The sequence below is a fragment of the Artemia franciscana genome, chromosome 3, assembly GCF_032884065.1.
Source record: "Artemia franciscana chromosome 3, ASM3288406v1, whole genome shotgun sequence".
In the NCBI taxonomy this organism is placed as follows: domain Eukaryota; kingdom Metazoa; phylum Arthropoda; class Branchiopoda; order Anostraca; family Artemiidae; genus Artemia; species Artemia franciscana.
In genome coordinates, this window is record NC_088865.1 from 28,310,781 (window position 1) to 28,382,869 (window position 72,089).

Consider the following 72,089-nt stretch of genomic DNA (forward strand, 5'->3'; position numbering starts at 1 on the left):
GTAAGTGAAGCTGTCCACTTGATCGATCTCCTCGTTACCCACAATCATCTCTTACCATTCGCTTATTCCTAGTTTTAGAGTATTAGTCTTCTTAACATTAATTCTCAAACCTACTATTGAACCCTAAAATTGCAAAACCTCTAAAATTTTATTCATTTTGCTAACATTTGCATCTGTGATACTTAAATTAGTCTAGGAGTGTTTTACTTCTCCGTTTGATTCCATGTTCTCTCATTGCCTTTGCTCCTAAGGACAAGTCCATCAAAATTTCGTATAAATGGGGATAGAAAATAACCCTGCTCAACTACTTATTTAACACCAAGCCCGCTAATAGCCTCATTTCTTACCTTAACTACAGCAATATCATCCTCGTACATAGCCCCAATTAGTTTAATGTATTTATCTAGTTTATCTTAAAATGATAGGACATTCGCTGAATTCGCTGTTCTATTCAAACCCTTGCTCATAATCTATTAATTAGAGAACTAAAGGGGTTTAATGAAACTGGCACTTCTCAATTATCAATCAAAAAGGAAAATTTTGGTAGATGCATCCTCTACCCTTCTTTTTAAAATCTATCTGCAGTATCTCCAAGTCTAAGAAGCATCGTCATACTAAGTAATTAGCTCCCTACAGAAACTAGGCTAATGGTTCTATAATTACCACACTAATTATTATCACCTTTCTTATAGAGGGGCTTAATAAGAGTTTTTTGTATTAAATCACTAGGTGCTTCCACTTCTTTAAATTATATTCATAGCCTTCAGTAACTTACCTCTAGCCTCACAACCGCCAGATTTAGAAAAATTACTTACCACACTATCACTACTTAGGGCCTTATTATTTTTCAATCCTTTTAGTACTGTCAGTAATTTTTCCTCACAAAATAAATCTTCCTCCACATTCAAAGTGCCTTGAACTTTATCATTATTTTATATATATTTTCCTGTAATTCTATCATGGTTTAGCAAACTCTCAAAACGTTCGGACCATCTCTCTCTAACTCTTTGTTTATCATTAAGCGTAGCCCCATTTTTATCTTTAAGTGGTACAAGTCCAGATTTACTATTCCTTATCAATTATTAACATGCCGGAACAAAATTGGAAATCAGTTTGGTTTTCGTAGAGGTTAATCAACTGAGAATGCTATCCACTTCCTTACTACAACAGTAAATGGTGGTCTTGATAATCAATTTAAAGTTTGTTCAGTTTGTCTAGACATATTAAAGGTGTTTGATACTTGTGACCATTTGATCTTATTGAGGAAACTTAAAAATGGAGGTATTCGCGGGAATGATTGCCTCTTACCTTAAAGATCCAGTCCTCTTTTGTTAAATCGGAGGTACATCAATAGATTATAAAGTAAGATATGGAGTCCCACAGGGGTTTCTTTTGGGACCACTATTGTTTACAATATATGTAAATGATCTATACTTTAAGTTGAAATATCTTTTCCCAGTAAATATACTTAGATTGGTATATTTTTATTGATATATTTTTCTGTTGTCCACCCATATTTGGTTTATTGTTGTTCGGTGTGGTCATCTACTTTTCAAATACATTTGAAGTCATTACGTGCTCTTCAAAATTCGGCGATTTGGGTTCTTGTTAATTGTGATAATGGTATATCACTTAGGTATATCAGTTGGAGTTTATCAGTTATAAAAAAATTGATATTTTACCAGTTTCAGGTCTTTTTAATTTTTATAAGGCTCTATTTATGGTTGCTATATTGCATAGAAATACACATGAATGTTTTGGTTGGTGTGTTTGAGAGAGGTGAGCCTCAATATGAGACAAGGAATTCGTCAGCGATTAGAAAACTGATTGAAAGGTCTACAAGGTCCACATTTCGATTCGTCATGTTCTTCCTTCTTTATGGGAGTCCCTTCCTTACGACATAGTTCAAGAGACTGATAAGCCAACATTTAGTGGGTTGTTTTGAGACCATTGTTTTGGTATTTATGATTTACGATTTTTTTTTCCTTTTTTTATATATAGATAAAGTAGGGAAATAATGCATAAGAGTGTTGTTATATCAGGTTAGTGTAGTACAGGGTCTCAAGTGGTGACTTTTTATTGCTTGTTTTTGTTTTGTTCTTGCTATTTAGGGGAATCCATTGATAAGTGATTCGTTTTGTAGTTTCGAGAATGGCCGCACAAGCTATATGTTGCGGCCAGACATATATAATATGTTTTTTAAATAAGTTCTCTCTCTCTCCAAATAATAATAATAATAATAATAATAATCTGTCATTCTCGGGATATTGCTGAGGTGTCTTTTTGGATTTTAGCATGCACACAGTGCCTTTTTATTATTTTTAAAGCAATATTTTTAGATTTGAGGCATAATAAGAAAATGGCATAGCTGTGGGGTTTGACATATCCAATATCCCTAGAGAAGAAGATACTTGACCGTTCAACTATACTGAACAAAATGGCTGTCTCAAAATTTTTAATGGAAGTTTTTGAGAAATTATGGGCTAAGGGGGAGGGTTGCTTGCCTTCCAATCACTTTTGACTTTTAAAAAGGGCATTAGAACTTATTATTTCCAAGTTCCTTTAAACGTTTCAATGACATTGCTAGCAATGGTAGATCAGCGCTGCCTATGATATTGCGTATATGCCCTTTTGAAAACCTGCATGACCTTAGTCTTCTCTTTTAACTGAAACTCCCCTGAGGCCCATAGAAGTTTCACTTTAATATCCTTAGTTTCATTAGTTACAGTAAACATAGAAGTAGCAGTAAATGTATACACATAGTGTCTTCTGACTAGTTCAAAATCTGCCACAACTTTTTCCTTAGAGGTCTAGCTTAACAATATAAACCGTTATTGAGATATTACTCTGTCACCCTTTTGGTAATCAGTTTGCTTTTAGCTCACAATGATCTAGTTCAACATCCGACTATATATGCCTTCAAAACTTCACCTTAATACCTTTAGCTTGTGTAGTAGCAATACTTTTAATAGCAGCTTGCACATAGCACATTTGATTTCTTCAACATCCCCTTCAACACTCGATGAAAGTTCCAATTTACTGCCATCAGCCGTACCTAAAGCATTGCCGATAGGTCCTCTTGACAACCTCTGGGGATATAGTGTTCATGGTTCAGCTTAGAGAGTTAATAGTTCAGAGTTTTATTCACTAATAAATACAGATTGGAAATTCAATACTCTTATTCTCCCTCGAAAGGCTCCATGGCCAGGGATACAAGGGGGATACAAAAAAGTTTAATACAAGCAACAACCAAAAAAAAGCCAAACAAAATATAAGAGTAAAAAGAGACCATACCTGAAGCCTGGGAGTCAAAGCACAGAGAATGACAAACAGACACTATGTATTAAATACTCAAGGGACATCAACTCCTCAGAGGAAAGAAAAAAAATCAAAATGCTATTATGTTTGATTCATAGGTAAATGGTCCTTAAGAATCCTTTTAAAAGTCCCAAACGAGTGGCATCTCTGTACTGAAGACGGTAGGGAATTCCAGATCTATTGACAAGCAATGAGGGGATCGTAATCTGACCGTATAGTCGGGGTAGGAGGAATGCAGATATTACATGAAGAACAAAGGCTATATGGAGCTGACTCAGAAATTAACACAGGAGTTTTTGAAGAGATTTTGGAGGATTTTCATAAAGCTGATCAAAGTGAAAAAAAGTACAATAAAGAATGTAAATACACTCTAGGCTTAAGAGCGGTTTTGGTTAGGAACGGTTGGTGTCCATAACCAGACGCCGTACTTTATTAGGCATGACAAGACGTGACTGAACGAAACATATGACTGAACAAGGCAGAAAAAAAGAAGCTTCAGAGTACATCCAGGAATTATGTGTCCGGGTTTTTAAATAGTATCCAAACTCCGTGAGTCCTTAACCCTAATCTTGGCTATAAGGTTTCTAATAGAAAGTTCCCCATCAAGCAGGATACCAAGAAACTGAACCACACGATTTTCTGGTCAACACAAGCAGCCTTGTGACACCTGAAGGTGTGTAGGCTGAGGGAAAGCTATACCAATTCGAATAAATAAGAAAATGTGACTTGCCTACATTCAAGGTCAAGTAATTCACCCCAGACCAAGAAATAACTCTCTCGAATATTTCAGCAAGGTCAAACCTGATATCATATTCCATCTAGCCCAAGGGTTCCACGAGTAGTGTCATCAGCAAAAGTAACGAGAAAATCTTCATTAGAAGAAGTACTTGACCACGAACGAACATCAGGATGACACAGCTTGCAGCATGCAAGAGGCCTGGTGTTTTGACTGCCGAAATCATACCATTAGCTTAATTCAGAAATAAAACGGGGCCAAGAACATATCCATGAGGACGCCATAATCCACTTCGGAGGGGTTTTGGAAAAGCGGATCAATTGAAATTAACCGACCAAAAAGATTTGATTCAAACCAAGAGAAAGCATTTGATCTTATACCAATATATGATAGTTTCTAAAGAAGAATCTGGTGGTTCAAAGAACCAAAAGCCTAACGAATATCAAACAGTTTGTGGTAACGAACTGTAATAAGGAGCGACCCGGTTCAATAGTAGCCGATACTCTAAAAACTTTGACCAGTGTTTACATATAGTAATGGCTATTAAAAGTGTATAGTCACTTTCAAGGGGATTCTTTTGGGGGGAGGGGTTGATGGGAGGGAGTTATGCGGGGGAACTTCCCATGGAGGAATTTGTCATTGGGGAAGAAAATATCCATAATTTCTTGGTATTTTCTTAAAAACAATGAAAAAATAAATATGAAAAAGATTTTTCACCTGAAAGTCAGGAGCAGCATTAAAACTTAAAACGAACAGAAATATTACACATATGAGGGGTTCACGTCCTTCTAATACCTCACTCTTTACGCTAAAGTAAATTTATTAATTTCAACTAGTTATTCTACAGTCTTTGTGATTCAGGGGTCATTCTTAAGGAATTGGGATAAAATTTAAGCTTTGGTGTAAAGAACGAGGTATTGACGATGGGAAGAGCCTTCCTCATATACTTAATAAAAGATACGAAAATCGAAGTTCGTTACGTAAGTTAATTCGTAAGTTATGTATATTTTTACTAATAAAAATGTTCGTAAAAAATTAAAAGTTCTAGTTGCCTTTTAAAACAACCAAAAGATTGGAGGGTAACTAGGCTTGCGCCCCCGGTCTTTTTTCTCAAAATCGTCCGATCAAAACTATGAGAAAGCCATTTATCCCAAAAAAAAAATGCAAATTTCGCTTTAATTATTCATGTACGGAGAGAGAGAGAGAGGGAGAGAGAGAGAGAGAGAGTGAGAAGTTTATTAATATTAAATAGAAGACAATACAAAATACAATTCAAAATTGGATTACAATACACATAATTCCCCTCGAAAGGCTCCATGGCTAGGGATACAAGGGGGATAAGAAAAAAAGCTATTATACAAGCAATAAATTCAATATAGGCAATCACATATAGCAGTTTACAGGCAATATATTTATGGGTTGGTATACAAACTGAAGGTAGAGTTCCCGAAGAGAGCATCATTGACAAAAAATCAGTAGTTGAAGCAGAATCTTGATCCAGCAGGTTGAGGTTAAAATCACCTATAAGGATTAGTTCACAGGGATGTTTTTGGACTGATTCCAAAACTTCTTCCAGAATTTTCAAAAACGAAGGAATAGATCCACTGGGGGACCTATAAACCAAACCCATAACTAAATACTTATGCATTGGTTTAATCTCAATTAAATAAAAAAAAACAAGTTTTTTTTAACTGAAAGTAAGGAGCGACATTAAAACTTAAAAAGAACAGAAATTACTTCGTATATGAAAGGGGCTGCTTCCTCATCAATGTCCCGCTCTTTACGCTAAAGTTTGACTCTTTCTCTCAACTCTTCTTTTTAAAACAGTAAAAAATTTTAGCGTAAAGAGCGGGGCATAGATGAGGAAGCAGCCCCTTTCACATGCGAAGTAATTTCTGTTCGTTTTAAGTTTTAATGTCGCTCCTTACTTTCAGTTTAAAAAAATTGTTTTTTTTTATTTAATTTCTGAACGTTTTTGAATCAATGCATGTTTTGATTTTGGCTCTCCGCAGAGGAATAATTAAAACGAAATTTGCATATTTTTTTTTGGCTAAATGGCTTTCTCATAGTTTTGATCGAATGATTTTGAGAGAAAAGGAGCGGGGGAGGAAGCCTAATTGCCCTCCGATTTTTTGGTTACTTAAAAAAGCAACTAGAACTTTTAATTTTTTACGAATGTTTTTATTAGTAAAAGATATACATAACTTATAAATCAGCTTACGTAACGAACTTTTGTATTCTCATGTTTTTATTACATATATGAGGGAGTTCACCCCCTCGTCAGTACTCACTCTTTACACTGAAGCTTAAATTTTGTCCCAATTCATTAAGAATGACCCCTGAATCACAGAAGCCGTAGAATAAATAGTTGAAATTACCAAAAATACTTTAGCGTAAAGAGCGAGGTATTAGGAGGAGGTTAGCCCCTCATATGCGTAATAATTTCTGTTCGTTTTAAGTTTTAGTGCTGCTCCTTACTTCCAGTTGAATAAACTTTTTCATATTTATTTTTTCATTGTTTCATTGTTTTGTTTTTAGAAAATCCTGCGCTCCCTTCATGGAAATATTCTTCCTCCATGACATATTTCTCGATGGAAATTTCCCCAACATATACCCCTCTTCTCAACCCCTCCCCCCACAACCTGAAAATCCCCCTGAAAACGTCTGTACACTTCCCAATAACCATTACTATATGCAAGCACTGGTCAAAGCTTGTAACTTGTAGCCCCTCCCACGGGGACTGTGGGGGAGTAAGTCGTCCCAAAGACATAGTTATAAGGTTTTTCGACTACACTGAATAAAATGGCTATCTCAGAATTTTGATCCGTTGACTTTTGGAAAATAATTAGCGTGGGAGGGGGCCTAGGTGCCCTCCAATTTTTTGGTCACTTAAAAAGGGCACTAGAACTTTTCATTTTCGTTAGAATGAGCCCTTTTGCAACATTCTAGGACCACTTGGTCGATACGATCACCCCTGGGAAAAAACAACAACAGACAAACAAACAAATAAACACGCATACGTGATCTGGCTTCTGGCAAAAAATACAAAATTCCACATTTTCGTAGATAGGAGCTTGAAACTTCTACAATAGGGCTCTCTGATACACTGAATCTGATGGTGTGATTTTAGCTAAGATTGTATGACTTTAGAGGGTGTTTCCCCCTATTTTCTAAAATGAGGCAAATTTTCTCAGGCTCTTAACTTTTTATGAGTATAACTGATCTTGATGAAACTTATATATTTAAAATCAGTATTAAAATGCGATTCTTGTGATGTAACTATTGGTATCAAAATTTTTAGAGTTTCCATTTTTCCATTTTTTAGAGTTTCGTTTACTATTGAGCCGGGTCGCCCCTTACTACAGTTCGTTTCCACGAATTGTTTGATATCTAGAAGGATATCCTTTTTTAAATCCAGGAAATTTTCACATAATCCTATAACATCAGGAGTTCCATCACTACGATCCGTTTCAGCTCATCAAAAGACGAGCAGCGTCCCTGAACGTTCAGATGAAATACAGAGAAAATATCATCTCGTTTAGAGGAGGCAGAACCATTTAATTGCGAAACATATTTACTTTTAAAAGCCTAATTAGAATCATTATTCATCTGATTTCTATTTCCAATTGAATTATTAATAATATTTTCAATATCTAAAGGATTATTTTGTAAATCAAGTAAACGATCCCCCAAAGAGTTGATACCAGCCTGGCCACTACTCATGATGGATGGCAGTTCTGCCCCACGACCAAGCCCACCAGACCATAGGTATAAGAAAAAAAATATAAGGAAAGAAAGGTAAAAAATAATATAATTAAGGTATGGATAAATAATGATAATAAAATCAAGGTAAGAATAAATAAGAAAAAACAGGGAAAGAGAAGAAAAAAGAAACAAGGAAAAACTAAGAACTTCTCCCCCATGCCTTTCCCATTGAAAAGTAAAAGCACTAAAACTCACAGCAAATAGGTTTGTTCTAATACTATACTGTTGGTGCAAAAAAAAACAAATAGCAATACAATAAAAAAGACACAATATTTGTTTTAGCAGAAGATACCATTATATAAGTCACTATTACTATTTTTATTGCATCGGACCAAACTAACTCAACAAATAATTCAAGCAATACTTTTTTCTTATCAAAACACAAAAAGTGTCCGGGCTTCCACAAACTCACTAAACAAAAAAAGAAAAAAAAATATTCAGTCATGTAATCCAGTCCATAGAATTGGTCGGTCATTTCCTTGCCTTCGTTGTCGTTGCGTTTGAATCAGGCTACTAATATCTGGTGGGATTTCATCAAACAAAAACATTTCCACTGGCCCTTCCTTAAGGCGACGAATACATAGAGATGGTGGTATGGATCTCACAGTCCAAGTTTCAAAACCTGTTTTTTCACGAATACTGGTTCGGATAGCTAAAAAAAAATTTTCGAACTTCTCGAACAGACGGGGGAGAACCATCGGATAGAAAAACATTCTGATTGCCCATGATAGTTTTTCCACGAAGATTTCGAGCCTGTTTTAGAACTGCCACTTTCAGCTCCCTGTTCTCCATGATAACATTTATCAGATTTTTTTCAGGCTTAACATCAGCTATCGTGTATTTGGGTACCTCATGGATTCCAAGGCATGATGAAATTATACTATCGAAAATCGCCTTAGCGCTTACAATATCAATCGCTGTCACGTTCCATACTAGAATATTTTTATCAGTTTCTTTACTTTCCAGCTTCATCATTGTATGCCTTAGGCTAGAAAACTGCGATTTCAGTAAAGAATTTTCATCAACCAGCACATAAATGTGGTTCTTCAAATCGTTGGTTTCTACCTCAAGGCTGATTACTTTAGGCTTAATACCTTCCACCTCTAATTTCGATTCCAATACGGATTCTTCGATCTTAGAAATCCTTTGATCTAAGCCTTTAAAATTAACATTCAGCTCATTTAAAGTAGTTGAATTTTCTTTAACAGTCTGTAAAACTAGACTCAAACTATCAGCTAGTGATTTCAATGAGATTCCTTTCATAGGACTGGATGTGAGAAAAAACTCGTCAGATTTTTCCATCTTCCTCTTTCCTCCCATTATACAAAATAGTAGTTGAACTCCAAGAAAAAATAGACTGTAGAAATATACTACCACATAAAACTCCTTTAATTACTCACTTTGCGTAATAGTGGCATCTGAATCTATCCAAAGAAATTTCGACAGAAAATTAACCCTGCTAAACACTAAATGAACGGTCCAACGCAAAGTAGGAGTATTTACCTCGAATGCATTCTTGTTTTATCAAAACTTTGTGAGAGTAAATCCGGTTTAAGATGTTCACTGAATGAATGCTATATCTGAACTGAGCCAAAATCAAAACATGCACTAATTCAAAAACCTTCAGAAATTAAATTAAAAAAAAGTTCTTTTTTTAAACTGAAAGTAAGGAGCGATATTAAAACTAAAAACGAACAGAAATTACTCCGTATATGAAAGGGGCTGTTCCCTCCTCAACACCCCGCTCTTTAAGCTAAAGTTTTTTATTGCTTTAAGAAGTAGGGTTGTGAGAAATAGTCAAACCATAGCGTAAAGAGCGGTGCGTTGAGGAGGGAACAGCCCCTTCAAATACGGAGTAATTTCTGTTCGTTTTAAGTTTTAACGTCGCTTCTTACTTTCAGTTAAAAAAAACTTGTTTTTTTATTTAATTTTCCAAGAATAAAGCTGCCGGAATAAGACCAGATTCTATTGCCGAATGAATGAAATTCAAGAGAGCTGTGCAAGCTTTCTCTGTAGATTGACTCGCTTAAAAATCAAACTGGATATCATGCAAAAATTAAGAATCCGGGAAAACTAAGAAGCCTGGATAGCATGGCTTTCCCAAAAATTTTGCTGAAAACAGACAGGAGAGAAATCGGCCTATTGTTAGCAGGATCACAACCACCTTTATACAGATAGGAATTTTCTGGCAAAATTACTTTCTCGAAAGACAGATTGACAAGCTTAGCCAATGGTGACAGAATAACTGGCAGAATGGCATGGACAACCCTTGTAGGATTTCTGTTTGGCACTGGAGACGATGATCCCATAAGAGTATTCACAATAAGAGCTACCTCAAACTCAGAAACAGAGTTCAAGACCATTGACTTTAAACGTGAGGGTCCAACAAAGGTTCTGATATCGCAACGAGAAGTTGTAAAGTCTGCAGAGGAAGCAGTCGTCTTCCCTATATTAGTAAAACAAGGGGTAAGCTATCGCTGAACATCTTCTTCTCCTTTGACAGTCTTACCATCGACTATTAGCGTTGTTGGAACTGAAGGTGGATGGGGAGTAGGTCTAAGACCCGAATTAATTATATGCCATGTCTTCCTTATATTTTTTCTTCGCTCAGAAAGTTTCCAATGATAATACTGACCCTTGGCCCCTGACATAGAGAATTAAATATACTTTTATGGGCCTTGCGCCGTTGATGATGAGCTACAGCTGATGAAGCCATATAAAGCTTCCACAAATAATTTTTCCCTTTTTCAGCTTCTATAGAAACCTTGAGCCATCCGTGGATTCAGCGGTGCTATCCTTTCCGAAGTATGAGGCGCTGGACCCTGATTGCAAACTTTTAAGGATACCTTTTTTCAGTATATCAGAAAAGAAATCAAAAGAGTGGTTAAAATCAGATTCAGAAACCAAACTATTCCATGGCTGGTCAGTCAGACGAGAATTAAGTAAACTCAGCTCAGTATCACCAAAACGGAAAAATGGAGAGTAGATAGTGATGCTATGCGCTGCGTTTGATCAGCACTCTTATATAGGGAAATAGCGGGGAAATGGTAATAAACATCTCTAACATGTACCAAATATTCTAAGAGATCTAGTGACGAAAAAATGTTGTCAATAAGAGACGCATGCGTCTCAGTAACTCAGGTTGATATAACAACTGAAGGTTGAATTCCCAAAGAGAGCATCATCGACAAAAAATCTATAGCTGAAGCAGAATTTTGATCCAAAAGGTTGAGGTTGAGATCGCCCATAAGAATTTTGGGATGAAATTTCGGAGCATCGAGATGAAGAATCTTTTACATTAAGCTCCAGCACCGTTTCGGTATTGCTATCAGGACTCAAAAATGTCCATTCTTTCAGCTATTAAATAAAAAAAACTAATTTTTTTAGCTGAAAGTAAGGAGCGACATTAAAACTTAAAACGAACAGAAATTACTCCGTATATGAAATGGGTTGTCCCCTCCGCAATCCCTCGCTGTTTGCGCTAAAGTTTTTAGTTGTTTTAAAAAGTAGAATTGTAGCAAAGAGTCAAACTTTAGCGTAAAGAGCGAGGGATTGCGGAGAGGACAATCCACTTCATATACGGAGTAATTTCTGTTCGTTTTAAGTTTTAATGTCGCTCCTTACTTTCAGCTAAAAAAATTAGTTTTTTTTTATTTAATTTCTGAACGTTTTTGAATTAATGCATGTTTGGTTTTGGCTCTCCGCACATAAATTATTAAATGAAATTTGTATATTAATTTTTTTTTTGGCTAAATGGCTTTCTCTTAGTTTTGATCAGACGGTTTTGAGAAATAAGGGATGGAGAAGGAGGTCTAGTTGCCCTCCAATTTTTCGGTTACTTAAAAAGGCAACTAGAACTTTTAATTTTTAACGAACGTTTTTATCAGTAAAAAATATACGTAACTTAAGAATTAACTTACGTAACAAACTTTCATAATCTTATATTTCTATTATATATACGAGGGGGTTTTTACCCTCGTTAATACCTCGCTCTTTATACTAAATCGTAAGTTTTGTCCCAATTCTTTAAGAATGACCTCTGAATCAGAAAGGCCATAGAATAAATAGTTGAAATTACTAAAAATACTTTAGCATAAAGAGCGAGGTATTTATCTCCTCCTAAATACCTCGCTCTTTATGCTAAGTATTTTTAGAACCCCTCATATGCGTAATAATCTCTGTTCGTTGTAAGTTTCAATGCTACTCCTTCCTTTCATTTGAAAAAACGTTTTCATGTTTATTTTTCATTGTTTTCTTATAGTAATGCTAGAAAATCCTGCGCACTTTTCATTGAATTTTTCTTCCCCCATGGCAGATTCCTCCAAGGAAAGATCCTCCAACATAGCCCCTCCCCTCAGCCCCACCCAAAACAAAATAAAATCCTCCTGAAAACGTCTGTACACTTCCCAATAACCATTACTATATGTAAACACTGGTCAAAGTGTGTAACTTGCAGCCCCTCCCCCAGGGAGTGTGGGGGAGTAAGTCATCCCCAAAGACATAGTTATTATGGTTTTTGACTATGTTGAACAAAATGACTATCTCAAAATTTTGATCCGTTGACTTTGGGAAAAAAATGAGCGTGGGAGGGGGCCTAGATGCCCTCCAATTTTTTGGTCACTTAAAAAGGGCACTAGAACTTTTCGTTTCCGTTAGAATGAGCCCTCTTGCGACATTCTAGGACCACTTGGTCGATACGATGACCCCTGGAAAAAAAAAAATTAATAAACACGCACCCGTGATTTGTCTTCTGGCAAAAAATACAAAATTCCACATTTTTGTAGATAGGAGCTTGAAACTTCCACAGTATGGTTCTCTGATACGCTGAATCTGATGGTGTCATTTTCGTTAAGATTTTCGTTAAGTCTACGACTTTTAGGGGGTGTTTCCCCCTATTTTCTTAAATAATGCAAATTGTCTCAGGCTCGTAACTTTTGATTGGTAAGATTAAACTTGATGAAACTTATATATTTAAAATCAGCATTAAAATGCGATTCTTTTGATGTAGCTATTGATATCAAAATTCCGTTTTTTGAGTGTTGGTTACTATTGAGCCGGATCGCTCCTTACTACAGTTCGTTATCACGAACTGTTTGATTGTTTCAACCGGATTATTTCATTTTGATAACGTTTCACTCTTCTGCCGGTGTGGCTTATACTTTCCTCGGCTTTAAACTAGCTCTTTCGCGCATTCAGAGGAGGAGTCAAAAATAAACACTCTAGCATCTATATACTAATTTTCTTCCTTTAAACTTGCTTGGCAGCTCTTTGAAAGAGCATCATTTAACAACAATTCCAAATGATTGCGTGCTTCCCTTTCCCTTGGGGTGTGATCGGGAGCCGTCGACAGCCCACTTCTTTCTAATAGTGGGTTAAACCTAAAATGATGCCACGAATTTTAACTAATTTCAGTTTTAATACCATTGGACCAGCTCGAATTCTAAACTAATTTTTCAAGCCGCTACGGGACAATCCTAAATTGGGTATGCACTGATTCAGTGACTGTTCACATAGGGCTTAGTTGTAGTCGTAGTCTTGACTACGACTACGACTTGGCAAAAAATTCCCGTTCACACGGGTCTCAGAGTCTCAGTCCCAGGCTTAATAATACTTCCTTTTAGATCAACTCACCAGTAACTAATATTATATTTCATTTAATTATATCGAAGATTCATGGCAAGAAATTTGACAGGAATGGAGGGTTAGCAAGTGGTACAGATATGGAAAGGTTTGTGTATGATAAGACAGGAAAATGATTACAAGAATACTTCGAGGAAGCAAAATGCGTAGGAGGTGAATCGGAGATCAGTTGCTCAAAAGCTCCTGGCTCTCTGAAGATTTCCCTTGTCCATATCCTTCTTTTTCTTTTTCTTTTGCCAGGTTAGCTTGCCATATGCATATGTAGCCCCAATCCAGACGAATCTCCACACAAAGACGCCAAGTCCTGATTCACCTTATCCTTATTTTTCAATTTTCAATTCTTGTGCCTAATTCATTAGCCATGATAGGTCAGTCTCGTCCTCTCGTAGAATCAGCTTCAAGAAAGAACGATCCTCTGGAACAGAGAAGCTTGGAACTTAGGCGCGACTATCACCACGCCTAAGCACCGTATGAATGGCCACTAATGGCCCTAAGAATAAGTTATTTCAGAGTATACACTGCAGGATCCATAGGGGAAAAGTTGTAGAATACTATATTTGACCTTTAAAGATCTTCGTCTAGTGTGTCTGAGCGTTGGCTAGCTTGACTTAAATACTTTCTCAATACCTCGATATCCCTGTTTATCTCTCCATTAGCTCAGGTATTTCCCGCCCATTTCTCATTTACGGCAGCTAACTGGCTTTCAACTGAAGTAACTTTGGTTAGAACTTCAGGGAGCGTCGACTCCATTGTCTCGGTTAAGCGAGGCATCAAGTCCCACATGAAATCATTTTCTTGTCAAAACTGAGCACTCGCACTACCTTCAATGGACATTTCAAGGGTATTTTTGTACGGGAGGATTAACGGTAATAAGCTTAAAATAAAAAATGCCAAAGGTAAGTCTTTAATAAATCCGATATAACTCGTTTCTTACTCAATTCCAAATTTCAATCCTTATTATAACCTGCAGTCAACAGCTAATTTTTTCTAATCAAAACATCATTCGGTAATCATAGCGTAATCATATACCAGTATCAATATCCAATGAATCGAAAATTTTATCACAAAGAAAGTTCTTTGTCGTTATCTAATTAATGCAAGTTTTATCACCGTGTAGCCTATTCCTTTTGAAATAAAATTATTTTTTGGACGATGTTTTACCAGGAACCGCTGAATGAAAACTATTTAGCTAGACTGATTGATTTGTCTCACATTTTAACAAATCCTAAAGGGAAAAGAAGAATATGCTAGACCATTTTTAAAAATTAGACGGAAACTGATCTTTTTTTTAACTGAGTTAAACTGAACTGGATTTAAGAATTAGCAAAATTGGCAATTGAGATAACAAGAGTACTATTTAGCAATCAATTTTCGACACTTTCAATGGCCTCCACATGGGGCAGACAGGGAGCATGGGCCCGTAGATTTGTTTTTCAAACTAGATTAAATAAAGACATTTTAGGGGGTATTTATTTTAAGAATCAGTTGTTATTTTTTTTTCATAGAAGCTTTATTCGTTTTTTTATGTAAAACAGGCTGTTCAAAATATACACAATTTTCTTCTACACAATAAAGCACCAATGACACTTTGTCCCCTAGGGATTTGAAGGAAGTAGCAATCCAGCTTTTATTTGGGAGAAATTTTGTTTGTTTTCAAAATGACTTTATTGTCAGTTTTAATTTTAGTTGGTTTTGAGTTGCATTTATTTATTCTTAGTCGTTTCTGTTTGTTTTAATTTCGGCATATTGTCTGATTATTTCTGCTTATTACTACTTTTAATTTTGCTTTCTACGTTTCTTTATAAAACTTTCTTTTCGGAATTTCTTTTGTCATTCAATCCAAATTAGCGTTCGTCAGTGTAAACGTGTAGAAGCTAAAAAAATCCTCCTTATTCCACTTTTTAATCCAACAAATATATTTAATGAATCGAGTTTGTTCAAAGTCCCGTTTTTGGAATTAAGAGTAATCAATACATACTACTTTCCCATAAATTTCTTCAAACCGCTAAGGGCAAGGACAAAATCCAGGTGATCTATTGTAATATTCAGTGGCATAGCAGGTATATAAAAAGTGATTCCGAGTTCAATCCTCAGTCGGCCTAACACCGGTCAATAGGAAAGAGCAAATATGACTTGTGATTTTTTGTATAAACTTCTGCCACAGGTATGTTTATTTGATGATAAGATTGTTAATACAGCTTTGGGGATTATTTTACAGATTAACCTTAATTAAAACTGTATTCTTTTCTAGTCTCAATATCCTAGTTTGTTATTTTGTATACTCTTAACTTTGCTTTTACAAAATTCACTTTCTATGGTTAAGAAGAATTTAGCATAAAATATAGACTAGCACGGATAAGTAATTTTTGTTTCTAGGATGAGTAGATTAAAAGTGAATTAGAGACTTTACTGGGACCAACCAAAAAATAATTGCACCAAATATTGGGTACCTTTTCATTGTTTCCCCAGAAACAATCATAGACCGAAAAATTAATTTGGTTATTTTTTTTAATAAGAATAATAACAAAACAATCGCTCAGAGTCAAATTTGTTCGTTTCTTAGGTGTAACTTGATGTTTACTATATTTGTATATTAATTTTAACTTCATTAAAAATCACAGAAAAATTGGGAAAGAGGTCATTTAATTTTTCAGATTTTTCAGTGCCGCCAATAGGGGTGGGGCATACATAATTGCCATCTATATTCCCTTCTCCGCTGGGTTTAGTTTTTTTTGGCCTTTTTATTGAAAAACAGCCTTTTTGGTACGTTTGTCTCCCTTCTAGGGGAGTCCCCTCCAGATTTATAAAAATGAACTTATCCCCCCCCCAAAAAAAATCATAAAATTACACAACTGGGATTACTTATGTAGAATATAGATATAACTTGTTTGCAAAATGCATTGTATTATTTTTAGCTTCATTTAAATCTCACTATGAAAACAACAATAAAAGAGGAATTAGAGACAGTTTTTGGCTCTCATCTTTTTTCTTTAATTAAATTCCGGATCTTTATTATCTTACGTAGTTCATTTAGAATCTAAAAAAGCTAGTCCAGGTTAGGCGCATATGCTTTCCAATTCCGGCCAAAAACCTCTGAAGTATGAAAGGGAAAACATTCCTACGACAGAATGTTCTTTGCATTTTAATATTAATAATTTATTTCGTATCCGCTTTGTATAAAAAACAAGCGAAGCACAAAGAGAAAAAAACAGAAAAAAACACAAAAATAACTTTAACTATTCGATAAAAAAAAGTGCTAAATAGGCAGGTCAGTGGGTAAGAAAGCCCAAGAAACCTATATGTATTTAAGGGTTTATATGTATTTGGAATGTGCAATAATGTACCATTTTGATGAGTTTTCCTGTTCAAGGGGGCTTCGCGCCTGGGTCGTCAAAAATCTGTTTTGTCAGTTTCTTTATTTTCCACATAATACAATGGTTTTCACGTCTTTTAGAATTCACGCCCTAACCAAAACGTTAGGGTGCGTCCCCATCCTCATCTAAATTTTATCGTATGTAAATGATCTGAAAAATTCAAGCAATTTTTCTTGTTCCTGAATATGTTGAAATCAGAGATCAAACAGTCACATAGTAGGACCTTGTTTGGGGGGAGCTTGAGGGACCTTCTACTACCATAATTAACTCACTGCAGCACGAATTTTCCTGAGGCCAAAACAGCTGCGTACGACCTTCTTCAATCCCAATCTGTTCGAAGCTTTACCCCCCCTCTTCTTTCGAATCTTGAATTTTCTGTAAATTCTCTCTTATGACGTCTTTCCACCCCGTTTTGGTACGATCTGCCTTTTTCCCTTCCCAGGTGGGAGGAATCGTTGTCCTTCTGGTATATTAAGAGAGATATTCACCCCAGCCCTTTCTTCATATAGAGGAATAGTCGAAGAAAAGAAATTCACCCACCCTTGTCAATAGCAAGAGCAAAAAAGATTGTATATAAGAAAATAGCAAAGTTAAAACTTAAAGGAACGGAAATTACCCTAGATATGAGGGTCCCACCTCAACCACCATCCTTTTTCTAAAGTTCTGTTTTTTATCTCAGTACTTCGAGAATGATACAACTCATTTTAAACATTGATAGTTGAACGTAACTTGAACGTTACTTGAACGTAAACAGTGAGGGGCTGATGAGCACTAACCCCTCTCAATCCATCTGAATGTCGATTAAAAATACAGGAAACGAGTTTTTAAACACGATAGTAAGAGCAACGTTAAACCTTAAGGACGAACATGAGTAACCCTGAATAGGAGTACGATTCTATCCTTCCAAACTCCCTATTCCTCCACACTCTTTTCGGCGATGTTTAAGGTACATTTTTAGACTTAATAATGCACCTTATAAAACAAATGAAACTATAAAATAATAACAGATAATATAAAAAGATTAAAAGCTAATATGAAAAGAGGCAACACAGAAGTCCATTAATAAAAATAGTCTTTTTAATTCTTGGAACTAGTGCCTGGAGGTTGGCTACAGAAACGGTTTCTGATGGCAAAGTCCCATTTTATCCTGACACATGTATCTGAAAATAAGATTACCCATGAATGAAAACATGCATGTGGGTAGTATTACCGTCTCTCAATCTTACTAATACGGCTCTATGGATTCCCCTCCCTAGAATGTCATTTGTTAAAGCCTCGCAGGATGGGGTTAACACCTTCTTGCAAATGCAGGGAATGGATTCCTTAAATCCTTGCTGTTTTGAATAAAAAGGGCATAAAGGAACTGTAAAAATCGATAAACTAATAGATTTTGCTATATTCTTTTTATTAAGCCTCTGCTATTTCTCATGACATAGGGTAAGTTTTTGTTGGTTTTTGTTACAGCTACTTGCCACAGTCTGTGTTTCTGTTGGGTCTGTTGGTCTGGGTTATGACGATGGTTGGGCCTCACCAGCTATACCGAAAATGAAGCAGGACGGAAATTTTACTGCATCAGAAGAAGAATTTCAGTGGATAGGTAAGAGTTATGAGTTTAACGCCTATATCAGAGCCTTGAACCACCTTTTCTCCGAAATAAAAATAAATTTTCTTCCAAAATAATACTTGAACGGTTTGATTAGTAGATTTTCGTGCAGAAAACTGACAGGTTATAGCTTAATTTCTTTCAAAAAACTGATTTCTTGGAAGACATAATCTTTTTCTTTACTTTTTTACGAAGCCGGGAAAACAGACTTCAGTAAGTTTCGAATGAAGCCAAAAAATGGGCCAAAATAACTAACGAAAGGGGTAAAACAGGCCTAAAAACAACTATGTTATTAAAGTCAGTATTTCCGAAACCTTTTACCGAAGGTTTCAAAGTCCTATGTGCAATAAACGAAATTAATGTTGTTTTTTTTTTATGAGAAGGCTTCTGTTGTGGGTTTTTCTGTTTTTTGTTTGTTTGTTATTTATTTATTTTTAATTAGGGGTGATCCTTGTTGAACCAATGATCATAGAGCATCGGGAAAGGAGTCATTCCAAGGGGAAATTTTAAGTTCTAGTGCTTTTTTTCAGTAAAGAAAAAAAGAGATTGTGCCACGGGAAGGTGCTGATTTCTGCTCTTTTATGCCTTAAAACAACCACTTTGGGCCCACATAAGGTCAAAATACTATCGAGCAGACATTATGAGATATTCAAACGAAGTAGAAGTTTCAAAAATGTATTTAAATAGTTACCCCCTCGCGTTTCAGAGGCCGACCTGCCACGCGGTTCCACGATGGTCTTAAAACATACATACAGCCAATACAAGTAAATATGTATTATATAGAACCTACGTGCAGTCTTATTAAGGGTTATACAGTACAATTATTGTATACGGTTATTGTACAGTGCTACGCCAAACTTTTTTTTGGTGGGGTGGGGGAGGACACTAGTGAATGATTTTGTGTGGGAAGGAGCGTTTGAAGTTTCAAAAACTGTACCTTTTTAGGCCCAACTTTTCGTGAGAGGCTTCTTAGATCGATATGGAGGTGGAATTCACCTTCAAACTTTCTTTATTTTAAGGTGTATATTTGTACTAAAACGCGTAATAGGAATTCTGAAAGGGTGATAGATAAGAGGAGGCGTCAATCCACAAAGATAGAACAGGTAGGGGCATTTTCCAGGAGTAATATTTTTCCGATGAATCCCTGGGATTTATGTGAATCCTTCCCCCCTTAGGAATTTAGATAATAAGACCTGAAAAGTAATTTCTGGAATTTCAGATCCCTTCCCGAAGAAAAATTTTGAGATATGCGTCTCTTAGGTGGAATGTCACTGTTTCGTAAAGCAAAACTTCAGCGTTAAAAATGGGGGATCGACGAGGCGAGCGCTCCCCGTATTTATGAAAATCTTAAACGAAATATGACAAACGTAAGTAAGTTAGTTAAAATAATCTGTTTTTTTTAAGAAAGTAAAGAGTTAGATTAAAACTTGAAGCAAAATTAATAAGTCACCAACCCTAGGCTCCTCACCTCACTATTTACCTTTAAGTGTAAATTATGCTTTACTGAGAATTTAGGTCTTAGGAATAGTTGTGAAAAACCTTAGACACTTCGTGAACTCGGGCTAAAGACTGCCTGAAGGGAAGTAAGTAAATTTTTTGCCTGATCATTCAAATATTCTGTTTGCAAGAAATTGCTAATGCACGAATATCTAGCAAAAATTACTAGATATTCAAACGAAGTATAACTTTTAAGTAGGGCTGCAAAAACCTTCCTTACTTCCAACTTTTGGTAAGCTCTATCAGTTTTCTATGGATATGGTACGGGGCAATAAGGCTAAACATTATTACTTAACATTCGGGGCTAGTTTTTAGTCAATTGAAGGATAAATATATCTTTTAGAGATTGGCAAATTTGTGAAACTTGGAATGAGCTTCCGATTGTTTGTATTTGTTTAAAGATTATTTAAGTCTTTGGAATAGTTGTGAAAAACCTTAGAGACTTCATGGGTTCGGGCTAAAGACCTTCTCTTTGTGCTTGCCTTAGGGTAGGCAAAACGTCAACGATATTTTTTGCCTGATCATTCAAATATTCTGTTTGCAAGAAATTGATAATGCCCGAAACTGATTGTTGATGACAGTAGAAAAACCCAAAGCACATTTTTCGCAATAGAACGTCCTTTAAGTTACCAGAACGTACATGTACCCAACTGTGCCTCCAACCATGGCCAACCCCTTTCCATTATGTGTCTGAGCTCGTTTACGTTTTTATGTCAACATCTATGGCCCAATATCTGTGCTTCTAATCTAAAAGACGACTACTTTTTTAGTCGTTTGAATTTCTTCCACCATTATATACTGTTGATTGTTTTTGTTCTTAGCCAGTGGCACACCTCTTGGTACAACAATTGGGTCTATATTTGCTTTTCTTATTACCAACAAATTCGGTCGACAGGGTACCATTTTGAGGGTATCACCATTTTATTTCGTTGGATATCTTATGAGCGCCTACGGATTTAACTCTGCAATCGTCCTGGCAGGTAGAATTGTTATTGGATTTGGACATATATGTAATGTGATGGCTGCACAAATTTATGTAAGTTATTTCTTTTTTTTGGAAAACCTTTTAGAACATAGAGTACTGGTTCAAAAACATTCATGCGTTCAGCTATTAAAACAAAATCTTACCTGGGACAAAAATTGTCGAAAGTAAAATCGATATATTTAAGTCATTTCGGGTATTGCTTTTAATACTTTTCTTTAATCAACATAGTCCACAGAACGCCAATCTTTAATTTTAGATGTTCGTTTTGTAATCCAGATTGCTACTGGGAAACCCCTCTCTTACTTTATAATTCATCAAATTTCACCCCAAATAGTTACAGTTCAAAATAGGGATGAAAATAGGGTTATCTACCTCAAATAGTGCGGCTCCGAACAAAAAGCAAAGGATGTAAACGCTTTCAGTCAATATCTATTTGGCGTTTTTGACGGAAATAAAACGAATAGTGCGGCTCCGAAGAAAAAGCAAAGGATGTAAAAGCCAATATCTATTTGGCATTTTTGACGAAAATAAAACGGAGAAAATTCCATTTTTTTGAAATAGAGATTAGAATTGTCGTTCCAGTTTGGACGATTGGCAGAAAAAAACACAAAGACGTTATTTCTTTTTCAACATTGCTGAAAATAGAACAGTTCTATTTGGTAATTTTTAGAAAATACATACTTGAGATGAAAAGAAAATGCTTTATAGAGATCTGCTTCTACATTTTTTTCATCTCACTACAAGCTTTGCAACTAATGTATCTACATCGAAAACCTGATCATTTGAAAACTTTTGGTTGAAAAGGGAAGGTAATTTTCAATTGGTCAGTTAAAAACATTGAATTTGCAAGAATTAAAACTCCAAGAAATTTGGCTGCTCTTAAATGATGAAGTTATGCTTGATGAAGAAACGGTGGAAAATTATTGATAAAATGAGACGGTTTTTAAGCAGGTACGATGGTTGCGTTAATTTAGATACTCACTGCATAAAGCCACTCGTGGTAGATTTTTTCTCTTAGTAAGGCAGGATACTCCGTACAAAAAGGAGCAAAACTTTAATATAAAAATATTGAAATATATATAAAATATTGATTAAAGTAGGATAGGTTTAGTGGTGTGTTTTGGCTTCATACGTGGGTCTTTATTTTTGCCCCGAAGAAAACAAAAACTTAACTCACTATGCTTTCGTGAAAAAAAAAGACTAGTCTGTCTATTAAAATTTTGATTTTCCAGGGAGTTTTTCAGCGTTTTGCTCTAAAAAAAAAAAATCTGGAAAGCGGTCCTCCAAACTTTTACAGGGTGTGTACTATAGTATGTGACAATTTAATGTCGCAAAAACAATGCAACGGCTTAAAAAGTGTCGATCGATGTTAAATTGTCACAGAGTAAGCTGTGACGACCTATTTCTAAGGGAGTGTATGTTTTCTCTCCAGGGAGTATTGGGGGCAAAATCTGAAATATCAAATAAAACATTCCGACCATTTTTTGAAAAATACTCTCACCAAAAATCTTAGGAATTTAAACCATACAGTAAATCAACTCTGAAACTTGACGAAGAAGGACTAGGCAGGCCAGTGACTGGATAAGTATGACTTAGATCAAAAAGCCAAATCATTATCCAGTCAACAGTTGTCACCAATTTTTCAACACTGAGTAGGTGCGCATGCATCCTCAAGCCGTTTATTGGGTTTGTCATTCCAAAGGCCTATAATATGCTCCGTTTTCGGCATCTATACAGACAATAAACGTAGGTTTTGTCCAAACGAAATCATAAGCCCTTCTTGGACCATAAAAAAAAGTTCAAAATCATGGCAAATGTTGAATTGCTTCCCGATGATATTTTTATTGTAAATCCCAAATATACATCAATAAATCAGGGTGAAATTTTTACTTAGAAAAACTTTGGGACTTGTATGGTATAGCCCCTGCTTAATATTCTTCTAACATATTTTTCTGACGCTCAATCTTAATAAAATATACTTAAGTATGATAAAAATATAACACTTTAGGCTATAAATTTGGGCTATATATTTGCACATTATGGGGGTGGGGTGCGGGTAAATTATAGTGGTTCTGAATGCCTAGTGTGGTAGTAAGAATTGAAGTAAGAATTGTTTTCTAACTTTAATCCCATCCCACCCCCCTAGTTAGCAAATATATAGCCCAAACTATATATTTTCCATCTATTCTGTCACTTATCTTTGTCTTGTCTCATGCCAAGCTAAAGGAAACCAACAAAAAAAAATGGTTCTATAATACGTCAATGAATAAACAACTTGAGCGGTAGGGGCCATATCATACAAGTACCCAAACTTCATCTTGAAGAGTGGGTCTGGTGGCCTTATCACTTTATTTGTCAGGGGTTCTGAATTCCCCATAAAAACATTGCTCCTAACATTAGTTTTATTTTCACCAAACAGACTGGTCATTCTTTCAGAAGCAGAAACTTCGAAGTTCACTGTCTTAAATATAAGGTTTACATATTAGTATATTTTTATTTAATTCTAATTATAGTTGGAAAGCAGTGTTGTCTATTAAATTACTCAGTGCAAATCGGAATTTTTTTCAATTTGTCTTACGCAGTGGGGATTCGTTTAGGAGCAAGGGGTAAATAGTTCTACATCTCCTCCATCCGCAGTAAATTCCCTAGAATATAGTCCCAGGTTCGATCAAGTCTTACTCTGAATCGAAATACTAACTGGTCTAACTGTAACTGAAGATGACTGTAAGCAAATTAGGCAAGTTTTTAAACGGGCTGATATGCTAATTTGGGCAGATCAAGTTGTAACACTAACGGATATTCTCGTGTAACAGTAGTCTAATCATTTTGATATTTATAGCGGGTTCTATTGTACTATTCCCATTAATTTTATAATCTGGGATCCAGAGTTCAAAATCCGAGAGAATAGCAACTTAAGGGGACAAAGATCTGATGGAGGTTAATCACTAAATCGACTATACTTTTTGCGAATATCTCAGGAATATAAGAGTCAAATATGTGCTTGATGGTTCCGCGCAACTAAGTTTACTGATTCCACTATTTCGCACAGAATCAGTCCACCTTTTTACTAAATAATTATGGTTTTCTCCTGCATCTAAGCAACTGAATAAAAAACAAGTTTTTTAACTCAAAATAAGAAATGACATTAAAACTTGAAACGAACAGAAATCATTCCGTATAAGGAAGAGACTGCCCCCTCCTTAATTCCTCGCTCACTACGCTTATGTGTGGGTCTTTGTCACAGTTCTACTTTAAAACAATAAGAACTTTAGTATAAAGAGCGAAGAGTTGAGGAGGGGAGAGCCTCTTTTATATATAGAATACTTTTTGTTCATTTTAAATTTTAAAGTCGCTCCTTAATTTAAGTTTTAAAAAATTATTAGATTTCTGAACATTTTTCAACTAATGCAGGTTCAAATTTGGCTCGCCGTACATGAAAATTAAAACACAATTTGCAGATTAAGTTTGCCAGATTTATTCCGTATATGAAGGGTTGCCAGTAGTGACAGCCCTCTCCTTTTAAGCACGTCCACCGGGGGTAAACCTGAAGTTGCTACCTCCTCAAGACGTTATTACGCGCACCTGGGTCTCAAGCAATACTATTACGCACCTGTAACGGTATAGTACAAGTGTACGTTAGGTCGAGGGGAATATTTTCTAAACGATACATATGTTAAATCCATAAAAACCTGTGAGGGCCAAAGCTTGTTTACTTCGGAATTTCTTTGGGGGTTACGTAATAGGCTTTGACAAACACCAAAAAAAGAAGAAAAATAGGGATTTTTTTAAGACAGTGTGCAACAAATTAGAATGAATATTTCAGCCCTATGTCCAAGGGCCGTCCTCAGCAATACAAATAAGAAAAAAAACGTACGAGAGGATAAAATCAATAGAACTAAAATGAACAATTTTTCAAAACAGTCCCAGCATCCTTACCTCAGCGAAGTTCAACCAGGATTAAAAAATAAATTGTTATGAAACAAGGCAATTCAATGAAATGAAATAAATGATTTAAAAACAGGTTTTTAATGCCAGCCTAGCTTTTTTCGCTGCTGATCTTATAGGTCTATTTGTGACAGGTTCTGTGTTAATATCTATTGATTTTTTCAAATATTCTATAAGGTCATTTTTAATTAAATTTATGTATAAAGCATTGGGTGAATATTCTCCTAAATCCCTATTTAAGGAGATATTATTATTAGTCTTAAGTCTATTTCAATTGCTTCTCGAACTACTTGCTTTATGCCTAGATCACTGCTAATAATGGCGGATTCTTCAAAAAGTACTTTGTGGTTAGTATTTTCGAAAACATGGCTACTTAAAGCAGAATCAAAAGAAACAGAAGTAATATTATTAGAATTCAGAGCTTTGGTGAAATCATCTTTATGTTGTTGAAGGCGTTTCTCGAAATTCTGGTGGGTTCTCCCTACGTAGAATTTGCCACAGTCACATGGTATTTGATAGACACCTCTTTGGCGAGTAACTGGAGTCTTATCTTTACCAGAATTTAGGAGATTTATGATTTTCAAATTATTGGTAAATACAAAATTAAGATTATTTTGTGTGCATACTTTTTTAAGATTTCTAGTGATTTCTGGGATACATGGGAGGTAAATTTTGTTTATGGGCTTATCGGGATTTTCACATGGTAAATTATCGTTGATTTTATGGGAGTGTCTTTTCACTGTATGGTTAATTGTATTATTAATAAATAAAAGAGGATACCCATTTCCAAAAAGTATGTTCCTGATAAAGTCTAGTTCAGCTGTGATGTAGGAGTCAGAACAGATATTCAGGGCACGATCTACGAGAGATATTACGACACCTCTTTTAACTTGTGGGGGGTGGTTTGATTCAAAAATGTAAATATCTATTGTTTTGTGTTGGTTTTTATAAATAGTAAAATTGAGTCCAGCTAAGTTACGAATAATTAGAACATCTAGGAATGAGATTTTATTTGCAATTTCAATTTCACACATAAATATTCGCCAGTAAACCGGAAAGAGGCACACCCATGGGTAAGCCATTTATTTGTTGGTAGAAAGAATTACGGAATTGGAAATACATTGAATACTTGTTACAAAGTTTTACCAAGGTCATTAAAACATCGCAATCTAATCCTGTTGCTGAAAATTCTATTAAATCATAATTTTCATTTATTTTATTTTCTAATAATCTCTCGGATTCAGCTACATTAATATTTTTATACATAGACACAACGTCAAAGCTACTCATAATTGTGTTTTCTCAAATATTTACGTTTTTGAGTTTTTCAGCTAAATCAACCAAATTACATATATAAGATTTTTGAGAAAAAAGCAAAGTTTTGAAGGCTGTACATAACCATTTTTCAATGTTGGAGGCGGGGGCTTTCGTACAAGCTACAATTGGCCTTAAAGGAATGCCTTGCTTATGTAATTTTGGTAAACCATAAAATTTTGGACAAAAGCTGCCTCGGGGGAAAATTTTATTATATAATTGTGGAGTAATTTTACCATTTTGTTTTAGATCTTTTAATTCTTTTATAATTTTGTTAGCAAACTGATCAGTATGGTCGTGGGTTATAGTTTTATATGTGGTTTTGTCATTTAGATGTGCATAAATTTTTGTGTCGTAGTCAATATAAAACCAGATAATTTGCGTGACCTAAGAATTGTATCCAATCTCCGCAAAGATCTGTCCATTATTATAACTAAAGCAGATAAAAGCAATTCGTTGGTTGTCATGGATACAATACGATTACGACACAAAAATTTATGCACATCTGGAAAGATCTGGTTAAATGGTTAATTCGGTCTATTTACTTGAAAATCTCAAAAACGTATATATTTCAGAAAACACAATTATGAGTAGCTTTGACGTTATGTTTATGTATACAAATATTAATCTAGCAGAATCCGAGAAATTATTAGAAAATAAAATAAATGAAAATTATAATTTAATAGAAGTTTAAGCAACAGGATTAGATTGCGACGTTTTAATGACCATGGTTAAACTTTGTAACAATTATTCAATGTATTTCCAATTCCGTAATTCTTTCTACCAACAAACAAATGGCTTACCCATGGGTACACCTCTTTCCGGGTTACTGACGAATATTTATGTGCAGTATATTGAACATTGGGCATTAAATTCATATTTTTTTAATCGTATCTTTTGGGGACGTTATATGGATGACGTAATTTCACTTTGGAACTATCGGGAAATTGAACTTGGGTTTTTTTTTTAGATCACCTTAACACATACGATAGGAATTTACAGTTTACCTTAGAAATTGAAACTGCAAATAAAGTCTCATTCCTAGATGTTCTGATTATTCGTAACTTAGATGGACTCAATTTTACTATTTACAGAAAACCAACATAAAACAATAGATCTTCAAATTTTGAATCAAACCACCCCCCACAAGTTAAAAGAGGTGTCGTAATATCTCTCGTTGATCGTGCCCTGAATGTTTGTTCTGATTCCTACATCACAGCAGAACTAGACTTTATCAAGGCCATACTTTTTGGAAATGGGTATCCTCTTTTATTTATTAATAATACAATTAACCGTAGAGTGGAAAGACACCCCCATAAAATCAACGATAATTTACCATGTGAAAATCCCGACAAGCCCCAAAACATAATTTACCTCCCATATATCCCAAAAATCACTAGAAATCTTAAAAAAGTATGCACACAAAATAATCTGTATGTTATATTTACCAATAATTTGAAAATCATAAATCTCCTAAATTCTGGTAAAGATTAGACTCCAGTTACTCGCCAAAGAGGTGTCTATCAAATACCATGTGACTATGGCAAATTCTATGTAGGGAGAACCCACCAGAATTTCGAGAAACGCCTACAACAACATAAAGATGATATCACCAAAGCTCTGAATGCTAATAATATTACTTCTATTTCTTTTGATTCTGCTTCAAGTAGCCATGTTTTCGAAAATCCTGGCCACAAAATACCTTTTAAGAATCCGCCATTATTAGCAATGATTTAGGCAGAAGCAAGTAGTTCGAGAAGCAATTGAAATCAGACTTCAGATTAATAATAATATTTCCTTGAATATGGATTTAGAAGAAAATTCACTGAATGCTTTATACACAAATTTAATTAAAAATGACCTTACAAAATATTTTAAAAAACCAATAGATATTAACACAGAACCTGTCACAAATAAACCTATAAGATCAGCAGCGAAAAAAGCTAGGCTGGCATTAAAAACCAGTTTTTAAATCATTTTCTTTCATTTCATTGAATTGCCTCGTTTCATGACAATTAATTTTTCAGTCCTGGTTGAACTTTGCTGTGGTAAGGATGCTGGGACTGTTTTAAAAAATTGTTCATTTTATTTTTATTGATTTTATCCTCTCGTAAGTTGTTTTTTTTTTATTTGTATTGCTGAGGACGGCCCTTGGACATATGGCTGAAATATTCATTCTAATTTGTTTCTCTCTGTCTTAAAAATTCCCTATTGTTCTTCCTGTTTTTTGTGTCTGTGATGGAAAGGCAGTGTGGTCTTTGTCGTTATTCAATAGGCTTTGATTGTTACCTAATAGACAATAATTGTCTTAAGACCCTTGAGGGCCAGGAAATAACATTCGCGGCCAGCTAGTCGTGAATCTTCAACACGCCGGACCCTAACGATTGGTTCCACCAGGCTCTCTTGCACCCAATTCAACCACAGCTCTAGCATCCAATTTCAATGGAGGTCCTAGCATCCAATTCCAACGAGAGAGCCCTAGCTTCCAATTTCACCCTTCCCCTAACCTAAACACTGGGGGGCCCTAGCATCCAATTCCACTGGGTCCGCTAGCATCCAATTTCACCGAGCACTGAACCACACCACCGAAAAACCAAGCATCCAATTCCACCTGGGCCGCTAGCATCCAATTCCAACTGTGAGCCTTAACGGTCAATTCCAACGGGGGGAGGGGGGGTCCTAGCAACCAATTGCAACGGGAAGAGCTTAACAGTGAATTCCAACATGGCACCTCTAGTAGCCGATTTCAGCGAGGCCCCTAGAAAGCAATTTCACCGACAAGAGGTTTTTCCAGACGTTTCAAAATCTCATTGGCTGTGATGTAATAGGGGGATGTTTACTTATGTTAAAGATGGCGCATTCTAACGTGACTTGTTTCTTCAGTGGCCCATAGGGAATCCCGTCTGTAACTGAGAAGAGAATCCACGTACGATGTTACATAATGACGGTGCACACATGGGCGTTACATAATGCTCTAAGAGACTTATCTTTAGGATTTCATTTTTATTCAGGATATCATTTTCTTTCAGTGTGTTTTTTCTTTTTGAAATTTCATTTTCTTTCACGACATTTTTCTCAGGGAGTCTTAATAATCAAAAGATTTTTGTCCACATTAGGATTCGAAAGAGATCTCCATTCAACGGAATGGAGCACTAGTCATCTGTACTATGAAAGCCCTTGTAGTATTATTATTCAGGTAATATTTTCTACGTGACAACCTATTCAACGCACGAGGGAGTCCTTTGTCTGCTTACCAGATTAAATGGATCCAATGCTTCCAGCCCTTTCCATATGAGAGCACAAGCATCTTAATGCTATTGGTTTTGCTCTATTAGATGCAAGTGACCTAGACAGGTTAAGTTAGATATTGAATCAGATTGAGGTTACTTAGCATTGGCTTTGGATATTTCATTGCGTAAATGATTGCGTGTTGAGGTTTTATCTTGGAACAGGAAATCTAAAGAACAAACTCTCGTACATACAAATTTTACTGAAAAAAATTACAATCATTATTAAAACACAGAATAAGCAATTAAAACTCAACAAACTAAAGAACAAAACCTGGAAAAAGCTTATAGAGGATAAAATATAGGCAAGAAGAACCATGAATTAAAGGAAGGTGGGAACTTCTAGAAACCAATTACAGGAGGAAGAGTGGAGGGTTGCTACTAGAGGGAAATTTAAGTCGTATTAAAAGGTATTTATTAAAGGTCTTAATGAAAAGGCATCGTTTCTTTTGCTCTATAGGGTACTACTGCCTGTTACATTCAATTAATTTAAATCTTGATACCATCAAAATCACGTTTAAAAAAATGAAAAATGCAGACGAAGAAAAAAAGACAGATTTTCGTATTTGGTTATTTTTGAGAGGTTTTAAAGAAAATGCCTTGTTTCTATTGCTCTATTGGGTGCGACTGCCTGTTTCATTCCATTAATTTAAATCTTGATACTAGCAAAATCACATTTAGAAAAATTAAACATGGAGACGAACAACAAAAGAGACAAATTTTTGCGTTCGGATATTTCAAAGAGGTTTTAATGAAAATACCAAGTTTCTTTGAGCCAAGACTATGCATATTCACGCCACCATGACAATATAAGGCTAGTCCACCCTAGAAAGCAATTCCAGAGGGGGAGGGTTGTTATTAGAGGTAAATTCCAGCCCTATGAAGAAGTATTTCTGAGAGGTCTTAATGATAGTGCCTCGTTTCTGTTGCTCTATTACATGCATCTGCCTGTTCCATTCCATTGATTTAAATCTTGATACTAGCAAAAATCATATCAAAAAAATTAAAAATGCAACCGAAGAAAAAGAGAGACATTTTTGCGTTTGGTTATTTCTGAGAGATTTTAATGAAAATGCTACGTTTCTTTCAAGCCAAGACTATGCATATTTTGTGTCACCGTGACAGCATGTGACTAACTCACCCTAGAAAGAATTTCCAGAGGGTTGGTGTTATTCGATTAAAATTTAAGCCATATTAAGAGGCGTTTCTGAGAAATCTTAGTGAAAACGCCTCGTTTCTTAGACTGAGTGTTAGATTTCAGTCCCCCTCCGCCGGCAAAATTACTTTGACGCTTTCCACCTCATTGTCATACATTGGATGGCCCACTGCACCCTCTGGCAACCTACAGCATTCCAAAGGCATTTATTACGCATTTTAATGCAAAAATATCTGTTTACACAACAGTCACTCCTTTAAACTTAGTGAAAAACCTCAGTAGGGATATACATGGAGCAGGATTTTATCTATGAACTAACATTATTCAAAACTTTTTTTCTATTTTTTCTTCTTTTTTTAAATTTGAGTTAGGAGAGGACTAAGAATTTAGTTTTATTAATAGTACTAGAGTCTGAGATAGGCTATTAAGTTATTGTTTTATTTTACCAAAGTCAGGGAGAGATGAGCTGTATTTTCTTCCAGAAACCACACAGACATACACACACACACATATATATATACACACATAAACACACATATACACACATTCACATACACACATATATACACACACATACACTCATAGACACACACACCCATTTACGCTCAAAGAAATCACATTGTTTTTAAAGCTGTTAAAACAGGTTTTGAACACAGGTGTGGGTGTTTATGCTTGTGTGTGTCTGTGTCTATGTATATCTCTGTCACAAGCAAATTTCCCATCTATTCTGTCACTTGCATCTGTCTTGTCTCGTGCAAAGCTGAAAGAAACTAATGAAGAAATTGGTTTGTCCTCGAATTTTACACAGAGTAAACTTCAGTGAGTGGTGTATAACACCCAAGTAGCAAAATTATTTTCCCCTAGGTAAATAAAAAAACAAAACTCAAATTTGGAAAGCCTTATTTTCCAAGGGGAGGGGTATCTCCCGCGGGGGGACATTATTCACTGAGGGATGTTTTCCTGGCGGGGTTGTATTTTCCACGGGGAGTATTTTCAGGTGGGGGTATTTTCCTGTGGTAATCTCTTTGGTTTTTTTGTGGAGTTATTTTCGTGGGGGGGGGGTGTTTTCAGGTGTAACCACCGAGGGAATAAACGTCGGTCACCATTTTAAGCAATGGCCTATTTATCACTTCGTTGATAATAATGTAAAATTATTAAATAAGGTATTTTATGCTGTAGATTTTTCACTAATTTTTATAATTAAAATAAATTTTCCAAATGTGTTTTCAGCACTAAAAAGCTTTTATCACACAATCGCTTTTAAATAATATAGCTAGCTTTTTTTGGCAAACTGTAGATACCAGCAAAAATTTTAATTGATCTTGTTCTGAGCTGATGTGGATGGAAAAAAATAATTGGCTTTGGTCTCAACTGCTGATAATGTTGTAAATGAATTTTTGAAATATGGCGGTTGCAAAGTTAGAGGGAAATTACTGAAGATTACGAGCATGATTTTTGAAAAAAAAGGAAGCACCGAATGATTTTAGGAAAGCTTCTATTAAACCCCTTTATAAGAAAGGTGATAAGAGTGAGTGTGGTAAATATAAAGACATTAGCTTTATTTCAGTAAAAGGCAAATTACTTAGTATGATGATGCTTTTAGACTTCAGATGTTGTAGACAAAGTTTTAAGAGAAGACAGTGTGGTTTTAGTAAGAGGAGAGGCTGCGTCGACCTAATTTTCACTGCAAGTAAGGAGCGTCATTAAAACTTAAAGCGTACAGAAATTATTCCATATATGAGAGGGGTTGTCCCCTTCTCGACGCCTCGCTCTTTACACTAAAGTTTGACTTTTCTTACAACTCTAATTTTTTTAAAAATAAAAAACTTTAGCGTAAAGAGCGAGGTGTTGCGGAGGGGACAAATCCATTCATATACGGAATAATTTCTGTACGTTTTAAGTTTTAATGTCTCTCCTTACTTGCAGTTAAAAAAAAACTTGTTTTTTTTATTTAATTTCTGAACTTTTTTGAATTAATGCATGTTTTGATTTTGGCTCACCGCACATGAATAATCAAAACGAAATTTGTATATTGGTTTTCTTTGCTAAATGGCTTTCTAATGGTTTTGATCGGATGATTTTGCTAAAAAAAGGTTAGGGGAGGAGGCCTAGTTGCCCTCAAATTTTCGGTTACTTAAAAATGCAACTAGGTTTTTTTTTGTACAAACGTCTTTGTTAGTAATAAACATACGCACCTTACGAATTAACTTACTTAACGAACTTCTATAATTTAGTATTTTTATTGTGTATATGGGGGGTTTGCCCCCTCGTCAATACCTTGCTCTTTACACTAAAGCTTGAATTTTATCCGTAGAATAAATAGTTGTAATTACTAAAAATACTTTAGCGTAAAGAGCAAGGTATTATGAAGGAGAAAACCTTTTTATACTTAATATTTTATGTTCGTTTTAAGTTTTAATGCTACCCACTACTTCCAGGTGAATTTTTTTTTATTTATTTTCTCATTATTTCTTTTTAAATAATGCTAGAAAATCCTGGGCTCCCATCATCGAAGTTTTCTTCCCTCATGATAAATTCCTCCACGGAAAGATCCTCCCACGTAACCCCCTCAACCGACCCACTTCCACCCCAACGAGAAAAAGTCCCCCTAAAAACGGCTGTACACTTCATAATAACCATTACTATATGTAAACAATGGTCAAAGCTTGTAACTTGCAGCCCCTCCCCCGGGGACTGTGGGGGATTAAGTCGTCCCCAAAGACATATTTGTTAGGTTTTCGACAAAGCTGAACAGAATGGCTACCTCAAAATTTGGGTCCAGTCACTTTGGGGGGGGGGAAATGTGCAGAGGAGGTGGCCTAGGTGCCCTCCAATTTTTGGTCACTTTAAAAGAGCACTAGAACTTTTAATTCCGTTAGAATGAGCCCTCTCGCAACATTCTAGGACGACTGGGTCGATACGATCATCCCTGGGGAAAAAAAAACAAATAAACACGCATCCGTCATCCGTCATTCTAGGACCACTTGGTCGATACGATCACCCCTGGGAAAAAACAACAACAGACAAACAAGCAAATAAACACGCATACGTGATCTGGCTTCTGGCAAAAAATACAAAATTCCACATTTTTGTAGATAGGAGCTTGAAACTTCTATTGTAGGGTTCTCTGATACGCTAAATCTGATGGTGGGGTTATCGTTAAGATTCTATGACTTTTAGGGGGCTTTCTGCCTATTTTCTAAAATAAGGCAAACTTTCTCAGGCTTGTAACTTTTGATGGGTAAGACTAAACTTGATGAAACTTATATATTTAAAATCAGCATTAAAAAGCTTTTCTTTTGATGTAATTATTGGTATCAAAATTCCGTTTTTTTAGAGTTTCGGTTACTATTGAGCTGGATCACTCCTTACAACAGTTCGTTACCACGAGCTGTTTGGTAATTGAATAGTGCCTGAAGGATGAGACCCCTTTAGTCCTAAGTTTTATAGATTGTGAACAAGTGTTTGATTGATATTATGTGCGAAAACAATATTGCTGCAGTTAAGTTAGGAAATGACGTTAGTAGCCGGTTTCTTATTGAATCAGGAGTTAAGCAGGGTTGCATTTTATCCCCATCTAAATGGATTACTTTGACGGACTCTGTTGTAAGAAACACGGCAAAGGCTATGGGAGAGCATGGAATCAAACGAGGAGTTAAAACTCTCCTGGCAATATATTATGCAAGATGATTGAGTGTCCTAGATAAACATGTGAGCCACGTGAATGTTTGTTTGAGCTTTTGAGAGCTGAGGCTTGTTAACGAGAAGATTGATCATGTGGGTAGCTTTACTTACCTGCGTAGAATTATTAGTAAAGATGTTGGAATCAATGAAGATGTATAAAATAGAATAGCCAAGACCCAACATTTTTTCTCACAGCTGAAAAAATGTGGAAAAATATGAGGACAAGTCTGCAAACACAGTTAGAATATTGGAAGGTACAGTGATGACAGTGGTCAAGTATGGATCTGAAGCTTGGGCACTTTGGAAGACGGAGGAGGATTTCTTTGATGTTTTCTAGAGGAACCGCCCATGGGTAGTTTTAGATACCTGTTTACTACCACTACTGCTAACAACTCTGTTCAGGACCAAGCTGCCTCAGGTCAACGCAATTACGCAGGCTCCACCTCTATCCAAATCAATTCAAACCCCTTTTTTTTACACCTTCCCAAAAAGGTTCCAGTTTCCCTTAAATCATTCCTTGTGACATCTTCCCACCCGATTCGGGGATGACCTGCCTTTTTGGACCCTAAATGGTCGGCTGACAAGGAGGATCTTAGGAAAATCTGTCATCCCTCATCCGCAGAACGCGTCCTAGTCATTTCTACTTTAAACTTTATTTCTATATTTCAACTTTTCTCTCATTTTAGCCCTAGAAAACGGAATTGAACCACTTTTTTTGTACAGCTCACTGTTGGAAATGCGGTTAGTTAGACGGGCACCCAAATGAAAGAAAACCCCTAACAAATCGCCCTCCATCTTTAGGATTACCCATGCTTAAACCACGCTTGGCCTCTGTCATCCTAGCTTCCAATATTATAATTTTGGTTCGTAGACTAATCTTCGTATTCTTCCAAACTTTGTTAAATTTGAAAAAAACCTTGCCTTTGGCTATTCTACTTTTAAGATCTTCATTGCACCCTCTGTCATTTACTAACGATATTACCTAAGTAAGTGAAGCTGTAGACCGGTCTTCTTGCTATAAACATTACCTCTTCACCTTCACTTATTTATAAGTCAGCGAATTAGGCTTCTTAATATTAGACTTCAAACCTATTCTTGCACCCTGGCCTCTCAAAACCTCCGAAAATCTATTCATTTTACTCACATTTTCATCTAAGGCACTCAATTTTTCAGCATAATCTAAGTCTAGCAGATTCTACGTAACCTAAGTACTAGGAGAGTTGAAGAATAGCAGTATGGGAGTTTGAGTAAAAAGACACTCTTCCCCTGCGGAGCTTTAAAAACTTATGAATATCTTTTCAACTACATTACCCCTTTAAAGGTCAAATAGCAGACTGGGCACTACATCCTCAAACAAAAAGGAACCTATGCAGGGCCTGTTTGACCTATCCATCGTGAACGTCATGGTTTATGCTACATTTTCCTACATCTAGTTGCAGAAACTTAAAACAAAAGGCCAAATACATACCTTGGGTAGGCTCTGCACCCCGCATCCTAATTGCTCATATTAGCCATGAATGTCTTCCCTGTTTCTCTGTAATTGGCTTATTAGATATTTTAGTGATTTTTTCGTATTTTGAAACTCCTTCGCACTCCTTGGAACTCCTTTCTTCTTCCTTAGAAGAAATATGGGACGAATGTGCCTGACACTTATTATATTTGAGAGTTTTCATAGTTAGTGACAGTTAGAACACGGTTCCTTAGAATTGAAGTGTTCCTAAGGGAATTCACATTACCTAAACGTACTTTGTGTAGTATAATTCAGACAGCAGCAGCACCAACATCAGTTCTAGCAGCAGCAGTAACAAAGCTTTCCTGGTCTTAGCTTCCTTTGGTAGTCGGCTTTTGCCCATAAGCTATTTAATTTTGTTAGCTTAAAAAAAAAATATTTTCTTGTTTTTTTTTTCCTAGGTAATGTAACAGTAATTAGAATCATATTGTGTTTCTTAAATTGATTGCTTTAAGTGCAGTACAGGCCCGACTAAAAGTTTGACCATGATGACAAACGGGGGTAAGGAAGACCTCTCCTCTGTATTTTGCGTGCATAATTTTTATAGATTATCATAATCTATTTTCTCTTACGTAATTTTTTCAGCAAAAGTGGAAGTTCAATTTTAGCTATTGGTTGAATACTGTTTCACGAGACCATTTTACAGGCTAGTGAAATATCTTCGCCAGAACTAAGGGGAATACTTGCTACAATTCCTTCAATTTTCAATCTCAGCGGTGTTTTGCTCTCGTACGTGATGGGATCGTTTATGGGCTGGAGAGACATGACTCTTGTTGGACTTGCATTTCCTATCGCATATCTATTCATGTGGTTCCAGCCAGAATCACCTGTATGGCTACTCCAGAATGGACACAATACGAAGGCTCAAGAGTCCCTACAGCGGCTTCGCGGAAGGTAAGTTTATAGCAAAGTCTGTCTTAAATTCAATTTTTGCCAGTAGATAGGTGAAATCTTTAGAACAGGGGAACATGAAACTTTTTATGTGCCAAAGGAGAAAATAGTCATTATAGATATTTTTGATTTATATACATTTTATTAATATTTATTTTACAAAATGTGTAAATTGTAAATGACATGCGCACGCATTAGCACAAGGGTGCCTTCAGTTTTCAATAGTCTTAAGCATTGATGTTATCCATTTGTTAAAAGTCTGAAGTTAAATTTAGCAAGATGTTTCTTTTCCATTATATGAGAAAGAGGCTCAATTGAACCCTTGACCGTCTCTCTAAGCCTAGAGTCACATTTCACAAAGCTCTATTCGAGAAAATGAAAATGAGTGCTATAATGAAATGATTCTGACCCATATCATTTCAGTCGTTTACTTCGAGGCTAACGATGGACAAGCTCTCATTAGTTTATGCACGACAAAAACAAAAATACATTACAATAATCATGTGGTCTTTTAAAGTGTTTTGATGGTATGATTTATATGAATGATGCGTTTTGGAGACCTAAATCACTTGATTAATGGGAAAATTGTCTGTATATAGTGCCACTTAGATTATAGTAAATAAAAAGGGCAGTTTCTTCGTCTCAGTGACTTCACTAATCGATTCTGTAGGAGAATAGCCAAGGACGTACTTTGATGGTAAAACCGTAAGGAAAAAGTATTGTAAAGAATGGTTTATGAAATGATAAATTGTCTTTTGTTTGTCGGTTGGGATAAATTTTAGGTTATGTAAAATGCGCCATTTAATTTTGAATAGGATTTATAGTATCCTTGAATTTTATAGAATATAAAAATATATAGTATTATAGTAAAATATTGTATTTATATAGTATATATTGAATTTTATAGGACACAGGAAAACCTGACAAATAAAATTTTAAGTGGCATTGCTTCTTAAAATGATGCAATGCAGTGCCATTCTTGAAATGCCTCCTCTCTTTGAAGATAATGTTGTTCATTGAGAGTCGATCGAGTAGTGCTGACTTTCTAAAGGGCTATGGTCCCTGTGTATTATCATTTTTTTTCTAGCCACTTGGTTTGGAACGGATGGCTGTAGGGACTCATTCCATCGGAAATTGAAAATTCCAGTGTCCTTTAATCGGGCACATATATGGCCAACAAGACCCCTACCATGCCCTTTTTCCCCTGGCCACCCCTTTAGCTTCCATTAGCGTTGGGCAAAAATTTTGAAATAAATATTTAACTTATAGTATTTAACCCCCTTCAGCCACTAACATTTTAGAAAAAAGGTACACACATGCACCTTGTTTGAACTAGAAACATGCAAGGGTTCTAAGTGCAGGTAATGTAATCTAAGTGTAATCTAAGTGCAATAATGAGGCAAGTCTAAGATGCAGACAATCTTTGTCTAAAAACAAATCAAGTCGAAGCTGTGGAATTTTGGATACGTGGTGCGAACACAACTGAAAGCTTCACTTACAGACGCAAGTTGAGTCCAAGTTGTGGGTTGACGGCGGTACCAAAACGAGCTAAGCCCTGACTCGGTACAAAATAAAATGAGTCCCAACTTTGCGCAAAAGCGATCTAAGTCCGAGTTGCAGAGACTCGATACAAAACAGGTAAGCCTTGATTCAAGGAAAAAATTAGCAACATCCTGACTTAGTGTAAAAAAACCAACCAAGTCTATAATCGGTGCAGAATCAAGCCAAGTCCCGCCTTGGTGCAAAAAGACTCAAATAAAAAGGAGTTTGGAGATAAGATGTACACACTGTTTGCCAAAATGGGGGAAAAAGGAGCTTATGCTCTGTTGACTATAAGGGACTGGATACGAGTTGAATGTGCTGTTAACAAAGAAGGTCGGTGATCAAGGTTTACCAAATCACAGTTTACCAAAGGTGCTCAGAGAGTCACTGTTGACCGAAAGAGGCTAAAGATGAAGTGCACGCACTACTAACCAAAGGTTTCAGATACAAATCTTAACTACTGTTTAGTAAAGAGGATTGGAGACGAACCGTTCGCATTTTTTAACAAATGTGGCTCCGAGACTGAGCGTACGCAGTGCCGTCTAAAAGTATTTGAAGATGGATAACCCCAGACCAAAGGGCACTGAGCATGCGCACTGTTCATCAAAGGGAGTCGGAGACAGAGCTTCCTTACTGGTGACCCTTGAGGGTCAGTCACAAATCGTACGTATAACTGACTAAAGGAGTCGAAGACAGGTTGTGCTTACCTTTGACCATAGTGGTTGAGTGTCACAACACAAGTCTATAAAACTAGCGAAATAAACTAACTAGTGATATTTCCCCATATTTATAAGATTGTTCAACTCTGGGGCTTTATTTGTACCCCCTCACCTACCAAAAATCATACTGAAGGCATAGTCCAAACATATTTCTTACAGCGAAGGAAGGTTGAGAAAGTATACTCCACTCACCAAGGTCACCTCTCTAGTGATTTTTATATTGCCTAAGACAAAAACACTAAATCCGCGCATGAGTCACTAGATTATTGACGAAAATTACTAAATCAGCCTAAGAATTACTATAATCTAGTGATTTTTTCACCGGTGGTAACTTTGCCGCTAACTCTTGGTTTTAATTTGAGGAACCTTTCATGTAAAGTTTAGAAATTTGGGCCTAAAATTGTACTTTTGGGGGCTTCAGGCATCCTGTCGCAACAGCTCCTCCTCGCTAACAGCTGGTACATACTTATTAGTATTCCTTCATAAATGGTTTAAAATGACTGTTCTGTTTTGTCTGTTTTATCCTTAAGGACACATATGTGGCCACGTGGCAACGCGGCTCCTGAAACTACGAGACTGTTCAAATATATTTTAGATAGTTTTGGTCCAATTGGCTCTCTTATAATTTTCAATTGCTACATTTTATTACGAAATGGCAGAAATTGGCAATTTTATTTGGCGAAATCTCTTTCGTTACTTAAAACAGCTCTAGGACTTCAATTTTATGTTCAAACAATTCTCTGTCTATAAGTTCTTTCTAAAGGACCTTTCATGAGTTCATTTTGATTAAGAGACCCTTCTTTGTGGTAATTGATGACTTTATGAAGCTTTTTGTGTTTTCTTTCTACCAGTTTCCCGGATCTCCTCTACATAGATCAAGCTTAACTTAACTTGCTCAACTGCATATTTTCAAAGGTCATGATTTTAGCGTAAATAACCTGATATTTTGACATTTGAATATAATGTACAAAATAGATTTCCAATTTAAAAAAAGAATATTTTCTCTAAGTAGAAAGTTAATTCAGCACCTTCAGTCTATAATTAGTTTTTTCGCGTCCAGAAAACGCTGAAGATTTTTGAAAGCTTTAGCTTTTTTCAGGTTATAATTTAGTTTTTCCGTATGAGTAGTAAAATGGTTCAACCCTCCTTAATCACCTAGATGGCTGAGCTAAAGATGATTATAAGGAGAAGTTAGAGCCAGTCGTATCTCATTATGACTAAAACTATGATCTTATGTCGTTGTTTGTTGTTGTGTTGTATAACAAAATGCTAACGCTTACTGTTGTTGCTTTTAAGAAATAAATAAATTGTCAGGCCATGGCAACCCTGATTTAAAATTATTTTCATAGCCCTCACTTCTCTTGGGCAGTAGTTCATGCCTTTGATCATCCCAATTTTTTTTTAGGAAAATTGAGATTTCTGACGAATACTTGAGAATCAAGGAAAACTGTGATAAAGAAGCTGAAAAGCCTAAATTTCATATCAGAGAAATTTTTAAGAAGCTTTTCTACAAACCTGTTCTACTGTGCATCTTTATGATGTTCTTCCAAATGTTTGGAGGCTATGGCCCAATCATTTTCCACTCAGTAAGTTCTTTTAAGGCTTGAAATCCTGGACAGGCACATACTCATGATTTTATTTTATCTTGAGGCTGGGAGAGACCTTTGTCAAAACAGTAAAAAGAAGAAAATTATTTGAAAGTTATCAAAAAATCCCAAAGTAATCGTAATAACTACAGGAGCTTTGTAAAATCCGGCACCATAGATCACCCCTGTCACAAAAAGAGCCGAATTTCCTGTCTTGACTAGATTGTAACGTTTAGGTACACCACATTCTTAGAAAAAACACAGACATTTCTTTTTTGGCTGGGTATTGATAAACAATATACAATAAACAGCATTTTATACACAGTATAAACAGTATATAAACAGTATTCATTATATACAGGACAAGGACCCCGGTATATTTTTTTTTTTGAGGGGAGGGTAGACGCTAAAATAGCGTTGGTGGTTGACAAAGTGATAGGGAATATATTTCGTGATATTTTTCGTAGGAATAAGTTTGTTTTTAAATACTTTTAAAATCTCAAATAAAAGAGCAATTGATTTGCGTGCAAAATGAAACAAAATACAGTAAATTTTAAACGACAAGAATTCCTGGTAAAGGGGTCAATTTTTTTAATCAATAAAATCTTTCATTATTTTGCGTTTAATCTTAAAACAAAATCAAAGTCAATCCAAATTACAGAAAGATTTATTTCTTTAATAGATTATAACAGACGTAGATTTGTCTTTATGCAATTTTCTACGCCTTAGAATAGTGTACAGAAGTAGAAAAGATACTCAAAAATTATCCTGCCTGCATAAATACCACGTTTTGGTTTTATAAAAAACATGTAAAAAGTATCTTCTTCATAACAGGACAGTTCTTCCCCTCGAACGTAAATCCCTTACATATTCAGAAATTTAAAAAGAGGTAGAATAGCGAGAAAAAAATTTAAACTTACCATCTAGCTGTCAAATTAACCTCTCTCTTTTTGTTGTCCTATTCAACTAAATAAAATGAACAGGTTCACAGAAAATTTTGATCACAAGAGAATCTTATCAAATAGTTTGTGATAAAAAACTGAAAGTAAAAAGTGACATGGACCAAAATTCACCATAACTAAAAATGGAATTTTCATGACAATTGCTACACCGGCAGTATTGGCTTTTATGCTGATTCTAAATATATAAAATTCTTTCAGTTTATTGTTACCCACCCAAAACCAAAAATCTGAGAAAATTTGCCTTATTTTTGAAAAAAAGGGAAATACCCCAGAAAAACAAGCGATCTTATTGAAAATCCATTAATTAGATATATCATATCATAGAACCCTACCGTAGAGGTTTCAAGTTCCATTCTTCAAAATGTTGAATTTCGCTTTTTTGTGAAGAAACATCGTCGATGCCTGTTCATTTGCTTTTTTTTTCCAGGGATGATTGAATCAAACCGACGGTCTAAGATAATTGAGAGGGAGCTCATCCAAACGTAAATTTTAAGCTCTTTTTTATGTGCTCATACATGTTGGGCCAGGGGATAGTCTTTTTTTCTGATGTTTTAGGGCACCAAACTGCGACTTTACCCCGAGGAGGACGAATTTGCAATCAATTTCAAATTCTGAGAAGCTAACTTATTTAAAAGTATCAATAATTATATCTCAGGCTTCCTATTTGCAAAAGAAGTAATGCCTAGCGGTGGCAGTACTGGATTCAACCAAGTTGATTCGCTTTGTTTGCAATGAAATCAGGCTACGTTTGGTGATCTGTAATTGCGTATAAGCTATGATAGGGGGGGGGCTAAGTCATTGTTTAGGTGGGGATAGGCTAGATTCTTAAAAAACACATTTTAATGGACATACTGCTTACTCTTCATGACGCTTCAGATAAATGTCGAAAGAGGTAGGGGGAAGAAGGAATTAAATAAAATGTTTTTCTATACAGCTAAAATCTTATGTTCCATATCTACGGAATATATTACCGCATGGAGATGTTAAGGGCCATAGTCCGAGATAAATTTTCGCCAGGATTAAACTGTCCAGAGGATATACCAGCGAGAAGAGGGATTTTTTCGTGAAGATGGAGCCAGGTATCCTGGCGTTATTTAAAAAACGATCAGAAATTAAAGGAAGAAAGGATTATATTCAACTGAAAGTAAGAGCAACATCAAAATTTAAAACAAGCAGAAATTATTACGTACATGAGGGGGTCACCCCCTTCTCAACACCTCGCTCTTTACGCTGAAGTTTAAATTTTGTCCCGATTCTTCAAGAACGACCGATTGTTAACTATAACAATAAGTAGCTTCTTTTAACATGCCGAAAAACTGTAGCGTGAATAGCGAGGTGTTGTGTGAGGTGTAGAGGTTAAACCTCCCCCCCCCATATGCGTAACAATTTCTTTCCGTTTTAAGTTTTATTGCTGATCCTTACTTTCAGTTATAAAAACTTGTTTTTTATGTTTTTTTTTATTTAATGCAGCTTAGAGACAAACATTTTTCTTAAGGCAATTGAAAAAGTATGTCAATTAAAGTAAACGTATATAAAAATGGAAAAGTAAGTAATTACAAAAAAATACACAAAACAATAGCTTACTTACAAAAACTAAGATATAAACTCCCAGCATTCAGTTCTGTTGAGCAATGCCGAAGCGTTGGACGGATATTTTTTAACAATATCGACAGTTTTGAACTTGGTTATCAAACATCAAAATATTTAACGCCTTTAGATTCAGCGCTTCTAAAAGTAACACATTGTCGAAGTAGTTTGTTCAAAGAAAAATATTAAAACCAAGAATAGGAAAATCAAATAAAAATTTTTCATTCAATAGCTTTAATTTAATTTTGAACAATAAAACCAATATATTTGATACTTTTATACTTCATAACTGTGAAAAATTTATTATTTTTCAAAGTAACAACTAGATAAATACAATCCCTCCTAGAAGAAAAAAAAATGATAATAGAACACAAAAAGTATCCGTTCAGGGGGAAAACACAGAAATTCTCACTATTCCGTTCAGGGAAAACATTTCTGATTATAATGGCTTCATTTATAAGCTCATGGGTACTTTTGCAATGCAAACAAAAGTTGGCGGCATATTTTTACCAAAATTGCCCCTTATTAAGTTGTTATCCTTGTATTTCCTATAAGTATAAGAACTTTCTTGTGTACTAATAACTGCATTAATTACCATTAAACAAATGCATATTTAGAATCACCATAAAAAGCTGATTCTTTGATTGAATATTATCAATAGTTAGGCTCTTATACTTTGGTTCCCATTCACTTATACTTACCATTCACTTATACTTACCATTCACTACTATGAATAATTTAATTTCTTTTTTTTTTACTCCAACCAAGTCATATAAAAAAATGCTTGTGGAAAACTGGAAAAGGGTGACTCAGTCACAAATTAGAACTTATATTTTCCTTATTAATACTCAAAATCCATTGGCAGGCAGCCAGCAATGGGGCAACACATATTTTTTTCATGGTTTTTCCCTATTCTGCTCTCTTTCTTCTGGTTTCTTTATAATTACTTTATTGTACCAAATTTCCAGGGGGAGCATCCCCCTCCCTCTATGTCGGGGCGTCTATGATGCAGGATAAACAATATACAGTTTTTGCGAAGGAACTTAATTTTTAAGGTAGAACAATAGGAAATTGCTCAACTGATTCAATTGTCTTGTACTCTGACATCACGGGAGGTAAATTCCAAAGGAATTTGTCTTTCTTAAGAAAAAATATGTCTCCTTGAACGGGTCTTATGTTTGACGTGCCATACGGTAGTTTAAAATTGAGATGCATTAGTAAGGCGAAATCTGAGCATTTTAATTTCAAAGCTAATCAATTGTATTAGCAGTTTAGCACATATGACTTATTCAGGCCCAATACATGGAAAGATATCATATTCATAAGGGTGTCGTTTTTCAAAATCTTCGCATTAAAACTTGCAACCTGCCTTAAGAGTAGGGAGGGCAGAGTCTATTTTGACCGCATAAAGGCAATGGCAATGTTAATAATAAACCCAAGGTAAGATACAAACCTAGTTGAATCGAAACTTAATCTAGAAAAAAGAGAAAAATAGTCTCCCTGGAGTGGAAGCTTAACTTATGAAACTCTAATCCTCATTTGAAATGGCCTAACCGGAATAATGAGACTCATACAGTTTTTGCCTTATTGGCAATGAAAAGCGTAAAACATAAACACGTAACGCCTCAACAAGCTCATTATTTGATGCCAAAATACACTCATGTAACGAACAGCTAGTAGATATGTGCAGTTGGTTTAAAGCAGCATCCAGCAGGGGGGCTTAGGGGGTTAGAACCCCCCCCCCCCTATATAAACAAATTTTTGATGCTTTTGCTAAGTTTTACGAAAAACAATACGAACTTGAGCTTGCTAAACGTTGGCAAACGAAAATCAGCGTTCAGCTAAGTTGGACTAACATAATGAGTCACTTTATGCAGGTAACATAGGGTACCAGGGCAGTGCGAAGTCGAACTGGACTCCGAAAACAATAGTTTGTACAAACACTATTGATCCAAAATTGTATTTCTTAAACTCCTTTAAATAAGTTCCTTAATAAAAGAATTAGTCTTAAGAAGAATTAGTCAATAAATAAGTAAAAGAATTAGTCAAAAGAATATGACTTCATAGGTCCTAGTCAAAAGTCAAATATATTAAACCTTTTAAAGTCCGTTTTTCTAAGCTACAGATCGTTTAAACTTTCCAGAGTGCCTTGAACATAAGCTCATTAAATGTGTAATTGATAGATTTATATTTTGCATTTTTCATCATTATTACGCAGCCGTAATAATCATAAGAAATGTAACTCCAAACTGTAACTCAAGTTTGGATAAAAGTATTTTAATTAAATTATATAGGCTACTGTATATTTTGAAGATGCTTCTAAGAGTCTTTGAAATTAACTAGATTTTTGAATTTAATGTTTTTACTTGATCTCTCAGTTACAAACGTATTATTTGAGCTTGCTAGACTTTGATTGGATACTAGACGGACATTTTTTTCCTTTCACAATTACACTGCCGTGCTAAGCTTAAATGGCGTAGCTAAAGGAACCACAATTCGGAAACTACTGACAGCACATTCTGAAGATGCTTTTCATTTTATTTATAATCTTTGGTTGCCTCTAATAGATTTTGCTTAAATGATTCTAACTTAAAACGTGGTACTGCTTTTAGGAAAGGGGCAGTTCCTCTTTCTACCCGTCCCTCTTTTGCGTGCGCTTTATTTCATTTTTAGCTCTTATTTTTTTCATGTTAAACACCGCTTTACTATCACTAAATATGTGGCGATTCTTTATTTTATGATAAAAGAAAAACACTAAAAACTTTTTACTTAAACTTACTTACTCTTAAAGTAACCAGACAGTCACCAATCAATGTTAAGAGTCACCTAAGCACCCAAGATTGCTCTGATGTAGACAGGCGGTTTCTCTTTTTGCTCGTCTCTTTTGCCAAAATTATCCACGAGAAGGTGCTGCGGTCAGCCGGTAAGGTTCTTTCTCTCTGATTATAAGAGTCAAACTCTTTGGCCATGTGCTACCTCGACTTCAGGAAACTATCTGCAAACCTTTACTAAAAGTCAAGCGATCAGGGAAAAAATCTTTGGTGAAATTTCAAGCTGAATCTGGAGCCTTGGCTCCTTTCAGAAAGCATGGGAGACGCAGGAACAAGCAAAGTATTGCCAAATTGACCACCACGGACAACAAAAATGTCATTAGAAGTCATTCCAGTTTCCAATGCTGCTTGGCAAAATCGAGCGTCTGCTATCCACAGAAAACAAGTGAATTATGTAAAATCCTCCATCTATATATATAAAAATAAGTTGTCTGTGTGTGTATGGGTCTGTCTGTCGGGTGACGTCATGTTTGTGTGTCGACTGACGTCATGTTTTCAACTGACGAAATTACAGACCGGGACATCGGGACACAAATGACGACCGGGACACCGGCACATAGGGAATATAAATGACGACTCTCAAAGAGAAAGCGACCGGGACAAAAGGAATGTTCGATTAGCAATCACCATCAACAAAGCACCGGGATACAAATGACGACCGGGACACAGGGAGTATAAATGACGACCAGGACATAAGTAAAAAAAAACTAAAAAAACTAAAAAAAAGGTAAAAACTACAAAAAACTAAAAAGAAAAAAAAACTAATAAAAAACTAAAAAAGCTAAAAAACTAAAAAAACTAAAAAAGAAAAAAAAGAAAAAAGGAAAAAATGAAAAATAAAGGAGAAAAACAAAACTAAAAAACGAATGTATATACAGACCAGGACACCGGGATACAAATGATGACCGGGGCACAGGGAATATAAATGACGACCGGGACACAGGGACACAACTACAACGGGGACGCCGGGGGGCACAGGGGGATATAAATGACGACCGGGACACAAGGAATATAAATGACGCCCGGGACACTCAAAGAGAAATCACAGACTGGGACACCGGGACACAAATGACGACCGGGACACAGGGAATATAAATGACGACCGGGACACAGGGAATATAAATGACGACCGGGACACAGGGACAAAACTACAAAGGGGACACCGGGGGGCACAGGGGGATATATAAATGACGATGGCGACACAGGGAATGGTTGATTAGCAATCACCATCAACAAAGCTCAAGGGCAATCATTAGAATCATGAGGTATAGATCTGAATACGGATTGTTTTCCCATGGACCATTATATGTTGCATGTTCAAGAGTCGGTAAACCTGACAACCTATTTATATGCACAGACAATGGGACAGCAAAGAATGTTGTATATTCGCAAGTTTTACGTAGTTAAAAACATATAAATATATATATATATCTATCTATATTCACAGGTGGGACATAGGGACACAACTACAATGGCGCGTAACTAATATGGCGCGTAACGACTTACGCGCGCGGGGGGGGGCTTGGGGGGGGCGCTAGGCGCCCCCACCAACTAGGTGTTGGGGTGGCGCGAAGCGCCACCCCAACAGCTAGTGAAAAATAAAAATATCACCACAAATAAAATTCTTGCAGTCCCACCTCCTTTCCGCGTAAGAGTGTGCGCGTAAGGAGCACTACTATGATAGGATATTTTTGTGCAACATTTCATTTCTAATTTTATTATTAGGTTGAAATTTTGACGGAGGTCAACAGTCCCCTTCGTGGAGAGAACGCATCTATCATACTAGCTGCTGTCATGGTTGCAGTTGCTATAATGGCTGCATTCATTATGGACAAAGCAGGAAGAAAGGTTCTCTTATCAATTTCTGGTTTTTTTCTCATTGCTGCACTTTGTGCTTTGGGTGCTTTCTTTTACATCAAGGTGAGTTGAAGAATTCAGGAAAAGCTTTCTTTTCCACAGCAAACAATTGTAATTAATTCTAAAAAAGTGTTATGAGTTAGCATGATCAGAACTGCAATTAGTATTTTAAATCTTTAAATTATTCAACATTATGGTTGCAGCAACAGCTGTAACCACGGTTTACTCTGCAAAGACTGGACCACGGCCCATTGTAACCTAAAGTTCTTTAACACGTTATGAAAAAAAAGAAACTGTTTGTTGAGGAAAATGTGTCATTAAAAGCTGATGCAGGAATGGTACCTATTATTTTTTTACCTTAATGGAAAAATGTGAATCTGATAACAATGATGATTAACTGGAAGAAGACTCAAGTAGAGAGCAAGAGATTGATGCCAACTACGATGATCTACCCGATATCATATATGAGGACATTGCTTATACTGCGTCTGATATGGTAACCCTGGCTCTAGTAATTTATCAGTGTTGGTATTCAACGAATTTTAGACATCATGGATGCATCAATAGCTGCAACCTTGTAAAGAGCAAATATCTGCCAATAGTAATCGAAAATAAAAAAAAATGTGTTTTTTAGAAAAACCATTCACCGTAAAAAAACTATTCAATGCTGATTCAGAAATTTTAATTATTACTTCCATTAGACTTTAATGTTAATCTTAGCACAAAAACAAATTTCTTTTATTTTCGACAAAAAGCCCGAAACCTCCCGAAAATGACGTTGGATCGAAATAAAAAATACACAACTGAAATTTCCATGGTCGAAAACCCCTAACCGGAGGGATACAGTCCACACCCCACAAATAAAGAAATTTTATTTTAGCATGGATAGTGCAAGCAATCCAGTGTGCAAGAACAACTGATGGAACACTCGAAACAATAATGTTTCTAAGTGACAAGTTTAAAGTTTGAACTTCAGTTTGTTTTCCATTTTTTCAAAGCTAGTGTTGTTTTTTGTATCAAACAGTTCGTGGTAACGAACTTTAAGTATGGAGTCATGCGGCTCAGTAGTAACCGAAACTCTAGAAAATAGAATGTTGATATCAATAGATATGTTAAAAGAATCGCCTATTATGTTGATTCTAAATATGTAAGATTCATTAAATTAAGTACAAACCATCAGATACGGCGTATCCGAGAATTTTGATGTAGAAGTTTCAAGTTTCCATATGCAAAAATATGGAATTCTGTATTTTTTGCCAGAAGAAAGATCGCGGAAGCGTGTTTATTTTTTTGTTTGTTTTTTTGTTTGTTTTTCCCATGGGTGATCACATCGAACTAATAGTCTTAGAATATTGAGAAAGGACTCATACAAACGGAAACCAAAAGTTCTAGTGCCCTTTTTAAGTGACAAAAAGATTGGAAGGCAGCTGTCCCCCTCCCACTCGTCTTTTTTCCTAAAAGTCAATCGAACAAGATTCTGAGATAACCATTTTTTTCAGCATAGTTGGAAAGCCCAGTAACTATGTATTTGAGGATAACATAACCCCCTACAGCCCCTGGGGATGGGCTTGTAATTCAGGAAATTTGTCCATTGCCTATATATAGTATTTCATATTGGGAAACATACACACATTTTCCGGGGACAAAGGAGAATCTTCTGCTGAGGGGATTTTCTACGGGGATAATTTTCCGTGGGGAGGGATGTTCCCAGGGGGTGAACTTTCCAAGGGAAATTTCACACAGGGAAAATTTTCCAAGATTCATGTACAAAATTGTTTTTATTTGTCTTCCTTTCTCATTGCCAACACAGTTTTATATGTACAGATATTAGGGGTAATTGTCCAGGGGAAAATGTTTACCGGGTTGGAAGCGTCTAGAGTATCTTTCCGTAAGTGGGGGGATTTTCCACAGGAGTGTTTCCACAGGATAAATTCCTCAGAGAGAATATTCTCCGACAGCACCTTTCTACTACGGGGTGATGGGTATTTGTGAGAAGAATTTCCACGGAGGGATGATTTCCACCATGAATTAAAAAAAAAGAAAGAAATTATAGTCTTTTTCAAATGACATTGGGCTAAGCAAATTTTTCAGTCGGAATCGTCAGCAAGAAATTTTCCAGGGGTAATTATCAGCTAGAATGGAATTGGCCTGGGATAATTTTCCTAGAGGGGGGTATTTTATGTGGGAAGAACTTTACACGGAGGGATTCTCCGTGAGGGGAAGGAAACATCGACGGAGGGGTAGCTGGATTTACCCGCATTATTTAAAAGTTATTTGTTCCGTTTTTGCATGAGATTATTTGTGTTATTTTTTTAGCAATGCACTACTTAAGAATAGCTAATATTATTTTGCGCTTCCTCTTGGAACATTTCAACATTCTGCATATAGTTGAAAATATTTTCAACGCTAACGTTTTTCTGTACTTTTAAGAAAAGGTTCTTATAGTAGTCGCTCTTAAGGTCGCTTAAGTCGCTCTTAAGGAATTGGGAATAAAAGCCAAACTTTAGCGTGTGGACCGAGGTTCTGAGGAGGGGACAGTCCCCCTCAAACATATAATAAATAATTTTCGTTTTATGCGTTGAGATTTTTACATTGGGAAGGTAGTTTCTGGAGATGAGCTATCCAGAGGAAATTTTATACGGGGAAAACTTTGCCAAAATTAATATGCAAATTCAGATTTAATTGTTCATGTACGGTAAGCCAAGTTCAAACCTGCATTAGCTAAAAAACATTGAGTAATTAAATTAAAAAAAGTTTTTTTTAACTGAAAGTAAGGAGCGACATTGAAACCTTAAAATGAAAAGAGATTATTCCGTATATGAAAGGAACTGTCCCCTCTTCAACGCTTTGCTCTTTACGCTAAAGATTGCCTCTTTGTCAAAACTCTTCTTATTAAAATAATGAAAAAAATAGTATAAAGAGCGGGGCGTTGAGGAGGACCCTTTCATATGCGGGATAATTTTGGTTCGTTTTAAATTTTAATGTCGCTCCTTACTTTCAGTAAAAAAAATTAATTAAAAAAAAAGTTTGTTCCTTTTATTCCATACTCAGTTGTTCATACAACATCTCGAGGCAGTAAGAATGAAATCGTGCTAAGCCCAGGTCCTCTAATAGGTTTTAGAATCGCTTGTACAGTCCGGGATGTGTTGTATGCGCATGCGGTTGATTAAAAATAAGATGGAATAGTGGATTTGGGATGGTTTCAAGTTCGTTTGTTTATACAAGCTTGTAGATTACAGCGTATAACTCTCCTAGTATACAGGGTGTTTCAGATAACAGGGTGTAACATCTTGAAAAAGAGGAAGATAAAAAACAGATGTTAAAACAGCTGTTTTCTATTTTTCCAATGAAACAGAACAGAAAGTAAAAACAGGTCACCCATTTCTGACGGACCCGTTTTTTTTGTTTTTTTTTTTCATCTGTTTTTTTTCCGTTTCTTTTTTTTTTCTGAAAAACAAAAACAGTGCCGATGCTTAATCATGAAGAGCTCTCTAATTGGTTATTTGAAAGCTAATAGTTAAGTCAGTGGTCTTTTCATAAAATTCTTCTTGGTAACGCCTTCGTAAAGTACCGTATAACGCCAAATGTGGCGCTCTCTGGTGCCCATTTTGGAGTAGTAAGGCTTGGAAGCGTTACAAAAAATCCTCATGATTGAAACACGCCCATATGCCCTGATTCGGAGTTTTATACTCTTGGCAGTAGCTACAGGCTGGTAAAAAGGAAACTACGGCTTTTGTAACAGAAAACGGAAAAAATAAAAATCAGCGAGACTGTCTCGTGAAAAAGATTTCGTAGATTCCTTTTCAAGCCTTTTATTTATTTCTTTTGCAATTCTGTAAAACTTCAGTTCTACCCTGTACATTTAAAAAAAAAGTCTTAGACTTTTTTTTTTGATGGTGGTAGTTCCTAAACTGGATATTAGGTTGAACTAAAATTTCAGTCCGAAGTCCGGGATAACTATTCTTCTGCTCGGGTGAAATTTTAATGTTGTGCAGCTTGTAGCAATGGGATATTAACCCCTCTCCCCCGCCAAAAAAAGTAAATAATATAACAGATATATAAGGCAAAACCGTCAAGGGGTCATCAACTTTTGCTATTTTGCACTATAGTTTTTGTCCAATATCCCTCCTCCTCAATTTTGAAGTTTTAGTCATTTCTTCGGAAATTATTCTATTTCTCTTATCCTACTTCTAAGGAATTATTTTTTCATTTGCTTGTTTTGCTTGAAAACTTGATCAGCATTGTTACTTTTTTTGTTTGTTGGTTGAACGTAATGATGGAATTTTGTTCAAAAGACAGATCCTTCCAAGTAAAGGTAAATGACACTTTAGCCTTTTGGGATTCTAAAGGGTGATTGCTTCAGCCCTGACGAATGCCCTAACGAGGATAGGCTGAATATAAAAGGTTGGAGCTGTTCCGGTAATGTGAGATGGTTTGGAATTTCAGCTACGACATAATATCCTTTCTTCGTCTCTATCCCCGAAGTATTGCAGGATGCCCTTGAGGAGTGGCACCCTTCATGGAAACTGTAGCCCGGTAAACGCCACAGCATTTGCACTGAATTCCGATGGACGGATAATTCTTCTGGGTTTGGTTTTTTTTTTTTTTTGGGGGGGGGGCTGTAAAACCTTTTCCTAGCTAAGTTTTCTGTGATAGGTTGCCTACCCATAGTAGCATAATATTTGCTGGCATGAATATATAACGAGTCGGAGATAACATGCTTAGGATTTTCTATGTAGGATTTCGACTCTTGTTGATAGAAGAGCATCGTCAAGTGTTGAACACCATGTTGTGACCAAGATGGACCCATAATTGCAAAAAGCCTCCATTCAACTGGAGATCCCAGGGACTTCTTGCTCTCCGGTTCTAAGCCGGCTTAAGCGCTTTTTGTTGACTTGAGAAGATGTGTTAGTCTCCGTCCTGTGCTGGTTGTGGGATCATTGCTTTTCCTGACACCATTACAAATTCAACGATTAAAAAAAAACTGAAAGCTGTACCTTTGAATGTTACAACGTTAAAAAACAACTATCGCATCGACATATTGACTGACGAGCTCAGAAGTTTCGAACTGGGCTTAAAAGGAGTTTCCGAAATTCACATCCCACGGTAAAAAACATAAAATTGGGTGAGATAAGATTAATCTATTCAGACAGGAAGGATGGGTGCATAGGCAAGGAGTAGGGCTCGTGATAAATAAGGAAGATGCCAAGTCTTATTTGGGTTGTGAAGGTATAAATAATACTTTACTTGTCACTCATTTTGTGACTAAGAGGTTCAGGGCATCAGTCATAGTAGTATATGCCCCTAAAGGATTGATTGATGGAGATAGTAGCACTAATATTACTAACAACTCACCACAGCACCAAGCCGCCAGTTACGAACACAGCTGCGCACGCTCCTCTTCCATCCCAATCTATTCAAAATCTCCCTCTTTTATCCTCCTAGGAAGCTCCAATTCCCCTTAAATCTTTCCTTACTGCATCCTCCAGCCCCAACCTAGGACGAACGGCTTGCTCTGAAGTCCTAGAAGATTGGCGAAAAAGGACAATCTTTGGCAATCTGTCATCCGTAGAACGTGCCTAGGTGAAAGTAGTGATTCAGATTAATTTTAATTGCAGCTACAGGAACAAGACAGGGTCCCATGTAGAAATATGGTATTATATTAGGGGATTTTAATGCCTAGGTCGATAGATAGCGGTAGATGGTATCCTAACCAAAGTATATTTGGTATAGAAAAAAAAACAGGAATGGTTTACAAATCCGTAGGTTTAACAATCTAGTTGTAACCAAAACAGTACTTTGTCATAAAATGGCCCATAAGTTAACATGATATTCACATGATGGTAAGACAGCTAACCTGATTGATTATGTCATTGTAAACTGAAGACTGGCAGGATCAATACAAGATACTATGGTATGTAGCCTAAGAGTGCAGTTATTGATTTTAATAGTGAAGATCAACATTTACTATTGTCTATGGTTAATTTAAAGCTGAGATTTAGGAAGCAGAACTACCTTTCAGGAAGTTATGACGTTGGTAGACACCAGGACGAGAATTTTAGAGAAAATATCCAGGAAGAGTTGAATGCTAAACTGGAGAGTTTAAAATTTGACAGTGTAGAAGAAGGAAGAAATAATTTTAGGAAAATAGTTTGTGAAAGTTGTTGAGGGTGTCTTAAGGAAGAAAGTTTGAAAAGCAGCTAGGAACATTAGTTAAAATGCTTTATGTTTAATACAGAGGAGGAGGAGCTTGTACAAAAATTATTTGAGCGGTAGATCATATGAAAATAAGAGGAATATAAGGAAAGTGAAGAAAGTACTAAAAAAACTAAGGAGGTGTGAAGCTGAAACCATGGATAAAGTTGTCGAAGATCTGGAAAATGCAGCCAGACGGCATAATAGTAAAACATTGCACTGCAATATTAATATATTGAGATATAGTCAATCTGGACTTGTCCCAGCCCAAGGTTCAATATTAGACTCACTATTATTGAGAAGGGAAGAATTAAAGAGAGTTGGGCAGAATATTGGGATAATATGCTAAACCGCGAGAGAAAAAAAAAATGAAAATAACACTTTGGACGTGAAGAAAGATTTATTTTGTGAGGAAGAATTAGTGACAGTACTAAAGGGATTAAAAGATAATTAGGCCTCAGATGCTGATAGTGTGTTAAATGACTTTTTTGAATATGGTGGTTGTGAGGTTAGAGATAGGTTACTTAAGATTATAAATACGATTTTTGAGAAAGGGAAGTACCTAGCGATTTTAGAAAAATCTAATCAAACCCCTGCATAAGAAAGTAAGAGTAAGTTTGTTAATCATAGAGGCATTAGCCTGATTTCTGTAGAAATCAAGTTACTCAGTAGGATGATACTTTTTAGACTTAGAGATGTTATAGATAAAGTTTTTAGAAAAGAATAGTGTGGTTTGGGAAGGGTAGAGGTTGCGTCAACCAAATTTTCACTCTTAGATTAATAATTGAGAAGTGCCTAAGTCATCAAACGCCTTTTGACCTCAGTTTTATAAATTTTGAGCAAGCTTTTTGTTCAGCTGTTAGAAGAGCTTTAGTAAAGATCTTATTCTTGTATTGTATACCAGATATGTACATTAAAGTGATTAGTACTATGTACGAGAATAACTTTGGTGCGGTTAAGGTAGGAAATAAGGTTGGTGACTGGCACCGTATTTTCAGGAATTAAGCATGTTTGTGTTTTATCCCCATTTATATGGATCTTTTTTGATGGATTTTGCCCTAAGGATGAAAATGTTAGCAAAGTTAATGAGATTTTAGACATTTTGCGAGTTCAGAATGCAAGAATAAGTTTGATAATTAATGTTGAAAAGACCAAGTCGCTAAGACTAAGAATAAAGTTAAAATGAAGAGATGAAGGTAATGTAGGGTAATGAGAAAATTGATTAAGCGGATGGCTTCACTTACCTAAGCAGCATTATTAGTAAAGATGATAGGTACATTTAAGATGTAAAAAGTAGAAAAGCAAAGGCTTAGTGTGTTTTTTCACAGTTGAAAAAAGTTTAGAAAAATAGGAAGAAAAGTCTGCAAACCAAGATTAGAAACGTTAAAGCCACAGTGATGACCGTGGTATAGTACAATTCTGAAGCATGGACACTCAGAAAATGGAGGAAAATTTGCTAGGGGTTTCTAGAGAAATCGCCTACGGATTGATTTGGGTACCCGACTGACTGACCATATCTCTAATAGTAAGCTGTACAAAATAATTTAGTTCAATCCCAATTTCTAGGGCTATAATGTGAGAAAGGATGATATTACTAGGACACATTCTGCCGATGAAGAATGACAAACTGTAAAAGTTGTTCCTCAAATAGGGTTGGAGGAAGGCGCAAGAAAATATTTAAGGGAAGTGGGAACTTCTTGGGAGGATGGAAAGAGGGATGCTTTGAATAGATTTGGAAGGTGGAGGAGCGCTCGTAGCTGTGTTGACCTCAGGCTTCTTTATGCTGCAGCGAGTTAATAGTAGTGGTAGTAGTAGGCTGCTTCACCCTTTTTGTTGCGATATTTTTCTTTCAAACTTCCAGAGGTTTTCAGGGATTGATAATTGGCTAAATTCCAGAAATTTCTGCCTTAAGAAGAAGTGCTTAATAGATATAATAGATACTGGGTTTTTGAATATTAAACAGTGATTTTAGTGGTGTGGGTTGTATTTTAAATTCTGTCTTATTGCAATACGAAGCCAGGTTGATCACCATAATTTGTTTAAGGTGTATTATGACTATGCAGTAGCCAAGGAGAGGGTTTTTTTGCCTCAATTCTTCCACCGATGAAACTTGAAAATGTTACTAAAATGATCTGTTCACCCTGAAATGTGATGCCCCCTACCAAAAAAAAGGCTTGTTGCTAAACAGTATTGTTGAAAATCAACAGCAAATAAATAAACATTGTCTGTTAGAACAATTGGTGGAATTGAGCATGATAATCGTGATTGGAAGAATGAGAATAAGTTCCTTGTTTTTTCCAAATTTTTTCAGTAGATAATAGGCTTTTTATTACCTTTTTGTCTTACAATCCTCTTTCCTTCTTTTAGGAGTTCCAGGGTGAATCTGCAGTGGTGTCGATAACATGGCTTCCAGTTGCATCTCTTTTTGTGTATTATGGTGCATATTCCCTTGGATACTACGAAGTTCCTTTTATACTTCTTGGGGAGACCTTCCCAGTGAGATATCGTGATGTAATGGGCTCGATTGGATACTTTGCAAATTCTCTCTTTGTTTTTCTTAGCGTAAAGACCTATGCTGATTTAAAACATAGAGTAGGATATTATGGAGCGTATTGGTTTTATGCGGCCGTTTTACTATCTGGCATTATATTCGTATGGATTTTTATGCCAGAAACAAAAGGTAAAACGCTGGAAGAAATAGAGATGAAGATGACAAGAAAGAAGGGCCAAAAAGCTGTGGCTAGCGACGCAGAAAGCGGATATGATAATAAAGGATATGGTCTTAGAGATGGAAAAGAAAAACAAGTGGTAGTTGCAAAACTATAGACACTTTCCTATTTGTTTGAGCTGTGCTGAAACCAAAGAAATTTCTCACTAATTTACAGTACCGTTGAATTATTGGAATTTTCGGGTAGGGGATGTACGAAAGTTATTGTCGTGGCATGATGATCGATGTGTCAGTATAAATAAGAAAACTAACAAGAAGGTTGAAAGGACACTTGGAAAAAGTGACAGATCTATTCCTAGGCTGTGACTCCTATTTTTTCTCGTTGAGTTATAAATTAGTGTTATATGTTTTATTTGATTTTTTTTTTACAAATAGACCAGTTTCAGGACAAATAAATATCTATATCTATTCAATGTTTTAAAATCAACACCAGGGATATACTGATTGTATATATTGATAAACGTTACTTTGTTTCATCAAGAAATATATTTTATATCTATAATTTAAACAACATATTTAAAACAAAATTAACCTTTCATCAAATTAACTTACCCTTTTTTTCTTTTTAATGACAGGTGGAATAGTGGATTGAAAGATCGAAATACTCTTCCTGGGTTATTATCATAATGTACTATTATTCCTCCACTAGAAATTATTCTTTTACCCTCTTTTCCGAAGAATTGAATAACATCATTCGGAATTTTCAAACGAAAACATGCCTTAGGGGTTGTCTAGCCACCACTTGTGGCCCTGGACTGCATCTGGTAACAAGCGAATGTTTAAGAAAGCTTTTTAGAACAAAATTGTCAAAAATCTTCAAAATATGCCTTCGTAGTTCGTAATGACATGGTACGCTCTGTTCCAAGAGCAAGGATGCTAAATTGTGTTTGTAGCCAGGGGCGGTCCAAAGCAAAATCTTGGGGGGATCCAATGTGACAAGGGTGCCAACGAGTAAAATCTTGGGGGTGGGGGGTTCAATGTGACAAAGGAGGAAATAATTGACCAAATCGACAAACTTACTCTAGAAAATGAGTGAAAAAAAGAAAACAAAACAGGAAAGAGGGCGCCATAGAAAATCTTGGGAGGCCCGGGGTCCCACGGTCCCGAGGATCCGCCATTGTTGTAGCCCATTTAGAAAACAAGGGATCGTAGATGCGCTTTGTTAAAAAGTCTTTCATATTACTGGTGAATCAAAATCAAGCAAGGATTAATTTATATTAGTAGAATGCCTCAGTTGTAATTACTAATCAATTTAACTAATGGCCAAACTTAATTAATGACTCAGTTACACTTCCCCTGTCTCGTCGGCGGCACCAATTTACGATAATGTTGAGGGGGGATGCAAAATGCATTTCTTAAATTTAGAATTGTGGCATGTTTTTTTAATGAAATTAACAAATTACTCCCTTATTTATATCTTTACTTCCTTTTTCAAAATTTCAGTCACTATTGGCCCGGGTCAATCCTTATTTAAGTTTGTTACCACGAACTTTTGGAAATGGCAAAATTTCACACTTTCGCAGACAGTGGCATGAAATCTTTACAATAGGTTTCCTGGATATGCTGATTTGATGGTATAATTGTCACTAACATTGATCACTTTTTTTGGGGGGAGTTTCCTCGTGTTTGAGAATCAGAATTTTTTCTCAGGCTTGTAACTTTTGGTGGGTAACCTTGAACTGGGTAAATTTTATATATTTGGAATGATATTAAATACGAAATCCGTTTCCATACGTATTACTATTAAAACTCCCTGTTACTCTTTTTCGGTTAATACTGCCGCGAAACACTTTTTACTTACTGACCGTTATCATGAACTGTTTGATAAGCTTGTAAAACCTATATTGTTAGTTTTTGCTGACTATATAATTTTCTTTTCCGTTGTCACACTAAACGCTATAAATCCCAGGAAATTGTCATCCATGTCATCCATTAATACGAGCGCTGTCGAGGCGCAAAACTACACTTACGAATGTACTTCTGGATAAGGACGGGACTCCCATCAAGGATGCAGCGGGAATAAGAAAGAGGTGGAAACAACTTTTTAAAGAAAATTTCAGCCCCCAGCCAATCCTGACCCTGCCGTTCTTAGGAATTTAACCATCTCCCCATCGGAACCAAGCCCAGCACCACTCAGAAGCGAGGTTGAAGCTGCCTTGAAGTGACTCAAATCAAACAAATCGCCTGGACCAGATGGGTTGCAAGCAGAACTCCTGAAAGTTGACTCAGAAGTCGTAACAGACCTCTACCACAGAGATGCCATAGCTGCCTGGCACAAGGAATATTTCCCGAAAACTTGGTGTTCCGCTACCATAGTTCTACTGCGTAAAAAAGGGTCCAAAGCCAAATATGACAATTATCGTCCAATCAGCCTGACAAGCCAACCTGCCAAAGTGTTGACCAAGAAACTACTGGATAGAATAAAAGCACTAGCCAGTCACATCATCCCTGAGTATCAGGCGGGTTTCCGAGTGAACCGCTCAACGATAGACCAAATTTTTGCCTTGAATAAAATCCCTTTAATATGGTCAGTACCTCTATCAACTCTTCATTGACTTCAAACAAACTTTCGACTTAATTTGGAGAGAAGTCCTTTTGCATATGTTACTGCATTACGGCGTCCCGTCTAACATCGTATCACTCATTCGTAACATGTATGAGCAGTTCAAAAGCCAAGTACAAACAATTGAGGAAACGACCATTCCAAATTTCTGCTCGTGTTTTGCAAGGATGCATCCTCTTACCTCACATGTTTAATCTCTTCCTCCACTCTGTAATGTCGCATGTTGAAGCAACCAATGGGGCGACGATAGGAGGGATCGTAATTGATAAGCTGGCATACGCAGACAACATCGACAAGCTCACCGGATCCGTCGCTGAACTCAAAACCAAAGCAGATAACCTGCAAGTAGGTACATGAACCTTCGGAACGAAAATCAACGAGAATAATATGAAAGCCTTGCGCGTGTCAAGGTTCAACAATCCATCCCCACCAAAAATAAAGCTTAATGGAGCGGAAATAGAATGGGTAGACAGCTTCACATGTCTGGGGAGTCAGGTCACGAGCGACAATAATCACTCAGTGGACATTAAATGACGCCTCGATCTTGGTAGCGCCAGCTTCAAAGCTGAGATGCCATTATGGAAGCGATAACGAATATCAGGCTGGGGAATACATAAGCAGTAATGAAGCTATGTGGCGAATTCTTTCATTTCCGATAAATGAACGATGTCCAGCTGTTGTTCACTTAGCGGTACATTTACAGAAGGGTCAACGTGTTTATTTTTCGGAATCCAACGTGCAACAAAGAGCCCTGAATCCACCGGAAACAACGTTAACTGCTTTCTTCGCGTTATGTCAAAATGATTCTTTTGCAAAAAAAACTGCTGTATTCTGAAGTGCCTTCGTATTACACGTGGAATGCTAATAAGAAATCATTTGAACGTCGAAAACGGGGTGAGTCAGTCGACGGCCAAACTAGCATTTTCAAAGAAACCACGATAGGAAGACTCTACACCAATCACCCCAATCAAGATGAATGCTTCTTTCTCCGCCTGCTTTCGGTTAATGTACCCGGCCCGACGTCTTTTGAGTATTTGAGATCTGTAAACGGGACTATACATGACACTTACCGTAGTGCATGACAAGCTCTGAATTTATTGGAAAAAGACCAACACTGGGATAACTGCATCAATGACGCGTGTTAAACGTCAACCCCAAGTCAAATTTGTACATTGTTTGCTATCATATTGACAACTTTGTCTCCTTCATCTCCTACAGAGTTATGGGAGAAGTACAAATCAAAAATAGGCTGAGGATATACTCCACGGAATACAGTTAGAGAGGTCAGATATGACCTTGGATTTTACAACAAAAATTTATAACTTCACTTTAGTTATGATTGAAAATTTGTGCTTATCTATCGCAAACAAACTTCTCAAGCATTTGGAAATGCCTTCACTTAATCATACTGGGGCTATTTCTACATGTGTGGAATTGGATCCTGAACAAATTTAAAATACGATTGATTTATTGACGTATGCACAAACAAATATTTCCAAGTTAACGTCTGAACAAAAAGGCATTTATGATCAGATAATGCATTGTGTCGATAACCAAGTTGGAGAAATCTTTTTCTTGGATGCACCAAGAGGTACTGGCAAAAGGTTTCTAATAAGATTGATTCTGGCATCAATTCGATCCAAAAATGACCTAGCGTTGGCCCTTGCGTCGTCCGGAATCGCCGCAACGTTGCTGCCTGGTGGGAAAACTGCTCATTCCGCTTTGAAATTGCCTCTGAATATGCAATCTACAGAAACTCCCACGTGCAATATTTCCAAATCATCTGGGATGGGTAAAGTATTGCAGCAATGCAAACTTATTGTTTGGGACAAGTGCACAATGGCACACAAAAAATTGCTCGAAGCACTTGACCGATCATTGCAAGATTTGCGAGGAAATTCAAAACCCTTTGGCAGCACATTACTATTGCTTGCGGGAGATTTCAGGCAAACATTACCTATTATTCCTAGATCGCCACCTGCGAACGAAATAAATGCTTGCCGGAAAAATTCTAATTTATGGGTACACGTAAAGACATTAAAATTAACTGTAAACATGCGTGTCCGATTGCAAAGCGATCACTCTAGTGAAATATTTTCAGATCAATTGCTGGCAATTGGAAACGGAAAGCTCCCAGTTGACTCAATTTCAGGACGCATACAACTGCCTCCTGAATTCTGTAATTTAGTAACGTCAAAAAATGATTTGCTTGAAAAGGTATTTCCGAATATTCTAACCAATTATAAAAATCATAAATGGCTAAGTGAACGAGCGATTCTGGCAGTCAAGAACAAAGACGTCTACAAAATAAACAAAATTAATCTGACCAGGATTCGAGACCAGACAGTCATTCATAAGTCAGTTGACACAGTTCTGGAATCAAATGAAGTGGTTAACTATCCATCAGAGTTTTTAAATTCCTTGGATCTCCCAGGGTTTCCAACACACATGCTACAACTAAAAATAGGCGTACCAGTAATACTGTTGCGAAATATTAACCCACCAAAGCTTTGCAACGGCACGCGACTTGCCGTAAAAAAACCCAATGGGAAACGTAATAGAGGCAACAATCTTGACAGGGCCATCCGAGAGTGAGGCTGTTCTTATTCTTCGCATCCCCATGATTCCAACGGATCTGCCTTTTCAATTTAAAAGATTGCAATTCCCAATTCGATTAGCATTTGCAATCGCCATCAACAAAGCTCAAGGGCAATCATTAGAAAAATGCGGTATAGATCTTAATACGGATTGTTTTTCCCATGGACAATTATATGTTGCATGTTCAAGAGTCGGTAAACCTGACAATCTATTTATATGCACAGACAATGGGACAGCGAAGAATGTTGTATATCCACAATTTTTACGCAGTTAAAATTAGCACCTTGCATACGTGTTGCTTTACGTGAGGGGGGGGGGGGGTAGGCTTGCGGCTCAGAGAGAAATTACCAAAAGAAAGCGTGTGGATGTATTACAAGAGCACCGCGGCACCTGGCTTGCAGCTGAAAGAGAAAGTAAAAAAAAGAATGCGTGTCGAGGAATTACCAGAGTATATCAGAGGAATTACCAGTTGTATATCCGCAAGTTTTACGCAGTTAAAAAAAATAATTAAAAAACAAGGGATTACAAGAATTCAGAAAGCTTTAATTTTAATGCATGACGTCATATTCAATATGACGTCTTATCTATCCATATATATAAAAATAAGTTGTCTGTGTGTGGATCTGCGGATCTGTGGATCAGGTGACGTCATGTTTGTCCGCATATGACGTCTGAATTATTTCACACTAATAAAAAAGAAGAAAAAAACTAAAAAAGGTAAAAACTACAAAAAAAAACTAAAAAGAAAAAAAAACTAAAAAAGCTAAAAAACTAAAAAAAACTAAAAAAAGGTAAAAATCTAATAACTAAAAAAAACTGAAAAAAATAAAAAAAGGCAAAAACTACAAAAAAAATAAAAACTAATAAAAAAACTAAAAAAGCTAAAAAACTAAAAAAACTAAAAAAAACTAAAAAAAGGTAAAAAACTAAAAAAAACTAAAAACTAAAAAAGAAAAAAACTAAAAAAAGGAAAAAACTGAAAAATAAAAGAGAAAAAGAAAACTAAAAAAATATGAATAAATATATATAAAAATAAGTTGTTTGTGGGTTATGTCTGTCTGTCTGTCTGTCGAGTGACGTCGTGTTTGTCCGCATATGACGTCTGAATTATTTTACACTAATACAAAAGAAGAAAAAAAACTAAAAAAGGTAAAAACTACAAAAAAACTAAAAAAAAAAAACTAAAAAAGCTAAAAAACTAAAAAAAACTAAAAAAAAGGTAAAAAACTAAAAACTAAAAAAAACTGAAAAAACTAAAAAAAGGCAAAAACTAAAAAAAAACTAAAAACTAATAAAAAAACTAAAAAAGCTAAAAAACTAAAAAAACTAAAAAAACTAAAAAAAGGTAAAAAACAAAAAAAAACTAAAAACTAAAAAAAAAAAAACTAAAAAAAAGGAAAAAACTGAAAAATAAGAGAAAAAGAAAACTAAAAAAATATTAATAAATATAAAAAAGTAAAAAAATGGTAAAAACTACAAAAAAACTAAAAACTAATAAAAAAACTAAAAAATCTAAAAATCTAAATAAACTAAAAAAGAAAAAAAAGAAAAAGGAAAAAAATAAAGGAGAAAAACAAAACTAAAAAACGAATGTATATACAGACCGGGACACCGGGATACAAATGACGACCGGGACACAGGGAATATAAATGACGACCGGGACACAGGGACACAACTACAATGGGGACGCCGGGGGGCACAGGGGGATATAAATGACGACCGGGACACCGGGACACAAGGAATATAAATGACGCCCGGGACACTCAAAGAGAAATCACAGACTGGAACACCGGGACACAAATGACGACCGGGACACAGGGAATATAAATGACGACCGGGACACAGGGACATAACTACAAAGGGGACGCCGGGGTGCACAGGGGGATATATAAATGACGATGGCGACTCAGGGAATGGTCGATTAGCAATCACCATCAACAAAGCTCAAGGGCAATCATTAGAATCATGAGGTATAGATCTGAATACGGATTGTTTTCCCATGGACCATTATATGTTGCATGTTCAAGAGTCGGTAAACCTGACAATCTATTTATATGCACAGACAATGGGACAGCAAAGAATGTTGTATATTCGCAAGTTTTACGTAGTTAAAAACATATATATATATATATATATATATATATATATATATATATATATATATATATATATATATATATATATATATATATATATATATATATATATATATATATATATATATATATATATATATATATATATATATATATATATATATATATATCTATCTATATTCACAGGTGGGACATAGGGACACAACTACAATGGCGCGTAACTAATATGGCGCGTAACGACTTACGCGCGCGGGGGGGCTTGGGGGGGGGCGCGAAGCGCCCCCACCAACTAGGTGTTGGGGTGGCGCGAAGCGCCACCCCAACAGCTAGTATATATATAAAAATAAGTTGTCTGTGTGTCGAGTGACGTCATGTTTGTGTGTCGACTGACGTCATGTTTGTCTACTGAGGAAATTACAGACCGGGACATCGGGACACAAATGACGACCGGAACACCGGGACATAGGGAATATAAATGACGACCGGGACACTCAAAGAGAAAGCAACCGGGACACAAAGAATGTTCGATTAGCAATCACCATCAACAAAGCACCAGGACACAAATGACGACCGGGACACAAGGAATATAAATGACGACCAGGACACTCAAAGAGAAATTACAGACCGGGACACCGGAACACAAATGACGACCGGGACAAAAATGAAGACCGGGACACAGGGAATATAAATGACGACCGCGACACTCAAAGAGAAATTACAGACTGGGACACCGGGACACAAATGACGACCGGGACACGGGGAAACAACAACAACGGGGACGCCGGGGGGCACAGGGGGATATATAAATGACGACGGGGACACAGGGAATTTTCGATTAGCAATCACCATCAACAAAGCTCAAGGGCAATCATTAGAATAATGAGGTACAGATCAGAATACAGATTGTTTTTCCCATGGACAATTATATGTTGCATGTTCAAGAGTCGGTAAACCTGACAATCTATTTATATGCACAGACAATGGGACAGCCAGGAATGTTGTATATTCGCAAGTTTTACGTAGTTAAATATATATATATATATATATATATATATATATATATATATATATATATATATATATATATATATATATATATATATATATATATATATATATATATATATATATATATATATATATATATATATATATATATATATATATATCTAAATTCACAGGTGGGACACAGGGACACAACTACAATGGCGCGTAACTAATATGGCGCGTAACGACTTACGCGCTCGGGGGGGGGAGCTTGGGGGGGTGCGCGAAGTGCCCCCACTAACTAGGTGTTGGGGTGGCGCGAAGCGCCACCCCAACAGCTAGTTTAATATAAATATATGCGGCTCAGAGAAAAAGCACCATTATATTGTGGCTCAAAGAGAGAGTATCACTAATGTCAAAGAAAAATTATCCTATAATGTCACCAAAAAGAAAACACTAGAGCAACGCAAAACCAGGCTTGAAGCTCAAAAAGAAAGAGCAAGATTAGGAATGTCCAATTTACGTCAGCGAAGGCGTGTCGAGGAACAACCAGAGCAACGTGAAACCAGGCTTGCAGCTGACAGAGATATTAAAAAAAAGGCGTGTCGAGGAATCACCAGAGCAACGCGAAACCAGGCTTGCAGCTTTACGTCAACAAAGGCGTATAAAGGAACCACCAGAGCAACGCGAATCCAGGCTTGCAGGTAACAGAGATATTAAAAAAAGAAGGTGTGTCGAGGAATCACCAGAGCTACGCAAAACCAGGCTTGCGGCTTTACGTCAACGAAGTTTGTGTCGAGGAACCATCAGAGCGACGCGAAGCCAGGCTTGCGGCTGACAGAGTTAATAAAAAAAAGGCGTGTCGATGTACTACAAAAGCAACGCGTGTATAAACGCTTGGCATTCAAGTACTACCCTTCCGATGATTATAGCTTGAGTCGAAGTGTTCAAATCAGGACTATGTCTGAAATATGTCCCTATTGCAAGGCATTGACATTTAATGGCGAAACAATGGGAATGTATTGCGCCTCAGGAAAAGTTAAGCATCCTCAACTGGCTGCACCACCAGAGCCATCGAAGACTTTATGACGTTACAGACCGGGACACCGGGACACAAGGAATATAAATGTTGACCAAGACACTCAATGGGAAATTACAGACCGGGACACAAATGACGACCGGGACACAGGGAATATAAATGACGAACGGGACACTCAAAGAGAAATTACAGACCAAGACACCGGGACACATGGAATATAAATGACGACCGGAAAACAGGAACACAACTACAACGGGGACGCCAGAAGGGCACAGGGGTGATATATAAATGACGACAGGGACACAGGGAATATTCGATAATATTCTAACCAATTATAAAAATCATAAATTGCTAAGTGAACGAGCGATTCTGGCAACCAAGAACAAAGACGTCCACGAAATCAACAATATTATTCTTTTTCCTTTTTTTTTCCTTTCGTTTTTTCGTTTTTTTCTTTATTTTGTATTTTAATGGCACTTGGTATCTACCAAGTGAATCATAGCGATCGGTGAATCTGTCGGTATATATACCAAGTAATATCTACCAAGTGAATCTATCGGTCAGTCGGTCTGTCTGTCCCGGTTTTGCTAGTTAAGACAATTCCAGGTAAGCTAGGACGATGAAATTTGGCAAGCATGTCAGGAACCAGACCAGATTAAATTACCAATTGTTGTTTTCCCAATTCGATCATCTGGGGGGATGAGGGGGGGAAGAATCTTATGTCTCAGATGCTCCATTTTCAGTTCGAATTAGATCCGGGGACATAGAGGGCTGGAGGGGGGAAACAGAAATCTTGGAAACCGGAAATCTTGGAAAACGCTTTGAGTGGAGGGATCGGGATGAAACTTGGTGAGAAGAATAAGCACAAGTTTTAGATACGTGACTGTAATAATCGGAACAGATCAGTTCTCTTTGGGGGAGCTGGGGGTTGTTAAGTTGGCAAAATTAGAAAAATTGAGGTATTTTTAACTTAAGAACGGCTGAACGGATTTTAATGAAATTCAATATTTAGAAGGAACTCATGTCTCAGAGCTCTTATTTCAAATCTCGACCAGATCTGTTGACATTGGGAGGAGTTGGAGGGGGAAACCGAAAATGTAATCTTATTTTTAACTTATATATATATATATATATATATATATATATATATATATATATATATATATATATATATATATATATATATATATATATATATATATATATATATATATATATATATATATGTGTGTGTGTGTGTGTGTGTGTTTGTGTGTGTGTGTGTGTGTGTGTGTATGTGTATGTATAACATTGGCGCGTTTTTTTAAATTTTTCATTTTTAAATCCCCCACCCACCCCGAAAAAAATCCTTCATTAACACTGTCCCCTCCCTCCAAAACATTCTGGATACGACCCTGGTTTTTTCCATCCGCTATTCTCATTGCTACAAATTCTTCTGAATTAGCCAAGTTTACTTAAAGACCTCCGAGTGCCTTTAGGCTAATACGGGAATTGCCATTTAAGAATCTTATTGGTTAGCTAACTCATTTAAGACTCCCGAGCCCCATACCTTAATTTGGCAACACGTAATTAAAAGCATTGGTGATAACAGGATTTTCCAGATGACTTTAAAATTTTTCGCGGGAAAAGTTGAGATGTTCCTCTTGTTCCATCTAAATCCTCAGTCGGCCTAACACCGGTCAATTGGAAAGAGAAAATATGTCAAAATCCTGTGGTTTTTTGTATAAACTTCTGCCACAGGTATGTTTATTTGATTATAAGATTGTGAATACAGCTTTGGGGATTATTTGACAGATTAAGCCTAATTAAAACAGTATTCTAGTCTCAATATCCTAGTTTGTTATTTTATGTTAGGCCTACTCTTAACTTTGTTTTTACGAAATTTACTTTTTATTGTTACGAAGAATTTTAGCATAAGAATGGGATTAGGATGGATAAGTAATTTTTTTTTTATCTAGAATGGGTAGATTAAGAGACAATTAAAGACTTTACTGGAATCAACCAATAAATAGTTGTAGCAAATAGTGGGCATCCTTTCATTGTTTCCTTAGAAACAATCTTAGATCATAAAATTAATTTTGGGTAGAAATCTTTTAATTACAATAATAAAAAGCATTCGCCCCAAGTCAAATGTATATATTTGTAAATTAATTCTAACTTCATCTAAAAATGCTGCAAAAACCACAGAAAAATTGGAAAATAGGTTATTTTATTTTTCAGATTTTTGAGTGCCGCCAATAGGGGAGGGGGTAGTTGCCCACTATATTCCCTTCTCCCCTAGGTTTAGAAAATACCTTTTTTGGCCTTTTCATTGAAAAACAGCCTTTTTGGTACGTTCGTCTCCCCTCTAGATTTTGAAAAGTGAACTTGTCCCCCACCCCCCAAAAAAATCGTAAATAGACATCACTGGGATTACTTGTGTAGAATATCCTAGGTAGAACTTATTGCTAAATGCATTGTATTATTTTTAGCTTCATTTAAATCTCAGTATGAAAACCCGGAAGTGATTCAGAGTTCAATCCTCAGTCGGCCTAATACCGGTCTATAGGAGAGAGCAAATATGTCCAGATCTTGTGCTTTTTTGTATAAACTTCTGCCACAGGTATGTTTATTTGATCATAAGATTGTGAATCTTACCAAAATTTGGATAAATTATTTGGGGAGATTATTTTAAAGATTAACCATAATTAAAATGATATTCTTTTCTAGTCTCAGTATCATAGTTTGTTATTTTGTAAGACCCTTAACTTTTTTTTACGAAATTTACTTCAGATAGTTACGAAGAATTTTAGCATAAGAAGTAGATTAGGTGGATATGTAATTTTTTGTATCTAGAATGGGTAGATTAGGAGTAAATTAAAGACTTTACCAGAGGCGCCATCTGGGGGGGGTCAGGGGTGGGCAAATGCCCACCCCAGATTTTCCAGGGGGCCCAAGCTTCCACCACAAAGGACCCTTTTCCGGCCATAATTATCCATTATGTCCAACATAATCCATTCTGTTCAAATGATTTGAACTAACTGCACGCCTATTAGCCAAAGAGCGTAATTACCTGACGACCCTTGAGGTAATCACGCTATTTGCTATTAATCATTGTAAACTTGAAAGTAGGTTAGATTCATAATAAAAGTCTCAAGTTCTGTCAAATGCCCCATGCCCACCCCAAGATTTGGCCCAAATGGACTTTACTGGGATCAACCAATTAATAATTGCACCAAATAGTGGGTTCTTTTTCATTTTTTCCCCAGAAACAAACTTAGATCAAAAAAATTAATTTGGGTAAAATTATTTTAATAACAATAATAATAAAACAATCGCTCCGAGTAAAATTTGTTCGTTTCTTTCATATAGGCCTAATTTAGGTGTAACTTGATGTTTACTATATTTGTATATTAATTTTAATTTCATCTAAAAATGCTGTAAAAATCACAGAAAAATTGGAAAAGGGGCCATTTTATTTTTCATATTTTTCATTGCCGCCAATAAGGGAGGGGGGGTAGTTGCCCACTATATTCCCTTCTCCCCTAGGTTTAGAAAATACCTTTCTTGGCCTTTTCATTGAAAAACAGTCTTTTTAGTACGTTCGTCTCCTCTCTAGGGGAGTCCCCTCTAGATCTTGGAAAATGAACTTATCACCCTCCCCCCCCAAAAAAAACAATTCTAAAATTGACACCACTGGGGTTACTTATGTAGAATATAGGTAGAGCTTGTTGCTAATTGCATTGTATTATTTTTAGGTTCATTTAAATCTCGCTATGAAAACCGCAAAAAAAGGGGAATTAGAGATAGTTTTTGTCTCTCATCTTTTTTCTTTAATTAAATTCCGGATCTTCATTATCTTACTTAGTTCATTTAGAATCTAAATAAGCTAGTTCATGTTAGACGCATACACTTTCCAATTCCAGCCAAAAACTCTGAAGTATCAAAGGGAAATTATTCATACAGGCATAATGTCCTTTGCATTTTAATATCAATAATTTATTTCTTATCCGCTTAGTATAATAAACAAGTGAAGAAGAAAGAGAAAAAACAGAAAAAACACAAAACTAACTTAAACTATTGAATTAAAAACCGTTAAATAGGCGGGTCAGTGGATAAAAAAGCCCAAGAAACCTATGTGTATTTAAGTATTTATATATATTTGGAATATGCAACAATGTACAGTTTTGATAAATTTTCCTGTTCAAGGGGGCTTCGCGCCTGGGTCCTCAAAAATCCCTTTTGTCAATTTCTTTATTTTCCATAATATAAGTGCTTCCGCGGCTTTTAGAATTCACGCCCTAACCAAAATGTTAAGGCACGTCCCAATCCTAATCTAAATTTTATCATATGTAAATGATCTGAAAAATTTCAAGCAATTTTTCTTGTTCCGGAATATGTCGGTATCAGAGATCAAACAGTCACATGAGTAGGACCTTGTTTTGGGGGGAGGCCGAGGGACATTCTACTACCACAAATTACTCACTGCAGCACAAAGTCTCCTGAGGCCAAGACAGCTGCTTACGATCTTCTCCTATCCCAATCTGTTCGAAGCTTTACCCCTCACCTCTCCCGAATCTTCAATTTTCAGTAAATTCTTTCTTGTGACGTTCTTCCAGCCCGTTTGGGTACGACCTGCTTTCTGTCCCTTCCAAGGTGGAAGGAATCATTGCCCTTCTGGTATATAAAGGGAGATATTCACCCCAACCCTTTCTTCATATAGAGGAATAGTCAAAGAAAAGCAAGAAAAAAATTGTATATAAGAAAATAGCTAAGTTAAAATTTAGAAATTATCCTAGATATTGAGGGTCCCCCCTCAACCGCCATCCTTTTTCTAAAGTTCTTTTTTTCATCTCAGTATTTCGTGAATAATACAGCTCATTTTAAAAAATTGATAATTAAACTTGAGCGTAAACACTGAGGGGTTGAGGAACACTAACCCCTCTCAACACATCAGAATGTCGTGCAAAACTAAAGGAAACGAGTTTTTAAAGACGACAGTAAGAGCAACGTTAAACCTTAATGACGAACATGAATAACCCTAAATACGAATACGATTCTATGCTTCCGAACTCCCAATTTCTCCACACTCTTTTCGGTGATGATTAAGGTACACTTTTAAACTTAATTCTTCCCCTTGTAAAACAAATGAAACTATAAAATAATAAGGGATAATATAAAATGAATAAAAGCTAATATAAAAAGAGGCAACACAAAAGGCCATTAATTATTCTTAATTCTTTGGAAGTGCTTGGAAGTTGGCTACAGAAACGGTTTCTGATGGCACAATCCCACTTTATTCAGACTCGTGTATCTGAAAATAAGATTACCCATGAATGAAAACATACATATGAGTATTACCGTTTCTCAATCTTAATAATATAGCTCTGTGGATTCCCCTCCCTAGAATGCCGTTTGTTAAAGCCTCGCAGGATGGGGTTAACTCCTTCTCCTAAATGCAGGCAATGGATCCCTTACATCCTTGCTGTTTTGCATAAAAAAGGTATAAAGGAACTGTAAAAATCGATAAACTAACAGACTTTGTAATATTCTTTTTATTGAGCCTCTGCTATTTCTCATGACATAGGGTAAATTTTTGATGGTTTTTGTTACAGCTACTTGCCACAGTCTGTGTTTCTGTTGGGTCTGTTGGTCTGGGTTATGACGATGGTTGGGCCTCACCAGCTATACCGAAAATGAAGCAGGACGGAAATTTTACTGCATCAGAAGAAGAATTTCAGTGGATAGGTAAGAGTTTTGAGTTTAACGCCTATAACAGAGCCTTGAACTACCTTTTCTCTAAAATTAAAATAAATATTCTTTCAAAATAATGCTTGGACGGTTTGATTATTATATTTTCGTGAAGAAAACTGACAGATTATAGCCTAATCTCTTTCAAAAAACTGATTTCTTGGAATATTTTTCTTTACTTTTTTACGAAGCCGGGAAAGCAGACTTTCGGACATTTCTCTTAATGCCATAAAAGACAACTTTAACGAAAACTCTAAGACAACTCTAATGAAAGGGGGCCAAGACTACTATGACGAAAGAGGGAAAACGGCCATAAAAAACAGCTATATTATTATACTCATTATGCCCGAAACCTATCACCGAA

The 72,089-nt window shown here is 36.1% G+C and overlaps 2 protein-coding genes across 3 annotated transcripts in view; both read left to right on the forward strand.

Annotated features, from left to right (window-relative positions):
- Positions 1-15,487: 15,487 nt before the first annotated feature.
- Positions 15,488-57,120, forward strand: LOC136025113 (facilitated trehalose transporter Tret1-like). Its single transcript, XM_065700848.1, has 7 exons — positions 15,488-15,623; positions 18,298-18,430; positions 20,755-20,969; positions 36,461-36,708; positions 40,372-40,552; positions 47,658-47,852; positions 56,352-57,120. Exons 1-7 carry the CDS (start codon positions 15,588-15,590, stop codon positions 56,808-56,810), a joined length of 1,467 nt encoding a protein of 488 aa, XP_065556920.1. The 5' UTR covers positions 15,488-15,587; the 3' UTR covers positions 56,811-57,120.
- A 10,501-nt stretch (positions 57,121-67,621) lies between these two features.
- The window catches only part of LOC136025117 (facilitated trehalose transporter Tret1-like), a 38,960-nt gene continuing 34,492 nt past the window's right edge, over positions 67,622-72,089 (forward strand). The window contains exons 1-2 of one of the 2 annotated variants that reach the window (XM_065700855.1): positions 67,622-67,735; positions 71,590-71,722. In XM_065700855.1, coding sequence (XP_065556927.1) covers positions 67,694-67,735; positions 71,590-71,722 — 175 coding nt within the window. In that variant the 5' untranslated portion in view covers positions 67,622-67,693. Of the gene's footprint in view, positions 67,736-68,486; positions 68,598-71,589; positions 71,723-72,089 lie in introns of those variants that run through there. The other variant, XM_065700853.1, reaches the window with a different exon arrangement.

Excerpts from the sequence above, each read along its gene's own strand:
- LOC136025113 (XM_065700848.1), top strand. The coding sequence starts at position 15,588 with ATGACTTGTGATTTTTTGTATAAACTTCTGCCACAG. Across the intron at positions 20,970-36,460 it reads TGATGGCTGCACAAATTTAT|GCTAGTGAAATATCTTCGCC; the intron begins GTAAGTTATTTC and ends ACCATTTTACAG. Across the intron at positions 47,853-56,351 it reads GTGCTTTCTTTTACATCAAG|GAGTTCCAGGGTGAATCTGC; the intron begins GTGAGTTGAAGA and ends TCCTTCTTTTAG.